Source organism: Zingiber officinale, chromosome 4A (genome assembly GCF_018446385.1).
Source record: "Zingiber officinale cultivar Zhangliang chromosome 4A, Zo_v1.1, whole genome shotgun sequence".
Lineage (NCBI taxonomy): Eukaryota > Viridiplantae > Streptophyta > Magnoliopsida > Zingiberales > Zingiberaceae > Zingiber > Zingiber officinale.
Window position 1 is genome coordinate 11,949,439 of NC_055992.1, and position 72,089 is coordinate 12,021,527.

General features: G+C 39.4%; 3 protein-coding genes across 6 annotated transcripts; 2 read left to right on the forward strand and 1 right to left on the reverse strand.

Moving 5' to 3' along the window:
- The first annotated feature begins 27,447 nt into the window (after positions 1-27,447).
- On the forward strand, positions 27,448-29,190 carry LOC121973140 (NAC transcription factor 32-like). The gene is made up of 3 exons (XM_042524727.1): positions 27,448-27,960; positions 28,089-28,354; positions 28,560-29,190. Exons 1-3 carry the CDS (start codon positions 27,792-27,794, stop codon positions 29,025-29,027), a joined length of 903 nt encoding a protein of 300 aa, XP_042380661.1. The 5' UTR covers positions 27,448-27,791; the 3' UTR covers positions 29,028-29,190.
- Positions 29,191-43,560: 14,370 nt separating this feature from the next.
- LOC121969554 (vacuolar protein sorting-associated protein 25-like) lies at positions 43,561-59,617 on the forward strand. 4 transcript variants are annotated; one of them, XM_042519704.1, is made up of 7 exons: positions 43,561-43,883; positions 51,851-51,960; positions 58,181-58,320; positions 58,666-58,719; positions 58,849-58,937; positions 59,020-59,095; positions 59,340-59,592. In XM_042519704.1, exons 2-7 carry the CDS (start codon positions 51,902-51,904, stop codon positions 59,459-59,461), a joined length of 540 nt encoding a protein of 179 aa, XP_042375638.1. In that variant the 5' UTR covers positions 43,561-43,883; positions 51,851-51,901; the 3' UTR covers positions 59,462-59,592. The 4 variants fall into 4 exon arrangements, with proteins under 4 accessions (XP_042375638.1, XP_042375641.1, XP_042375639.1 ...); XM_042519705.1 differs by lacking the exon at positions 43,561-43,883 and adding an exon at positions 48,414-48,473; XM_042519706.1 differs by lacking the exon at positions 43,561-43,883 and adding an exon at positions 48,417-48,478.
- A 3,072-nt stretch (positions 59,618-62,689) lies between these two features.
- On the reverse strand, positions 62,690-64,047 carry LOC121969556 (GDP-mannose 4,6 dehydratase 1-like). The gene has a single exon (XM_042519708.1). It carries the CDS (start codon positions 63,945-63,947, stop codon positions 62,826-62,828), a length of 1,122 nt encoding a protein of 373 aa, XP_042375642.1. The 5' UTR covers positions 63,948-64,047; the 3' UTR covers positions 62,690-62,825.
- Positions 64,048-72,089: the final 8,042 nt, after the last annotated feature.

Sequence of the window (72,089 nt, forward strand, 5' to 3'; positions counted from 1 at the left end):
TGAAGCATTGAAATTTGCTTCTCCTGGTCAACAACTATCAACTCTTGCATAGCCCATAATCCATATATCTCACCCTTCGCTGCTTCAATTTTCCTAATTGTCTCTCGCAAACCATCAATCTCTTCTTCAAGCAACATTTTCTGTGAATTTATCTCAAGCTATAATTTTTCATTCTCCTTTTAAAGATTGCATATCAAGCTGTAGAAGCTTGCCAAAGATATGAAAGTTTTTTTTAAAAAAAAAATTATGGGCCCGCGGGTTGGCCTGCCAAACTCGCAATCCGCCTTCAATTGGTTGGGTTGGATATTTCCCAACCTGCCAAGTTGACAGGTCAGCCCGTCCCGCCCCGCCCCGCCCCGCCAAATGGTTAGCCCGCCACGGGTTGCCCCGTTTGACAGCTTTATACGCATCCAACATACATATCAACTTGCACCTGGCTGTAGAGTCTGCCATCTGGTCGATGCGTGACTCAGGGTAATAGTCTTTTGGGCAGGCTCTATTCAGATCTCTGAAATTGACGCAGACCCGCCACATGTTTCCTGGTTTGAATACCAATACTATATTAGTCAGCCAAATTGGGAATTATACTTCTTGAATATGTCCTGCCTCAAGCAACTTCTCTACCTCAGCTTGGATGATCTGATTTTGCTCTGAGCTGAAGTCTCTTTTCTTTTATTTTACCAATCAAGCATCTAATCGGACGTGCAACTCGTGTTGCATTATTATTGGAGAGATGCCCAGGAGCTCAGGTGGGTACTACTTGGGAGTCTAGAGGAGCCATGGATCTCAGGTGGGTACTACTTGGGAGTCTAGAGGAGCCATGGAGTGTGCCAAAAGGTTTGGAGATGGATTTGAGTCTCAAACTTAAGGATTTGGCACACATAGTTTGTGTTTCATGCAAGAAATATGACATTTGGGTTCATATAGCATGATAAATGGTTTTGGATGTATAGATGTCATATAAACCAATGCTAGGGATGCATTGTGGGTTGGTATGGGCAAATACATCAAGAGGAAGTCAAAACTAGGACTTTAGGTCAAGGTTCAATTGAACCATTTAGCTAGTTTTGGATTTTGTGTCAATCTTGGGATTGGAGATAGATACACTTTGTAATGTATTTTTCCCAAGTAGACAAGGGTACAATAGACCTCTCCACAAAATTTGGAAATTTTTGAAGGTCTAGGGAATTTCTGGTGCATTTCTGAAGTTGGCCTGAAAAGGCTGATTTTTTCAGAAATAGGGTACCAGTCGACTGGTATAGATACCAGTCGACTGGTAACAGTGTTTTTGAGCACAGAATGTCTCTGTAAGCTCATTTTTCGATACCAGTCGACTGGTGATGATACCAGTCGACTGGTAACAGTAGATTTCAATCACAGAATGCTTCTGTAAGGTTCTGTCGAAGGGGGCAGTCGACTGGCACTTGGGGCAGTCGACTGATACCAGTCTGAAACTGTTTTCAGCATTGATTTGTGACCATGTCAACTCACTTAGATGTATGGGATCCAAGGGGGATTAATACATGACTTTAGGGTCAATTTAGATGATAAGTTTTCAACAATTGGGATATTGTTGGAGAACATTTTGGATGTTAGGCAAAGGGGGAGAAGTAAGGTTTAATTGGGAAAACCTTAAGTTCCTTTGCGTAGGGGGAGCCTTGTGATAGGTTCTTAAAAAGCCTTGTGATAAAATCCTAGCTCAACGGGGAGCTTAGGTGTAGGGGGAGCCTTGGGATAGGTTCCAATACATGATACATCCATTCGGCGGTTGCCAAGTGTGTAGCCTTGGCAATGTAAGTCCATTCGGCGGTTGCCAAGTGTGTAGCCTTGGCAACGTAAGTCCATTCGGCAATTGCCAAGTGTGTAGCCTTGGCAATGTAAGTCCATTCGGCGGTTGCCAAGTGTGTAGCCTTGGCAATGTAAGTCCATTCGGCGGAGTAAGTCCAAGTGTGTAGCCTTGGCATCGTAAGTCCATTTGTTTTTAGCATGTTTATTTGCTATATGTTTTCCCTAACTTAAACGTATTGCTAAACACCAAAAAGGGGAGATTGTTGGAGCAATCCCAATGGTCCGCGGGACCATGTGTTTTGGTGTTTGGGCAAAGGGTTTAAGTTAGGTTTACCCTCGTTATTTGATATGTGTACTTGAGTTGTGCAGGACTGCAGGTGACACATGTGACTCAGGTTGACGGCTTCGGGTCCGATGAAGGATGGCATTGAGGACAAGCCGCGGGCTTGAATGCATCTGAGGGATCGTGGACAAGACAGCAAGGACAAGGGCCGAGGGAAGCGACTTCGAGGCATACGCGAAGGATGACATTGGAGACAAGCCGTGGGCTTGGATGCATCCGAGGGATGAGAACCAAAGGAAGTAGGCTTGAAGGCAAGAGGTCAAAGCTGCAAAGAAGAGTCAAGTGAGTCGTGAGGGTCCGAGTGCGAGTGAAATGTACTCGGGATGGGAAACCCTAAGTTTAGGGTTGTACCAGTCGACTGGTACTGGGACCAGTCGACTGGTGGTGAGCACAGAAGCATTCTGTGCCCGAAATGGCTGGGATCAGTCGACTGGTCATGGGACCAGTCGACTGATAGATAGCCGTTGGAGTGCCGTTGGGCTGGCACCAGTCGACTGGTGCATGGACCAGTTGACTGGTAACGGGTAAATCAGCAAGGCTGATTTCCCCAAGCTCTATAAGAAGGAGCTTGGGATGGCCGGCCAACTTGACGAAATTAGACTTGGTTAAAGCCTAATTAGTAGTCACCAAAGTGCTCAAAGTTCCCTTGTGTCCAAGTGTTGTTGGTGAGTGTTGTGGTGAGGTTTCTCCACCCACAAGGAGGTTGAGCTAGCCGGAGTTTGCCGGGGACTAATCCACCGACGGATTGAGGGATCGTCCACCTTACGGACACGCCGTGGAGTAGGAGCAAGTTATCTCCGAACCACGTAAACGAACGTGTTAGCGGTTTGGTTTGCATTTCCTTTCTTTGTCTTGTATTTAGTTTAGCTTGTTTGTTTTTATTTGTATTCCGCTGCGCAAGCTAACAATAGTGTAGGAAGCAAGGATTTGGGGGCGCTGTCTATCCAACCCCCCTTCAAGCCGGCCACCGATCGTCCAACAATGATGTCATGGCATAAAGTATGAAACTTAAATAAAGCATGACATTTAACTAACCTAAGCATTATCATGACATTTTAAATGATCATAAAATAAATATGATGTCATGACATGGCATATGGCAAACAATACATGACAAATAATATATAAAGGTATAGAAAATATCTAATTCTAGCCTTAGTTGCCATTTTTGATAATTTTGATCATTTTGCCATAGGTTCTATATTCCTAAGTGTAATAGACCTAGCATCTTATACCAAAGATTTTTAGATCACTATGTGCCAATTAGATTGACCCTAGAAAACTCTTCAATTGTGATTGGCACATCCTAAACACCTTAGGAATAATTTTCCATTTCATTTCCAAGGCTTGATTACACCTTGAAAATTCCTAAAGTGCCACCTTTTGCCATGATTAGGTTAATTACCTATTCAAGTAAGGTTGGCACACCCTAACTCATCTAGCGTGATGAAATCACGCTCCTAGGAACCCAATACCTATTTGAGCTCATTGGGTTCACTAAATATTCACTAGGAATGACTTCCCTAGCAACCCTCCTAATGACCCTTCTAGGCTTTGAAGCCTTGGTCATTTGGGACTCATCAAGATCAACTCTAGGGGTGACTCCCCTTGTGACCTTGGTGATGGTCTTCCTAGCCCTAGATTTTGTTCCATAATCGAATGGAACATTATGATAAGTGGGCTTGACCACTTGGGACTTAGGTTTGTGACCCAAACCTTTCTTGTCCTTGGACATTGGTTTTTGACCCTTAAACCCTAGAGATGACTTCTCCAAGTTCTTAAGAGCCTTTTCCAAAGTATCAAGTCTTGACCTCAAGACTTGATTCTCCTTCTCTAATACCTCAATTTTTAATTTTTCATTTTTCTTTGAGGTACTCCTAGGCATATGTCTAGTAGTTTTGGGATTCCTATCTAAGTTCTCCTTAACCTTAGATGAGTTAATCCTAGGGTTGACATTTCTAGAGTTGTCCTTATTCAAGCTAACATGTTTAGCACCTAAGCACATATATTGATTCCTATAATTAACATGCTTATCATTCTTGACAATAGCAATAAGGCTACTAGCATGCATCCTACTAGAATTGCAAGAATGTGCCTTAGAGATTACCTTAGGGTTTGCCCTAGCTCCCCCTATACATGTGCTCGATCTCTTGTCCTTGTGAGGTTGCCTCCCCCTCGGACATTGGCTCCTATAGTGTCCCCTTCGCTTGCATTGGAAGCACACCACGTGCTCCTTGCCCTTGCATATCGGGACTCCGGCTTCCTTGACTTTTGGTGCCGGTGGAGTCTTCCTAATCCTCCTTGGACACTTACTCTTGTAATGTCCATACTCCCTACACTCAAAGCACATTATGTGTAATTTATTTGAAATTGAAATGCTTGAGTTACCTAGGGTTGAGGATGGATGAAGACTTTCTTCTTCATCCCTTCCGGAGGTAGAAGCTTCTTCCTCTTGCTCCATTCTTGAAGAAGAACTCTCCTCCTCTTCTTCCTTAGATGTTGAGTAGCCCTCAACTTCTAATTCCTCTCCTCCATGATGTGAGCTACTTGGCTCACTTGACTCCTCTTCATGACTTGAAATAGAGCTTCCCTCATGGAGCTTGGCCAAGTTGTTCCACAACTCCTTGGCATTGTTGTATCCACCTATCTTACATAGAATGTCATTAGGTAATGAGAATTCAAATACTTTCATTACCTCATTGTTGATTGTGGAATGGTGGATTTGTTCCCTTGTCCACTTCTTCTTCTCGAGTGGTTTTCCTTCCTTATCCATTGGAGGCTTGAAACCTAATTGAACACAACTCCAATTTTCAAGGTTAGTCATAAGAAAATACCTCATTCTTACCTTCCAATACGCGAAGTCGTCGCGGTCATAGAAAGGTGGAATGGTGATGTCTTCTCCGAGTTGATCCATCTCTAGCTTGTGCTCCCTCGGGTGTTAATCCGACGAAGAGCAACCTTGCTCTGATACCACTTGTTAGGATCGTCGTACTCTACTAGAGAGGGGGGGTGTGAATAGCCGACCCCAAATTGCTCGTTTCTTCCTACGATTAGGGTTAGCGCAGCAGAAATAAAAATAATAGAAACGAAAGCGGAGAAATCAAACCTCAACACGCGTCGATGTAACGAGGTTCGGAGATATACTCCTACTCCTCGGCGTGTCCGTAAGGTGGACGAAGCCTATCAATCCGTCGGTGGATGAGTCCCCGGAGAACCGGCTAATAAATACTCCTTGTGGGTGGAGAAACCTCGCCACAATAGCTTGTAACAGCAATATGAAAATACAAAGAAGAGCAAGAACAAAATACACAATGAATGTACAAATACTCGCTTGCCTTCTCGTCGACTGAAGTCCCGGATGAAGCACCAACTTCACGGATGAATGCCAACAAGCAGCTCAGTCGAAGCACGCTACAATTTATGGCGCCATCATCGCGTGATGAAGAACAGCTCAGAGGAGGAAGAAGAAGAAGAGGGGATCCAGAGGCTCACCTCATACCGCATCCACCGCGAAGAAGAAACCAAGAGAAGAATCAGCCGTTGTCTCTCAACGGCTGCACCGCATCAACCCGATCGGTTTCGTCGATCTGACCGCCGTGGGGACCGATCAGTTTATGCTGATCGGTCCCCGCATCGATCAGAATGCTTCACGAGAGTTGCCCAACTCTGCAGATTTTGATCGGTCCCGGACCGATCAGCTTCATCGATCGGCAAGCCGTACAAGAAGCTCAAGAGGCACACCGATCGCTCGATCGGTCTGCACCAATCAGAAACCACAGATAGTGGATCGCCACAGACGATCCGTGTCTTGGTTTTGCCCAAACCAAGTCCAAACCAATATCCGGTCAACCTTGACCTCTTGGTATATCATGCTTAGCATCCGGTCACCCTTGACCGCTAAGACTCCCCACCAAGTGTCCGGTCAATCCCTTTGACCCACTTGGACTTTTTTCTTCGTGCAAGTATCCGGTCACTCCCTCGACCTACTTGACCTTCTCAACACCGATGTCCGATCACCCTTGATTCATCTGGATTTTCCTGCCCGGCTTCACTCACCGTGACTTTCATCTAGCTTCACTCACTAGGATTTTCACCGCTTCACTCACCGTGATTTTCAATCGCCCGCCTCACTCACCGTGACTTTCCAACCGCCCCGCTTCACTCACGTGACTTTCCCACCGCCTGGCTTCACTCACTGTGACTTTCACCTAGCTTCACTCACTAGGGTTTTCACAACTGTCTGGCTTCACTCACCAGGACTTTCCCACTGCCTGGCTTCACTCACCAGGACTTATCCGTCTGCCTGGCTTCACTCACCAGGACTTTCCACATCCGGTCCAGAGAACGAGCTACCGAGCCCTCTCTGACTTCCATCCGGTCCAGATAACGAGCTCCCGAGCCCTCTCTGACCACAGTTCGGGGAACGAGCTACCGAGCCCTCTCCGACTTCCATCCGGTCCAGAGAACGAGCTCCCGAGCCCTCTCTGACCACAGTCCGGAGAACGAGCTACCGAGCCCTCTCCGACTTCCCATGTGCCAAGCTTCTATACTTGGACTTCTCCGTGCCAAGTCTCCATACTTGGACTTTTCCCGTGCCAAGCTCCCTGCTTGGACTTTTCACCATGCCAAACTCCCTGCTTGGACTTTTCCCATGCCAAGCTCCCTGCTTGGACTTTTCCGAGTCAGGTCAACTCACCTCGGGTCAACCAGGTCAACCTTGACCACGGGTTGCACCCACAATCTCCCAAGCTTGTATCCTTGTAAAACATCAAGATACAACTTTTCTGTTCACGTCAAACATAACTCGTCAAACATCAAAACACAACTCGAGTCAAGTCAACTCGAGTCTGGTCAACCAGGTCAACCTTGACCTAAGGTTGCACCAACAGTGTTATCTACCAGAACCTGGAGTGTAGATACAAGATGCCATTAATCATGTCTGTAATTCATTGCAGGGTTCCAGGAAACGCGACAACTAAATGAAAGGTAAATCACCGTCCACATGGGCACTACTGTAAAAGTGGTAGTTGTTGCAGTGGGAGATGTTTATCTTTTGATAAGAATAAAATATGGATTTTAAGTAATTGTCTTTACGTATCAAGTGTAGAAAGAACCTGATTTTAGTTTCTAAACTATTATAGATATTGTATCTATTTTGATAACAAAGTTGTTATCAAGAAAAATAGGGAAGTTATATATTCTGGTATGATGGTTGACAATTTATAATCCAATAACTCCCACGATGCAACAAATAGAAATTAGTAACACATCTTCTAATTTTAAGAGAAAGCAACCTTTAGAAATGAACCAATTATATCTTTGACATCTAAAGCTAGGTTATACTTGAGTAGGATTCATTGGTAGTTGATGAACTTTTGGGTTCATTAGTAGTGAAAATCTTTCCAACCTGCGAGTCTTACTTGGAAGGAAAATAACCAAGAAGATTTTAAGTCCAAGGGGTATGGAGTCAAAGATATATTGAAAACGGTTCATTCTGATTTGTGTGATCCTATGACTATCCAGACAAGAGGTAGTATTGAATATTTTGTCTATTTTATAGACAACTATTTAAGATACAAATAAATTTACTTAATGTACCGCAAGACTAAGTACTTTGATTAGTTCAAAGAGTACAAGGTTGATGCGGAGAAATGCTAAAGTAAAAAGTCACTATGGAAGATCGTAGTGGCAAGTACCTCTTGAGAGATTTTAGGAGTCACTTATCAGTAGTTGGATTTCAATCCCAACTAACTACACCTGGTACACCCCAAATAGAATGGTGTAGGAAAAGGAAGGTATAGGACTCTTATGGAAATAAGTAGATTGATGAGTTATTAAGAATATTATCAAAATCATTTTAAGGATATACTCTGGAAACGGGAGTGAATATAGTACCTTCTAAAATCAGAACTCTCTACTCATATAGAATTGCTGAATAGGTGTAAGCCTATATCGAAGCATATTTGGATTCGGGTAGTCCAACACATATGCAGAAGAGAGACAATGATAAGTTGGACAGGAATTCACTTGTTTGTGGGTTATCCTAGTGAAATGAAAGTAGGTTTATAGTCTTAAAAATCAGAAGGTCATTGTTAGCATCAATGACCGATTTTTAGAAAAGGACTATGTAATAAACCATGTGCCCATAAGAAAATTTGTTCTTAAGGAAGTAATAAAAGGCATGTCTAATCTAGTACCAACTGTACAAGATGAGATACCACAAGGAAACTGCAACACGTATCACAAATGATACACAATTGCAGAAAGTGCCTTGTCGTAGTGGGAGGGTTGTTAGGCAACCTAAAAAGATTCATGTTTTGGGAGAGTTTTTGGACTCGATCCCTGGAGAACATGAACCTGATCTCCGGACATATGACGAAACACTCCAAGATAAAGATGCAACATCTTGGCAAAGAGTAATGAATAACAAAATTAGAATATATGTATTCTAATAAAATCTGAAAGCTTGTAGAACCACCAAATGGTGTAAAAGCCTTTGGGTGTAAAAAGGTCTATAATAGGAAAAGAGGGATAGAAAGGAAGGTAGTAACTTTCAAAGCAAGGCTTGATGAAAAATGAAACTTTTCACTGGTAGTCATGCTTAAGTCTATCCGGATTCTTTTATCTATTTGGCAAGTGGATGTCAAGACAGTATTCCTTAATGGAAGTCTTGAAGAAAGCATCCATATAAAGCAACCAGAAGGGTTCATTGCAAAGGGCTAAGAGCATCTTGTGTGCAAGCTCAATCAGTCTATGGACTGATACAAAGCTTCAAGGTCTTGGAACATCCAGTTTATCAAAGTAATCCAGACCTTTGGATTCATTTAGTAACTGGATAAGTCTTGTGTATACAAAAGGTGTGATGGAAGCGTGGTGGTATTTCTTGTACTATACGTAGATAACATTTTTGGTAGTTGGAAACAATATCAAAATGTTGTCAGAAGTAAGGGTATGGTTGTCCAAACAATTCGATATAAAGGACTTGGGAGAATGTATATATTCTTGAGATCAAAGTAATAAGGGATCGCAAGAAAAGAATATTTTACTTATTCCAAGCTTCATACATCGAAAAAATCCTTGCTCGTTTTAAGCATGCAAAACTCCAAGAAAGGTTTCTTACTTTTTTAGGATGGAGTAACTTTATCTAAAGATATGTCTCTGTAGACATCAAAGGAGATAAAGGAAATAAAGGCAGTTCTTTATGCTTCGGCTATCGGAAGCCTAATATATGCTATGCACGAGATCAGAAATCTGTTTTGCCAAGGGCATAGTTAGCAGATATCAAAGTAACCCTAGACAAGGACAGTGGACTGCAGTAAAGCATATATTGAAGTACCTTAGAGGCACTAGAGATTATATGCTAGCTTACAAGGCAGTTAATTTGGTCCTAGTGGGTTGCATGGATTTTGGCTTCCAATCGGATAGGGATAATAATAAGTCAACCTCGGGGTTTTGTGTTTACTTTAGGAGGTAAAGTCATAACTATGGAAGAGTGATAAGCATAGGTGTTTTTCTGGACTCCACCATAGAAGCTTAGTATATGGCAAGCCTCTGAGGTAGCCATAAAAGCTGAATGACTCAATAACCTCAAGATAGACTTAGATATGATTTCTGGTTTATCCAAAGATTGTTACAATTTATTGTAATAATGTTGGTGCAGTAGCAAACTCGAAGAAACCATAAGTCTATAAGGCAAGTAAACACAATAGAGCGCAAGTACCACCCAATACGAGAAATCGTATAAACGAGGAGAAGTTGTTGCTGCCTAGATTACATCAGGTGATGACCTATAGATCCTTTCACTAAGGTCCTTAAGGCAAGAGCTTTTGATGGGCATGTTGATGGGTTGGGAATCAGATGTATGACAGCATATATGGTAGCTTAGTCATTTAGTATAAGTGGGAGATTGTTAGAGTGTATACTAAAAGCCTAGCTTTTGGTATAAACATTTATCTAAAAATAAGAATCACATTGGTCAAATGTCTACATTTATGATAAATGTAGTTGCTCAATTAATTTATATTGTAGATAACATGGTGTGTGGTGTCACACACAGAAGATCATGTTATTGGTTCCTTATAAATTATAAACAGTAGCTCACGACTAAAATGGAAAGGAACAAACCATTAGAAGGTCGTAGTGTAATTAGGTATCAGTTTATCTTGACTGTATAATTACACTAGTACACTCAGAGTGTATTGAGTAGGACCATTTGAGGTCGTTTCTTTTATACTGACTTTATAAAGGAACAAAGACCTCAATTGTTATGGAAGTGTGTGCTCTTAATCCTAATATAATAACAAGCACATATATTTGATATTTATTTCTTTAATTTATCAATGGGTGAGATTTAGTTCGATGAATCAATAAGCCCGATAAGTTGGGAAATGGTATCACTTATAGTGTGTGTTGTTGATTATAGAAGGAAACTGTGTCCTAGAGATACTAGGTTGATAATGTCCTTAAGAGGAGCTCATAAGGATTGTCATGTTAAACCCTGCAGGTGGACTTAGTCCGACATGATGATAAGGTTGAGTGGTACTACTCTTGGACTAAGATATTAATTAAATGAGTTGTCAGTAACTCACTTAATTAGTGGACATTCGATATCTTAAACACAGGGAGACTAACACACTCATAATAAGAAGGAGCCCAAAAATGTAATTTGGGATTGGTGCGGTAGTTCAATAATAGTTCTCTAGTGGAATGAATTATTATTGATAAAATTAAGTTGTGTGTTCGGGGCGAACACGGGATGCTTAATTTTATCGGGAGACCAAAACCAATTCCTCCTCTCGGTCCCTATCATAGCCTCTTATTTATAGAGTACTATACCCACCTATACCCACCAATAGGGGGCCGGCCAAGCTAGCTTGGGAACCAAGCTAGGTAGAGATTGGGGTGGCCGGCCCTAGCTTGAACCCAAGCTAGTGGGGGCCGGCCAAATTAAATTAAAAAGGAATTTTAATTTTAATTTTTATTATGTGGAAGAAATAATTTATTAAAGAGAATTAAAATTAAAATATCTCTCTTGTAAAAGATCTACAAAAGATTAAAGAAAGAGATTAGATCTCTTTCCTTATTTGTAGATTGGTGAGATATTTTATTTTCTCTTTAAAATTATCCACATGTTGATAAAATTAAAATTATAGAAATTTCTTTTTATCAACCATGAAGAGATTTTTAAAGAGAAATTTTAATTTTTAAAATTTCCAGAAACAAATTAGGAAGTTTTAATTGTTGATTAAAACTTGTCTAATTTACCTCTTTTGATGTGGCCGGCCATTAGAGATTAATTGGGGAAATTTTATTTTATTTTTCTCAATTAAATCATGTCAAGGGAATTAAGGAAATTTTATTGTAATTAAATTTCCTAATTTACCTAGGCCAAGAAATATAAAAGAAGGGGTGAGGGTGCCTTCATGAGATACAACATCTATTATTTCTCTCCCTCTTTTATTCCTTGGAGTGGCCGGCCATCCTCTTCTTCTCTCCCTCTTTGTGGTGGCCGAATCTCTCAAAGGCTTGGAGCTCTTGTGGTGGCCGGATACTACTTGGAGAAGAAGAAGAAGAAGAAGGAGAGAAAGCTAGCATCTCTTGGAGCTTGGTTGGTGTTTTGTTCTTCATCCTTGGTTAAGCTATTTGTGGCCGAATCTAGCTAGGAGGAGAAGAAGGTGGTTGGTGGTTTCTCATCTCGGAAGATCGTTGCCCACACAACGTCCGAGGTTAGAAGAGGAATACGGTAGAAGATCAAGAGGTTTTTCTACAAGGTATAACTAGTAATTTTTCTTTCCGCATCATACTAGTTATTTATGGAAATAATATCAAATACAAGAGGCTTACGATTCTAGAATTTCGAATATGTTTTTCGATGTTGTGTTCTTTTGTTTTTTTCTTTTCCTTGTGATTTGATTGTTCTTTTCGGTTAACCTAAAGTTATTTTAGGAAATTAAATATTAGCTTTCTATAAAAGGTTTTGTCTAGTCGGTGGTGGCTACTCCCATATCCAAGAAGGTCATGTGCCTCGCCACGTCAGGACTGGGAACCGATTATGGAAATTAATATTTAATGGAATTAATAACTTAAGGTGATTTGGGTCGAACGTGTTAAGTTCCGCAGGAGACCCAAGTCAAAACCTAAAAGAACGAATAGATTAAGTTTTAGATCAAACGTGTTAAGTTCCGCAGGCGATCCAAAATTTAATTTAAAAGAACACATGGTAGCTAGGAAAAGGTTCAGACCTTTGTACAAAATTTTTGTACAGTGGAACCTCTAGGTTTTCCGAGTAGCAACCAACAATAGGGTCGGCCCCTATAGAAGAGAATGTAGCCGACTATTGCTTGGTCACCAAGTAATGGACCGACCCCCTTCTTGTACACCAAGAAGGGCCTTACATTTGGATGGACTTGAGGCTATAATGAGGCTACGACAGGGACCTAGAGGAGAAATTGGTTTTGGCCTTCCGATGAGCTTGAGTATCCCGTGTTCACCCCGAACACACAACTCAAGTTCATCGATAATAACTCATTCCACTAGAGAGTTATTATCGTACTACCGCACCAATCCCAAATTACATTATGGACTCCTTCTTATCATGAGTGTGTTAGTCTCCTTGTGTTTAAGATAACAAATGTCCACTAATTAAGTAAGTTACTGACAACTCACTTAATTAATATCTAGCTCCAAGAGTAATACCACTCAACTTCATTGTCATGTCGGACTAAGTCCACCTGCAGGGTTTAACATGACAATCCTTATTAGCTCCTCTTGGGGACATTCTCAACCTAGATAACTAGGACACAGATTCTTTCTATAATCAACAACACACACTATAAGTAATATCATTTCTCAACTTATCGGGCATATTGATTTATCGAGCTAAACCTCGCCCTTTGATAAGTCAAAGAAATAAATATTAAATATATGTGCTTGTTATTATATTAGGATTAAGAGCACACACTTCCATAATAACTAAGGTCTAGTTCTTTTATTAAGTCAGTACAAAAGGAACTTACCTAAAATGGTCATACTCAATACACTTAGAGTGTACCAGTGTAATTTATTAGTCAAGATAAACTAATACTTAATTACACTACGACTATTCTAATGGTTTGTTCGTTTCCATCTTAGTCGCGAGCAACTATTTATAATTTATAAAGAACTGACAACATGATCTTCTGAGTGTGACACCACACTCCATGTTATCTACTATATAAATTAATTAAACAATTATATTTAACAAATAAATGTAGATATTGACCAATGTGATTCTTTTATTTCAAAAATAAATGTTTACAAAAGCTAGGCTTTTAGTATACACTCCAACAATCTCCCACTTATACTAATGACTTAGCTGTCATATCTGTTGTCATACATCTGATTCTCATCCCCTCCACATGTCAATCAAAAGTTTTTGCCGGAAGGGCCTTAGTGAAAGGATCTGCCAAGTTATCTGCTGATGCAATCTTGGCGACGACAACTTCTCCTCGCTTGACGATATCTCGTATCAGGTGGTACTTGCACTCTATATGTTTACTCGCCTTATGGGCTCATGGTTCCTTCAAGTTTGCAACTGCACCGCTATTATCACAATAAATTGTGATGATTTTGGGCAAACCAGGAATCACATCTAAGTCCATTAGAAATTTCCTGAGCCATACAGCTTCTTTGGCTGCCTTAAAGGCTGCCACATACTCAGTTTCCATGGTTGACTCTGAAATGCATTTCTACTTAACACTCCTCCATGCAATGGTCCACCTCCTAAAGTAAACACATAGCCTAATGTAGACTTACTGTTGTCCCTATCTGATTGGAAATCTGAATCCGTGTAGCCCATAGGGAGCAAATCATCTGCTTGGTAAACTAGCATATAATCTCTAGTCCTCTCAGGTACTTCAATATATGCTTTACAGCAGTCTAATGTCCTTGTCCAAGGTTACTCTGATATCTGTTAATCATGCCCACGAAAAAACAGATATCAGGTCTCGTACACAGCATTGCATACATAAGGCTTCCTACAGCCGAAACATAAGGAACTGCCTTCATATCCTCCATCTCCTTTGATGTCTTCGGAGACATCTCTTTAGATAAGGCTACTCCATGTCTAAAAGGTAAGAAACCTTTCTTGGAGTTCTGCATGTTAAAACGAGCAAGTATTGTATCTATATATAAAGCTTGAGATAGACACAACATTCTTTTCTTGCGATCCCTTATAACTTTGATCCCAAGAATGTGTGCACATTCTCTTAAGTCCTTTATATCAAATTATTTGGACAACCATACCCTTACGTCCGATAATACCTTGACATTGTTGCCAATTAACAAAATTTCATCTACGTATAGTACAAGAAATACCACCACGTTTCTATTACACTTCTTGTATACACAAGACTCATCCGGACACTGAATAAATTCATATGACTGGATTACTTCGTTAAACCAGATGTTTCAAGATCTTGAAGCTTGCTTCAGTCCATAAATGGACCGATTGAGCTTGCACACTAGATGCTCTTTGCCCTTTTCAATGAACCCTTCTGGTTGCTTCATATGGATGTTTTCTTCAAGACTTCCATTAAGGAAAGTTGTCTTGACATCCTTTTGTCAAATCTCATAATCCATATGAGCGGCAATGGATAAGAGTATCCGGATAGACTTAAGCATGACTACCGACGAAAAAATCTCCTCATAATTGATTCCCTCTTTCTGAGTATACCCTTTCGCAACAAGAATTGCTTTGAAGGTTTCTACCTTCCCATCTGTCCCTCTTTTCCTTTTGTAGATCCACTTGCATTCAACGACTTTTATACCATCAGGTGGTTCTACAATCTCCCAGACCTTATTAGAATACATAGATTCTATTTTGGAATTCATTGCCTTTTGTCAAGATACTGCATCTATATCTTGGAATGCTTCATCATATGTTCGGGGATCAGGTTCATGTTTACTCGGGATCAAGTCCGAAGACTCTCCCAAAAACATGAATCTCTCAGGTTGCCTTACAACCCTCCCACTACGACGAGGCACTGTCTCTGGTTGTGTATCCTGTGTGACACGTGTTGCAGTTTCTAGTGGTACTTCATCTTGTAATGTTGTTACTAAAGTAGACGTGTCATCTCTTATTTCTTCTAGAACTATTTCACTCATGGGATTATGGTTCATTACATAATCTTCTTCTAAAAATCGAGCATTGGTGCTAACAATGATCTTCTGATTTTTAGGATTATAAAACAAACCACATTTCGTTCCCTTAGGATATCTCACTGACAAACTTTTGTACGTGATTCCAACTTATCAGTATCTCCCTTCAGCACATGTGCTGGACTACCCCATATCTGGATATGATTCAGACTAGGCTTATGCCCATTCCATAATTCCATGGGAGTAGAAGGAACTGTTTTAGAAGGTACCATATTCAGAATGTACACTGCTGTTTCTAAAGCATATCCCCAAAACGAATTTGGTAATTCTGAATAACTCATCATCGATCTAACCATTTCCATAAGAGTCCTATTCCTTCGTTCTGCCACACCATTCTGTTGGGGTGTACCGGGTGCAAACAATTGGGATTGAATCCCGACTTCTGATAAGTAATTCCTAAACTCTCCAAAGAGGTATTCGCCACCACGGTCAGACCGTGGTGTCTTGATACTTTTACCAAGATATTTCTCCACATCAGCCCTATATTCTTTGAACTTGTCAAAGCATTCAGACTTGCGGCGCATCAGATAAATGTATCCGTATCTTGAATAATCGTCTACAAAGGAGACAAAGTATTCATAACCACCTCTTGCCTAAATAGACATAGGACCACACAAATCAGAATGAACCAGTTCTAACGCATCTTTGGCTCTATACCCCTTGGTCTTAAAAGGTCTCTTGGTCATTTTACCTTCCAAGCAGGATTCACATGTTGGAAAGTTTTCCAACTCTAATGAACCTAAGAGTCCATCGACTACAAATCCTTTGAATCCTACTTAAGTTAATATGACCAAGTCTTAGATGCCAAAGATACGTTTGATTCATTTCCGAAAGTTCTTTTCTCTTATTAGAGTTAGAAGATATGTTATTAATTTTCATATTTTGCTTTGTGGGAGAAATTGGATTTAAAGTATATAAATTGCCAACCAATGCACCAGAATAGATAATCACCTTATTTTTCTTTATAACCACATTGCTACTAAAGGAAACTGAATATCCATCTAAATACAGTTTAGAAACTGAAATTAAATTCTTTCTAAAACTGGGTACATAAAGACAATTTCTTAAAATCAAATTTCTATTCCTATCAAAAGATAAGTAGACGTCTCCCACTGCAATAGCCGCCACTTTAGTAGCATTGCCCATGTAGACGATTATTTCTCCTTTAAATAGTCTTCGGGTTTCCTGGAACCCCTGCAAAGAATTACAGACATGATCAGTGGCTCCCGTATCTACACACCAGGTGCTGGTAGATAACACCGCTAAATATGTTTCAACTACTAGAGCATGAGATATATCTTTATTGTTCTGATTCCTACGAGGACAGCCCACCTTCCAATGTCTTGAGTGCTTGCAGATGAAGCACTTGCCCTTCGGCTTCTTCATTCCAGCTTTCTGTCCTGTACCCTGAGGTTTATTCACCTTCTTTACTGAAAAGACCTGTTTCTTCTTCTTCTTGCCTTTCGACTTAGAAGTAGAACCATTTTCAGCATAGTGAATCTGAGAACTATGACGAAATATTTCTTCTGCTGCCTGTAGTTCTGTCAGAAGTTCTGCCAACGTATACTCTCTTTTGTTCATGTTATAGTTCAGGCGGAACTGCTCAAAACTTCTGGGTAGCGTTTGGAGAATTATATCGACCTGGGTTTCCCCATCGATTTCTCCTCCAAGGACTTGTATTTCATTCAGATAAGCTATCATTTTGAGGATATGATCCCTTACGCGTGTCCCCTCAGGCATGGTGGCTGTCATTAGCTTTCTCATTGCCTCTTGCCTAGCAGTCCGACTCTGGTGCCTAAAGAGTTCTTTGAGATTGTTCATTATATCATAAGTTGTTGGTAAATCTTGATGCTGATGTTGTAATACATTTGACATTGAAGTCAAAATGTAACACCGCGCCATCTCATCTGCTTTTACCCATTTCCTGTGATACTCAATCTCCTCTGGGGTAGAGTCACAGTTAGGTGCATCAGGGCAAGCCTCAGTCAGTACAAACTTATAGCTCTCGACAGTAAGAACAATGTCCAAGTTCCTTTTCCAATCTATATAGTTGGGACCAGTAAGTTTGTTTTCTTTCAGTATAATGGCCAGTGGGTTGAAAGTCATCCTAAGAATCACAAAATAAACTTTGGTCAAGACTCTAAATTTAAAATAATATTGATTCCTCAAACAATACTATTTAAATTTACCAACACCTCAAAACACCATGAATATTACATGCCACATTAGTGTGCACGTATACAAATTCATCATTTGTAAAAGGAGGGTGTAACCCATTAATTTTATTATCTTGTCATCCTAACTTTATGACAAATAAAATTAATAGTTGGTTACACTTTAGTCACACAAAACAATAGCAGTGACTCCGTTGGGGAGGATACTATTGAATGCGTCTAAGTGTATACCATTACTTGATACTTAGTCCATTAAATAGGATTGTGTACCTTCAGTTGGAAAAGATCACATGCTCCTAAATAATTTCCTATAACCATCCCTAAAGGAAGTTTGATCTAGTGATCCGCAACAAACCCATCCGTTGTGGAGGGAGGCACTCAGAGCCAACACGCAAGCTTGTTGCATCACTTACAAACCAGTAATGGAGACCATGAGATTTATTTAAAATCCCTCTCCCACTTAGTTATTTAAAAATGAGGATTTTAACCTATGCTAGCATACATCACATGCACATAAACATCATAGAAAATAAAAGCAATAAATTTGGAAATTAATTTTCCAACTATTATGGTCTTTTCCATTACTATCTTCAGTATGCTCCAACCCTAGCTGCTGCCATATTTAGCCACTGTCATCGGGTCTAGCCGTCACATCCATCTTGCTTCTTATTCCGCTGCGCTTCTGGTGCTCCAAAAGTACCACGCCTCGTAAGCATCCGATCCGTAAAAAATAGAATTTTACAAATATTGATCCTATATTCCACGAGGGAATGTACATGTATTCTAGATCGAACAAAAATAAAATTCTAAAATTAATACAGCTCCTGTTGTATTTGATACATACAATCATGCACACAAAATAATGCCCTTGACATATCCAAGGGTCCAATCACACACAATATCTAAATGCCATAATAGTTAGAGTCTGCAACCACAAAGTTAGCACATCCTACTATTATCCTACCTAAATTATGTATGACATGTGCATAATTAATTTGAAAACCAAAACACACAGAGGCAAACCCCTAGCTCTGATACCAATTGTTGGTTAGTCTTAGGAATCGTATCGGTTCCACTATACAAAAATTTTGTACAAGTGTCAAACCTTTCCTTAAATAACCTATTGTGTTCTTTAGAAGTTAAATTAGGAATCGCAGACGGAACTTAACATCATTGATTCCAAATTTAACTTATCTGTTCTTGATGGTTTAGATTTGGATCGGTAACGGAACTTAACACTATTGATCCAAATCCACTTATGTTATTAATTCTATTAAATATTAATTTCCAAAATTGGCTTCCAAGACTGCATGGCGAGGTACATGGCCTTCTTGGATATGAAAGCAACCACCACTGCCTAGACAAAGCCTTTTAAGGAAAGCTAATATTTAATTTCCTTAAATAACTCTAGGTTAACAAAAAAGAATAATCAAATCACAAATTCGAAAAAGAAGAAAACACAAACTCGAAAAACTAATTCGAAAAACTATATCTAATGCCTCTTGTGTTTGGAATTCTTACAAAAAGAAATAACTAGCATGATGCAGAAAATAAGTGTTAATTATACCTTCTCTTTGTAAACTAATGATCTCGAGATCTTCTGTCGTATTCCTCGCCTCGCCTTGGACGTCGTGTGAGCGACGATCCTCCAAGATGAACACCACCCAAAAGCTTTCTTCTTCTTCCTCTAAAATTCGGCCACCACCACCACCAAGGAGAAGAGAGCAAAGGGAAAGGGAGAAGAGAAGGGGTCGACCACACCAAGAGATCCTCCAAACAAGAGAATAAGAGTTGTGTCTCATGAAACCTCCTCACGCCTTCTTTTATAATACTTGCCCAAGGCAAATAAGGGAAGAATTTTTACAAAAATTAAAATCTTCCTTTAGTTTTTCCTTTTCCCTTTAAATTTTCCTTTTCTTTCCTCTTGATTGAATCAACCACCAAATCAATTTGGATGATGATTTATTTTATTTTCTTTTTGGCCGGCCACCTTGCTTGGGCACCAAGCAAGGGTGGCCGACCCCCATAAGAGGAAAGAAATATTACTTTTTATAAAATTTTACAAGAAGAAAAACTCTTATAAAATTTTACAAGCTCTCTTTCCTAAAGTAGGAGTTAAAAAAGGAAAGTTCTAAAAATTAAAAATATGTTTTAAATTTAAAACTTCTCTTATAAAATTTCATTTTTTTTTAACGTGGTGATAGAAAATTTAAATTTTAAAACTTCTCTTCCTTTTTTTTTCTAAACCATGAGGATGGTTAAAAAAGGAAAGTTTTAAAACTTTTAAAACTCTCTATTTAAACATGTGACCTAATTCAAATAAGGAAAGTTTTTAAAATTAAAATCTCTCTTTTAAAACTTATAGTTTTCTATAAAGAGAAAATTTTAAAAATTCAAAACAACCCTCCTTGTTTGAATTATTGTGGTCGGCCCCTACTAGCTTGGTCACCAAGCAATAGGGTCAGTCCCTATAGAAGAGGATGTGGCCGACCATTGCTTGGTCACCAAGTAATGGACCGGCCCCCTTCTTGTACACCAAGAAGGGCCTTACATTTGGATGGACTTGAGGCTATAATGAGGCTACGACAGGGACCTAGAGGAGAAATTGGTTTTGGCCTTCCGATGAGCTTGAGTATCCGTGTTCGCCCCGAACACACAACTCAAGTTCATCGATAATAACTCATTCCATTAGAGAGTTATTATCGTACTACCGCACCAATCCCAAATTACATTATGGACTCCTTCTTATCATGAGTGTGTTAGTCACTCTATGTTTAAGATAACGAATGTCCACTAATTAAGTAAGTTACTGACAACTCACTTAATTAATATCTAGCTCCAAGAGTAGTACCACTCAACTTCATTGTCATGTCGGAGTAAGTCCACCTGCAGGGTTTAACATGACAATCCTTATTAGCTCCTCTTGGGGACATTCTCAACCTAGATAACTAGGACACAGATTCCTTCTATAATCAACAACACACACTATAAGTAATATCATTTCCCAACTTATCGGGTATATTGATTTATCGAGCTAAACCTCACCCTTTGATAAGTCAAAGAAATAAATATTAAATATATGTGTTTGTTATTATATTAGAATTAAGAGCACACACTTCCATAATAACTAAGATCTAGTTCTTTTATTAAGTCAGTACAAAAAGAACTTACCTAAAATGATCATACTCAATACACTTAGAGTGTACCAGTGTAATTTATTAGTCAAGATAAACTAATACTTAATTACACTATGATTATTCTAATGGTTTGTTCGTTTCCATCTTAGTCGCGAGCAACTATTTATAATTTATAAAGAACCGACAACATGATCTTCTGAGTGTGACACCACACTCCATGTTATCTACTATATAAATTAATTGAACAATTACATTTAACAAATAAATGTAGATATTGACCAATGTGATTCTTTTATTTCAAAAATAAATATTTACAAAAGCTAGGCTTTTAGTATACACTCTAACACAAGAGATATGGCCAGTCAAACTTGACCAATCAAAAGAACCTCATTGTCGGTGAAACCGTATAATGGAGTTGTCATGGGCTGGAGCTCACTTTTTTCTATTTGCAGCTGGTCGAACGCCTTCTTGAATATGATGTTGATCGAGCTACCTATGTCAACAAAAGTCCAGTAGATATTATAGTTATTGATTGCAATTTTAATGATTAAGGCATCATCATGAGAGATTTTAGCTTCCTTCAAATCTCGAGGACCGAAACTAATTTCTGGTCCTTGTGCCTTTTCCATGCTGCACCCAACCGCATGGATCTCCAACCTCTGTGCGTGTCATTTCCTAGCATGGTTAGAGTCATCGTCGGTCGGGCCGCCTGCTATCATGTCGATGTCACCCCGGGCTGTGTTACCCCAATTTTCTTCTTTGTGATCCAACCGACATGCTAGCCACTCGGCGGATGCCTATAGGTGGGCCTTTGGTTGTCTCTCTATTGGGGTTGTCGTTGGTTCCACTCGGTCGGTGCGTTGTCTTGATATTGGGCTCTCAGTCGGCGGTGAGATTGATGGGTTGGAGAGGGAGATCATCGACGATATCCTTGAGGGGCCTATCGGTAAGGTCTCGAACTATAGTGGTAGTAGTCCTTGGTGTTGTGAGTTACTGAGTAGTGGTAAGAGCAAAACATTGGGGTCCACGGTCAGGACTCAATGGATCTCGTCCCTTCAACTTCCACATGTTGGATTGCATGCGATCGAGACTCTTGATGTTGTTGTTGAGGGCCCGCTCAAGGCCCTTTTGGGGGTACATTGTTGTTGGTCAATCGGTGCTTGTAAACAACAACTGGTTCGGGAATCACTTCTTCTTCCAAGTTAACTGGACCTCCTCCACATGATGTATTTTGTAGCCCGTTCGAGCAGATGATCGAAGTCCCTTAGAGACTTTTTGATGAGGGATCAGAAGAAATCATTTTATGAAAAGGTACTTACCAGAATTTCCTGAGTGGCTGACGGGACGTCTATGGGCACTTAGTTGAATCTTTTTATAAAGGTCCGTAATGTCTCCTTGGGTCCTTGTTTGAGTGAGAGCAGATTTACCGTCGTTTTCTGATATCGACGACATCTAGTAAAATATTGGAGGAATGTTGCTTAGAAATCCTTGAAGCTACGAATGGATCCAAACGGCAGTCTTTTGAACCATCTTTGTGTCGAGCTAGACTATGCAGTGAAGAACACTCGGTATTTGACTCCGTTAGTGTATTGGTAGAGTGTGGCGATATTGCCAAATTTGAGTAGGTGATCTTCGGGATTAGTCGATCCTCCATACTCTCCGATTAACAAAGGTCGGAAGTGAGTGGCAGCTGATCTTCAAGGATTTCTTGGAAAAACTATAGATTTACCCGTTAGGGAGAATCATCGGCTCTGGGTTCTTTACCCTTACAAGCGTCCCGAGCGGGTGTGTTCTCAGAAGACGATCCTTGTGCTCTTTCCACCCGGTTATGCTCTTCTAAAGGTGTTATGATGCTCTGTGGTATGGGATAAGCGCATGCATTGGGCACTCGCGGTAAGTTAGTCATAGGGATAAGTGCTTGGTGGAAAGCGCTCGTCGTCTTGTGGTTCGGTCGGCCTTCACGTTCGACCGACGTTGTGAGGCTCGCTCGGTCAATCTTGGCTAGTTAGCAGGTTCCAGATCTGTCCGACTCTGCCACTTTGACCTCCACATCAGCTCGTCCTCGCTGCTTTGATCCGCTTTTGGGTGAGCTCCTCGTTATCACCGTATCATCAAATATGTATAATCCAATTGTTAGACTATTTCTTTCTCAATCGACAATATTGCTAGCCCATTTAGTCATCCACTAACACTAATGCGGTGGCTACAGACAACGGTAGGCGGTGACCACCATGTGATTAGGTCGTGGTTCGCACAAGCACACGAGTGAACACTACAGTTGGCCGGTGTTGCGTGCGACAACCACCGCGAGAATCGATGCTATTAGGTCGCGCAAATGGCTGCCATTGTGCGATTAGGAAGCAATTGGTGTCGTGTGTTGCAAGATGATTGCAGAAGAACATTAGGATGATCTCTTGTTTGGTGGATCCATGGCTTGGTGGAAAGAGCGTCAGAGAAGAAATCGCATGCCATGAAAAGCAATGCTAGAGAAGAAATTACGTGCAAAGAAGAGTAATGCGTCAGTGCATATATACCTTGGAGCTGTGAGAATAGGGTTTAGTGGTGTTTAGGATTCGTGCCTTTTTTTATTTTGATATAATTTAAAAAAATGGATCCTGCCTTGGGTCAGGCCTTGACGCAATTGCCTCCTTGGCCTTCCAAGGAAGGTACGGCTCTATGGCAAGTTCGAGTTGAAGGAAGTGATAAACCAGGTGACGGGCTTGGATGATATAGTAGATCTTGAGCAACTAAACCGGAGAGTTCGATGCAAAGAGAGCATGCCATGATAAAGAACTGAAACTTCATGCCGAGTGCTAGCTTGAACGATCGAATGTGTTGGTAAATGCAGCATCAGTGCATTTTTCAGCAGACATAAAGACAAATCGTGCTTGAAGCCAGAGGCCAAAAACAGAAACAGTCACAAAGATTCCATTTTGCATGACCTTTCTTGTCAACTGTATCGCACTTGCAAATGCAAGAGTGTGGATGGAGTAAGAAATTTTGATTGTATTTGTACAGATCATTTTCTGATCCTTCGTTTTCTGTTGAGAGTCCTATAAATTAATGTACGCGTCGTATGACACGTCCTTGTCGTCTTTGTGGAGGTAGTGTATGGAGACGTCATCAGGAAGCTGCTTCCTTTAATGATCTTCAAATTTAAATTCCTTGTGTTCTCTGTGCTGTGCTTCTGCATGTCATGTGAGGCAAGAACAGCATCCCGTGGTAGAGTTCTCGTGAACTCAGAGCTAGGCTACATCGATCAAGGACATGATTATTCGTATTCTTTTTTCTTTTCTTTTTTTTTCATGCAAAGTACTTTCAAACTTATTCGCAATGTAATTAATTTGCCCTGTAGGAAAGATTTAATTTGTTAGATTATATGGTCTTGTGCTAAACTTGTTAACGAGTGCTCACGCGTATTACATATATAATAGTAAATGCTGCAATAAGCCTAAAGCTTAATTAATTATGATCAAAACCTAATTAACCAGCTTGTCCCCAAATCCTAAACTTTGATGCTTTCTATTGTAGTTGATCATCACTTTCTGTCATACTTTTTTGCCTTCTGTCTTTCCTTCTTCAATATTTATTAGATATTAATCAATCTATAGATATGCTCTAAGGTACTGAGTCCAAATTGAACTCCATGGGCCTAAGCTCCTACTAGCTAGGAGCTAGCTAGTAAGTTCCTTCCACCAAGCAAAAATAATATATCTTTCCTAATGTTAATTATTGTATGATCTTTTGCCAAACTGAGGATGATAGATATATATTATTGCTGCAGCTTCATCTCGTCATGCTTAATTAACTTTCAAGAATCTTGTCACCATCTCTCTTAAATTTTGCTTGTGGACAACCGCTTTACCAACTTCTCAAGCCATAAAGACATCAGCATTCGAATCCTCATTAATTAATTAATTAACTAACAACTTCAAGATGTGGACCATAACGAACAAAACTCCAATATATGTTTAATTATTTTGAGAACCAAGTGAATTAATTAGAAAACTTTTTTTATTAAAATATAAATGTTTATTTTTATATATATAAATCTATGCAATTTTCAACATAATCTCTAAGAAATTACAATTAAATTATATTCAGTTAAATGAATCGATATATTAAGTAAAGTATAATTCATCTTATATGATACAGTGATAAAGACGGACTCCTCAAAAGTGGATTAAAGCAACATTGAAGATCAGTTGACGTGGAGGTTAAAGTCAAATGGTTAAAGTAACATGGTCGGGTGGACTACGCGACTACGGACTAGGGATCAGGCAAGGTTGGTCGACCGAACTTTCAAAGCTGGTCGGACGTGAAAGGACTACCAGACTATCCGAACGGTCGTCCTCCGCAACTTACAACTGAGATTAAGAGTCAAATACCAAGTTTTCTGGACCATCGTCCTCACCGATCGGACCTTAGATCCGATCGGACACAATCCATGTCTTCAATAACAGTAAAGCCGAGTGAAGCACAGGTCAGTATCTTCACTCTGTACGACCGTGCTAGTTACATCTTGGTCGAATGGTGCTCGGTCGGCTTATAGCGGGACCCACATACAAGTATTATTGTACTCTTTTGAAAGTTTGTGCCTCGACAGCAAAGAATGTTCTAAGGACAAATCGTACTTTAGAAGCTTCCAGTCTGTCACATCATAGAGATTTGCGTACTCGCTTAAGAAAAGATATCAGAGACACTTTTCGACTTGTCTTTTCCTAAGAAAGCTTTGGAAAGTATGCATGCACTTTGAGAAGCGTGCATAAGTGCTACAGTAATCCTATAAAAAGGATCTCCATCTACAGGTGGAGGTATGCGATGCTTCATCGTTCTATACGCTCTCTACTACTATTTGTTGCTAGTATTCTCTTCGCCAAAATCGAATATTGACTTTAGCGTCAGAGGGTCAACATCGGGACCCCTTTCCTGACCCGGCACTAATACTCCTTGTGTTATAGGACAGTGTAGAATCTTCACCATGTCAATAGCAAAACTGCTACGTCTCCAACTAACTGTCTTCTCAGTTTTCTGATAAAATCATTATGCAATGTATATATCAAAATGAAAATGCACTGAATTTGTTTTTAAAAAAATTAAAGTTATATGGACATATCTGTTGAAAGTAAAAAAGCTCATTGCTAGATTTACAAAAGATCAAAAGATACATGAGTGTGTATATACATAGAAAAATTTGAAAAGAATGAATTCATTTCCATAATACATAGGATTATAATTAATTCACTAGTAATGTAGATGAAGGCAATGGAAATGATGATACACAAGAAATGTATGTGAGCGGCACACTCGCAGTCCAATCTCTATCGCACAGTATACGTGCCTGCTTCATGATAGTCCTACTGCATGCCATCCAATAATTAATAATATAAATTAAATATTTTGGCAATAATTCAAAAATATCATAACTACCAATGGGAATTGGGAAGGAATATGCCATGTATATGTAATGTTGGGTTTGGACTTTGGAGGTTTTCCAATATTTATCCGATGTTTACACATCGAATATTGAGTCTCATCAATCAAATTATTGGTATATGTGACAGAAGAGTTGGATATATGTGAGCTTTCTTCTCGGTGCAAGGTTCATTATTATTAATTCCAAATCATGGAGTTCAATCATTGCACTCTTTTTCTAGCTCTTAATTCCAGTGAGGACAATGGCTATATGAAGCATGAGTTATTAAGTTCCTGGAGAATCGATGTCTCTTAGTTAAATTCTGGCGATGCCTCTCTTCTTTGCTCATCTTTCCTTTCAATTATTGGATTAAGACGTTTATGACATGTCATCTTCATGTCGACTTGGATGCGTACGTGAAGGCCAGCCACGTAAGACTATGACAAAATAACATAGAAAAGTTTAACTTAATTAGTTCAGAAAAAAGGAGACAAAAACTTCTTAACTTGTTTTACAGGCCTTGCATGACAAGTGTATATATATATTTTAAGATGTTTGTTTTCCATTAGAGTTTGTTAATTAATTTAATTAACATTCTCTTATTCGATTTGAAGGGATTAGGATATCATCACTGCTTACTTATGTACTTAAACTAATGGTTTTTGAAGTTTTTATTCTGTATTTATTAGTCGATACGTACGTGCCTGATTTGTCTTAGTCATGATCCATTTGATGTCTAACATTATTGCATGTCTTTTTTTTAGTAGAATAGTATTCTTTCTTTAATTGCACTAAAATAAACTAAGAGTATTTATAATTATAACTAGAGTTTTGTATCTTTATTCAATACTTTACATGCGTGCATCTGAAAATTTTTTTAAAAAAAACACAAGGATTTATACTATTTGCAAACACATTTCATTCATAAGAAATACCATAATTAACAAGGTGTTCCTAATCCTAAACCAGATTGATATTGGGGTAATAGGAACTTATTTATATTTAACATAAATAACTATATGTATAATAAGTTTCCACGACAGTGAACTTATAAATTTTTTAATATGCATGAATAAAACTAATCAATTATTCATGATAAGAGTAGCTATCTTTTTAATAAATTATAAACATGAAAAATCTCGATACGACAAACAATTAGGTTTAAATAAACTCAAAAAGATAAATTGAGATGAATAAACAACAGAGTGAATAATTAAGACGGATAGATAAACTGTTCGGCCACGGTCATATTAAAAATTTTAACAATTAATTTTCACACGACGGATATCTCCTAACATATGAATGCAAACACGTAACATCCTTAAATATATATATACATGATCTCTTCATGTACACAAGTAGTTCCATACATAGATTATTTAATTATGATCCCAGTTAATTAGTCAAGAGCCACATCAGCTACCTTTCTTGTGTACATGGATATCTCATCAAATCTTTCTCCCGCAAGCATAATATTTGTTAGGGACGACACATAGCATCTTCTTCCAAGCTAGAGATTATGACCGCCGCAAACCCTGGAAATCATGACAACAATTGTGCTTTCCAAACAGCAATTAAGGCACGTTTCATAAACCTAATCATGTTAATATATATATATATACACACACACAGAATGCAGGCTAGGGACGAAGCTAATTTGAAGAGTACCTGTCTTGAGCTTTTTGGAGTTTCAAATTCTTGAAGCTAAGGCTTCGACTTGATTTAGGGTTCAGGCTATGGATTTAAGGTACATTGAGTCGACTCTGCCGGCCGGGTTCAGGTTCTGCCCCAGCGACGAGGAGCTTCTGTGCTACTACTTGCAGAAGAAGGTGACTAATGAGAGGGCTTCTCAAGGAACCATGGTGGAAGTGGATTTGCACACTCACGAGCCATGGGAGCTTCCAGGTCAATTTAGTACTAGTCAATATTGCTAGCTAGCTAGTTAGTGATAGATCGATCGATCGATCGATCAAATTAACGACCTTACATGAAATTAAATTTGATATATGTATATTAATTTGTGAATCGATCAGAGGCGGCGAAGCTGAACAAGAACGAGTGGTATTTCTTCAGCTTCCGCGATCGGAAGTACGCTACAGGGTGGCGATCCAACCGAGCGACCAAAAGCGGATACTGGAAAGCGACGGGGAGAGATCGAACGGTTTGCGATCCCAAGCGCCGTGAGAGCGTCGGGATGAGGAAGACATTGGTGTTCTACGAAGGGAGGGCTCCCAACGGGAAGAAGACCAACTGGATCATGCATGAATTCAGACTGGAAGGGCTGCATACGCAACCCAAGGTATTGAATTTAATTTGCTATATGAAGTTTTTAAGTAATTTTATTATATTCTTCTTCAGATTTGTTTGTTAGTTTAAGTACGTGAGATTCTGCTTTTTATTCTAATTAATTATATGTTTATACACTGCTCATGTTTGTAATTAATAAAATAAACTATATTTGCATCTCTCTAACTTTTGGGTTCTTCTTGGTCGTGCTGTAACAGGAAGACTGGGTGCTCTGCAGAGTATTTCACAAGAAGAAAGGGGATCCAGTGAAGTACAAGTCGGAGAATGAGCAGGAGATGATTAATCCCGGCAACTCGAGCTGCTTCTCGTCAGTGTACATGGACTTGGACTTGTCTCCTCCTCATCATCATCATGATCAGCAAATGCCTGATTCAAGAGCGTGCCATGGACATGCGACAACCTCAGCATTCCCCGCCCTTCTCCCGCAGCAGCAGGAGGAGGGCATCAAGCCAAGCACCTTGCTCGACTTGGCATGGCTGCATTACGACTTCCTCGAGTCAAAAGGCAGTGGCGAAGACGGCGGCTTGCTGTTCGACATGGGTCTGGATGAAGAACATGAACGTGAGCAGCTCGTGGAAGCTGCGGGATTGATGGATGACAACTTTGGAGCCTCGAGCGGCGTAGTTGTTCAAGGTGGAAACTACTGCGACGCTCAGGCCTTCTGAAAGTAAAATCCAACACTCCAAATTCTTTCATTTGGATTCAAAACTTCATCCCAGTTATATCATTGTAGCTAGGTATGCAAAAGATTGTACTATATATTTCAGATCTATAGTTCGAGCACCTAGTGTACAGCAGTTTTTTTTTTTCAAATTCAAGGCAATAATTACGCGAATTGCTATACGAGTTTCATCTTTGATAATAATTTTTATGAATGAACTGAGAGACTCCACCTCAATTCGACAAATTCAAAATTTTAATGACGACCAGATCACTGAATCATTGTTCTGTGAGACATAATCTCATAAAGGTTATCTTTTAATCTCCTATTTGATGGTTTAAAAAGTTATTCCGACCTCTTATCCAGGAATTTGACAAATTGTTTACAAAGAAAACAAATTCGATAAAGGTTCCGTCAAATTTTCTATGGAAGATGACTTCTTTATGGTAAATGGACAAAACTGATGAATCTTGAAATGCCACTTGAGTGGTATGAAAAGATAAAGATTATAGTCAGATAAAAGCTTAAGAGCATAATAAGACAATCAGTACTAAAAAAATATCCTTTAGTTTGTTAGAGAAAATTGGGAGGAGGATGAGAGGGCAAAGATGGATAAGTGGAACATAATAATCTCTCACGTTTCAATTAAATTATAAAAAATGTAGTCTATTTATAAGTCACCTACATAACTCATTACAACCCACTAACTCCATAATTCGCCCCACTAACTCAACTACTCTACCCCACTACTACCGCTCATTGTCACCACTAACTCAATTATTAGTTTTGAGTCATTTATCAACACTCTCCTTTGATTCAAAATTATAAACACTAAGACACGATCTAAAATAAATAAACTTCTCTCTTGAAAGTGACTTCGTCAGGATATCCGTCACTTGTTCATGTGTGTAGTGCTCCAACATAATTTCTTTATTTGCAACTAAGTCTCGAATGAAATGTAGACGAATATCAATATGTTTAGTCCTCGCATGGAAAGTTGGATTTTTTATCATTGCAATTGTCACCTTATTATCACAAAAAATAGTAGTTACATCATTTTGTTGTTGGTGAAGATCTGCAAGTAATCTTCTAACTCAAATTGCTTGACATGCTGCTGAAGTTGCTACTACATATTCTGCTTCTGAAGATGATAAAGCTGTAGTAGCTTGTTTCTTTGAACTCCATGAAATTGATCCTGATCCAATATTAAAAACACTAGCTAAGGTGCTCCTTCGATCATCCATTGAATTTGCTCAATCACTATCAGTGAATCCGTAAGATCAAATTTTAAAATTTTAGAATAATAAATTTCATAATCCACGGTTCCAGCAACATAGCGTAAAATCCTTTTAGCTGCTCCAAGATGATGCTTCGTAGGATTTTGCATAAACCTGGAGATTACACCAACAGAAAAAGCAATATCTAGTCTAGTATGAGTTAGATAAATTAAACCTCCAACCAAACTTCTGAAATTTCTTACATTAGCTTTTTCTGAATCATCTTCCAGTTATAATTTCTCAGCAGTTGGATTGCAATTGAATAAGTTGAACCTTTTTAGAAGATCTGTCGCATATTTTCTTTGTGAGATAAAAATTTCATCAACTCCTTGCTTTACTTCAAGACCAAGAAAATAATGTAATATTCTCATATTTGACATCTCAAACCTCTTCATCATATTAGATTTAAAATCAGCCAATAGAGAATCAAAAGAACTCATATAAATTATATCATCAACATAAAGACACACAATAATATAATCATCTCTACGTTGTTTGTTCACATAGATAGTAGCTTCATTTTAACTTCTTGTGAAACCATGTTGTTGAAAATAACCATCAATTTTGCTATACCATGCTCGTGGGACTTGTTTTAACCCATAAAATGCCTTTCTCAATTTATGCACCTTCGTCTCTTTGCCTATAAAACCTTTTGACTGATCTACATAAACTTCTTCTTGCAAATTATCATTCAGAAATGTAGATTTAACATCAAATTGATAAATAGGCCAATGTAATTGTGCAGCTGATGCTAGAATAATTCTTACAATTTCAAATCTAGCAACTGGAGAAAAGATTTCTTCGAAATCAATACCTTGTTGTTGCGAATATCTTTTTGCAACAAGTTAAGATTTGTGTTTTTGAATGGTTGCATTGGCATGATATTTTGTTTTAAACACCCACTTGAGACCAATCACATTCTTACCGTCAGGTAGATCTACCATCTCCCATGTTTCATTTTTATGGATTGTAATTAACTCTTCTTTCATTGCATTCCTCCATTCCTCTTTTGTTACTGCTTCTTTAAAGGTTGTAGGATCTGTAACCAAAAGAATAAATTGACTTGACTCATATATTTCTCTTAAAGATCTAACCTTTGCTGGAGGTGCTTTATCAGAAGATTCTTGTAAGGAGGATGAACTGTTACTTCTTGAATTTGATGGTGATGGAGCTAGTGATTCCAAAGGAGATGATTCAACACCTTCTGTTGTTGGAGTTCTATCCTCCATTGCGTTGCGAATTTGAGTCTCTTCACCTTGTGTATTCCAATTCCACTTTGAGTTTTCATCAAAATCTACATCTCTCCTTATAATTAATTTACCAGTAAGAGGATTATACAATCGATATGCTTTTGATTGATTGCAATATCCAACAAATATGCATTTTTCATATTTGTTCTCAAGTTTATGACGAAATTGAGAGTTAATCAAAGCATATGCAATACAACCAAAAATTCTTAAATAATTTACCGATGGTTTTCTACCTCGCCATGCTTCATATGGTGTTTGATTTAAAACGGCCCTTGTTGGAGAAATATTCAGCAAGTAAACTGATGTGGTCACTGCTTTAGCCCAGAAAATATTTGGAAGTCCTCTGATATTTAGCAAACTTCTAGCCATTTCTACAACGGTTCGATTTTTTCGTTCGGCAACACCATTTTGCTCTAGTGTATAAGGCGTTGTTAATTCCCTGTGAATATCATGTTCTTCACAAAATTTACTAAAATCTTTAGATAAGAACTCACCTCCTCGATCTGTATGAAGAGTCTTTATTAAAGTATCATTCTGCTTTTCCACAAGCACCTTGAATTTTCTGAAATTTTCAAAAGTCTCTGACTTGTCTACTAAAAAATATACCCAACTCATCCGACTAAAATCATCAGTAAACATTAAAAAATATTTACTACCATCAAACGATGTAGTTCTCATAGGATCACATAAATCAATGTGAATTAGCTCAAGACATTTTAAAGCTCTCCATGAATGCCCACTTGGAAAAGACTTCCTTGTTTGTTTTCCATAAATACATCCTTCGCATAAACCAAGAGACCTAATTTGAGATAGTCCAAAAATCATACCTTTCTGATTTAAAAGTTGCATGCCTTTGATGTTAAAATGCCCATATCTCAAGTGTCACATCTTGGATTCATTATCTTCGCTAACAATAAAAGTTTGGTTTCCCACATTAGAGATCTTTAGTGGAAACATTTTATTTTCTATCATTTACACGCTAACAATAGACTTTCCAGAATCTTTATCAGAAATAACACAAGCTCCGTTATCAAATACAATAGCATAGTCACCCATCATTAATTGTCCAACACTTAACAAACTATGTGTCAAACTAGGAACAAAATAGACATTGTAAAGCAATTTTACTTTACCATCACTAGTCTCCACGACAATTGTGTCTTTGCCTTCAACTTGTATTTGCTTATTATCTCCAAGTCTTACTAGCATCTTCTGTGATTCATCAAGCTCTTTAAATAATGACTTATTTCTAGTCATGTGATTTGAGCATCCACTATCCAAAAACCAAATATCGGTTTGAAGTTCGTTAGAATGAGAATGGACCATAAATAACTTACTTTCCTCATTTTCTTCTTTCATATAGTTTGCTTGTGAGTCATTTTTGCAATTTACCTTTATATGCCCAAATCTTTTGTAGCCATAACACTGAATGAAATTTTTATTCCATTTTTGATCCCCGTTAAATTGCTTCTCTTGTCCATTAAAATGGTTTCTTCCTCTACCACGTCCTCTACCATGAAAACCTCCTCTTCCACGACCTCTGCCAGCGAAGTCTTCCTTTTTTTTTTATCTCCCCCTTCATTTGAGAAGCCTGAAATGTCTTTTCTTCATTCTTCTCAGCGGATCTATTTCGCCTTACCTCATAAGTTTGCAAAGAACTCATTAGTTCATCAAAAGATAAAATCGAGAGATCTTTTACCTCCTCAATCGCAGTTGCTATGTAATCATATTTAGGAGTCAAACTTCACAAAACTTTCAAAACAATAATTGCATCAGTGATCTTTTTTTCATAAGATCTCATTTGACTGATAATCGAAATTGCTCTAGATAAAAAGTCTTGTAAAATTTCATTACCCTTCATAAGCAAGGCATCAAACTCACTTCTGAGAGTATAGAGTTTCACTGTTATCACCTTGGAGGAGCCTTGGAATTCTTTCTGCAATATTTCCCATGCTTCTTTGGAAAATGAGGCAGTTGCAATTCTTGAGAAAATCGTCTCATGTACTGCTTGTTGAAGAATGAATAGTGCCTTCGAATCTTTCTTTCTGTTTTCCTTCAATCGACCTTCATCGACATCCTCGTCGTCAAAGCATTTCTCTACTAAATCCCAAAGATCTTGAAATCTAAATAAAGTCTTCATTTGATACTCCAAAATTCGTAGCACTCTCCTTTGAAAATGGGGATGAGGGATTGAGAAACTCCGTTGATTGTCATTATGAGCAAACTAGGACACGTCAAACTCGGCACTCTGATACCACTGTTAGAGAAAATTGGGAGGAGGATAAAAGGACAAAGATGGACAAGTGAAACATAATAATCTCTTACGCTTCAATTAAATCATAAAACATGTAGCCTATTTATAAGCTACCTACATAACTCATTACAACCCACTAACTCCATAATTCATCCCACTAACTCAACTACTCTATCCCACTACTACCACTCATTGCCACCACTAACTCAATTGTTAGTTTTAAGTTATTTATCAACATAATTTACTTGTTATACAATAAACCATGATCCACAATTGATATTAGGGCATAAAGTAGTCTTCTAAACATGGCTAGAAAAGGAAAAGGATCAAATGATCTACTATCATAGACTTCCTGAGGGAAAATAAAACTTAGATCAGAAATCCATCTCTAAAGAAAGAAAATTTCCTAAATTAAGATAAAAGAATTTAAGCAATAATGACTCAGGATTATTGAGTATAAACATGGAAAAAAAAACACAATATGGAAATTCTTGAAATGGCTTACTCATAAATATAATTGATATAGTAAACCTTTGCCTTCAATGATTCATTGCCAGCAGGCACCCAACACTGAGCCTCCTATAAAAGCTTTAAACGTAGTTAGTCAATGTGCCCTGATGTAAAAGTGGTCTATCTTGAAACAAAGATAAGCTGACACTGAATATGACTATTTAAGTTTATCAAGCAGTGATGTTAAGAAAAAAATTTGAGACTATTGGGATCTAGCGCGCCAATGACACGGAAACACAACGAAAAAATTACTAGATCCTCTTATCCAGCGGATCCATGCGAAGGGAAGAAACATTTTCTATTCATAATCTATACTAAGCTACATGATAGAATTATATCTTTGTTGCGTGCCCTTCGCAATCCTGACAGCAACCTCTTCCTTGTTTAGATGCATATCTCAACGCGTTCAAGCGTCTGCGCCTCTATGGTATCCACACGAACAAGCCTTGTCTTCGTTTGTCTCACAAACTCAACAAGATGGAGAAGAACACACAAGGTTGTGCTAGCAACCTTCAAGGGTGTGTTCGGCCAAGCAAGGAAAGGAGGAAGAAGAAGAAGCAAAGAGACCTTTCACCTTCTCAAGTGATGAAAAACTAATGAAAAATATCATCCAAATGATATTTATAACCATCCCATGGAATACCAAGAGTCTCCACCCTTTCATATTCCAATCCAATGGCTCAAAATCAACCATTCAATCCAATGGTTGAATTTTGACCATTCAACTTTCTTTGTGAACTCAAGTTCACCCAATGAGTCTAACCCATTGGTTCCCATGCAATTGAACTCAATCAAACAATTGGATCCCTTTGAGTCTAACTCAATGAGTCAAATTTGGATTACACTTAATCCAATGATTCATCACATGAACGTATCTCCAAATCTACTTGTTCTTTGTGTGCGACCTTAGAGGTTCTCGTAACGTTGACAATGTACCCAAATCATTATTTGCGATACATAAACAATGAGTGGCATCTAGCAAGGCATCATTGCTACCCAAGTGACGAGAAAGTCGAGATCCAACCTAACCTGCTAATGGCTATCATCATGTATGACTTGGTCCCTCTATCCTTGATATCTAGATTGATCAATGAGGCATAGACCGTGTCATCCTCTTATCAATCTTTGTGTTTCTTGATCTCCAAGTAGACACACTTATCAAATAAGTTCAATATCTCATATTGACTTATTTACGCATTGACATGCTTTCTTGTGTCCTACTAATCAAGGGGCCCACAGATATTGTTTCCGTCATATGGAAGGGATAGATCTCATCTACATCACTCGCATTCCTTCGCATAATTCATTGCATACCTAGTGATCGACTTTATAGTCCACCCTGTTACGGGTGACGTTTGACGATACCAAAGTATACAACTCCTTATGTAGGGAACTGTAGTAACTTCAGGTCTAAGGACTATTCATACCAATAGTCACATGAGAATGTTTATGACACTCATACGACGATCCATGAAACATTCTCATGGCGGGTCATTCAGTATATATTCTCTAATATATATCCATGTGTCAACCTGATATCTCATATCAATGACTTGTGAGATCAAGTCATCCGTTGACCTACATGCTAGTCTTAATGCATTAATACTGTCCTTGTATATTAATGTTCGATTAGGAATAGTTAAGAGTAGTGTTCTCTACAATATCTCACTATCAATTCAACCAATTGATATACTGTAGATAAGAACCTACTACCAAAGGACATTATTATATTTATTCAATCGACACTGAACTGCAATAAATATAATAACCAACTTTTGCCTTTTATTAATAATGATATATGATACAATATAAGCCCTTTACAATCATCTTATAATTGGTACTAGGACAAATACTAATAGAGACTTGGAGTGAACACTTCAAGTACCTAAAAGAAAATTCATTTGTAACATTCCTAGTAAGTAGTAACTCTAGTACTAGTAAGTAGGCTATCATACATGTCCTCTATCACACAAATATAATTATAAAACATTCTTTCTTTATTTCTGAGGATTTTTATTCATGTGGTAAAAAGGTGATTCGCTCGCCTCCAACGCCCCCGCCAACCCGTCCCTAGGCCAACACGGAAGAGGTAATTGAGGATTTTTATTCAAGAAGCATGGGTACTTGAGTTGAATGGACAAATTTTTATTAAGACCATGTACTTTTCACTTTTTTTTCTGAGCTTATAATTCTATAAAAGTGACATTGTAAACTTGGATTTATTCTCTAAATAATTGATTCCTTAAAATTAATTAATAATACCTAATTTGCTATGTCTCAATTAAGATAAATTTTCCAACCCATACAAATTAAGCCTTCTTGAATTAAAATTGATTCTCCCATCTTGAGGAGACTTCAACTTTAGGTGAGTCTTTTATATCTTCAATTATTACATAATTTAAAATCTCATATTGTGTTTGGTGGCACGGTCGAAATGGATGCTTCCCATAAATTACTAAAGTTCAATATTACTTAGCAAAGTCAATGTCTCGTCTTCTATGTCGCTATGTCAATAATCTTATGCCAACACTCAACACTCCATAGCATGTTATAGCTGAGATCAAGATGAATTAAGACACTGTAATTATTTTCTTCTTCCTTGCACCTCCAATTCACCACTTACATCAAAATATTAGAGCAATACCGCAACAATATGTTCTAATCAAACCCTTAAATCTCTAACCTTAAATTAGCATCTAAGCTTAAATTAGTATGTCCTTTCCAATGAATAAGGATGTAATGAAGAGATTATGCTCACAAAATAGTCAAGGTGGTATCTACATTCCTTATTCTAGAATGTGACTGAAATGTGTGGACTGGTGGTAAAATGTCATTTTGTTAGATTAACTTTCTTGAAGAGAGCAGAATTGTTCAAAGCAAAAGCAATATAACTTGGGAACTAGATGCTCAAATTATGCAGAACTAAGAAATAAGAAATGGTGAAAAGAAAAGAACAAACCAGGTAAGTTGTACATAGAAGCTATTTGAGATTTGATTGCATGTGTCATTATAGACAAAACAGAATTCAGGAAGATGATAAAATTTAAAATTAAATAGAAATAAGAAAGAAATTTAAAGTTACAATGAGTTGTTCATACAAAATGGCTATTAGAAAAACAAAAGGAGAAAATCCATTCTCAACTCATGCAGAAAGTTGGCATATGCATATAAATAATTGTATCTGAAGCACTGAAACTTCCACTGTTAGATCCTCCGCATATGCATATAAATCCTCCAAATCGTTCTCTGCTTGTTCTGAAAATAAGAATTTGTAGAAGCACATATGGCTCGCATCAAGCAACTTTGACATCTCAAATTTCCTGTTAAGCAATGATACACCTTTTCTTTTAATGTTGAATCTAATCATCCACTGCTCTGCCCTCATAACGAGCAATTAGCCAAATGAAAAAAAAAAAAATAAGCAATGCCAAATCCACAATCAAAAAAGTTATGAATAAGAAAGACTGGACAATAACAACGAGATCCAACGCAGCCGCTTGAACCTTCCTGCCCTGTTCTTGTTTCTCATTTGACTATCGACCACGAAAAGAAAAAGAAACATAGTTTTAATGAACCCTAGGAAAATAATCAGACTCTAAAACGAGGAGATTCTTGATTTTCCGATTTACTCGGCCAGTGGGAAGGATTCAGTGTTACTTTGTTCAATAATTTTTTCTTCACGGAGTGCCCGATTAATTAGAGGAACGGATTGTGAACTACACTTGAAACGAGCATAATCACTGTTTTTGATACAATGCTACAATAGGGCTTCGATCTATCACGGCTGGGATCGTATCGTCGCCCAGGATCCGTTGCCATATGCGTCGCTCGGAGCTAAAAGATACGATTTCTTCAAGTCGCGCATAGATGCGCAGCCTTCTACATTAAGAAGTCTTTTGAAAAACAAAAAACCATTTAAAGAGATGGGCCGCGACCAAACGAGCAGGTGGGATAGCCCGCAAAATAAATTTTAATTGTTGCACGGGACAATTTAGGAAATAGAAACAAAAAGGAAAATTATGAGAAAAATAAGTTCACGTCGTGGGTGAAATAATATAACGGTATGATACTTTCTGACTTAAAAAAAATTAAGGATGGAGTCTTCATTTCGGATTAATTTTTTTAATAGACATTGATTTAAAAATATTGAATATAAATTATTATTTTCTGTGAATATTTTTTAATTTATGTTAGTGACTGACTAATAGGAAATTTTTATAAAATCCGATTCATCATTTTAAAATTAATCGAGCTAAACTGGATATAATGTCAACTAAAAAATAAAAAAAAAAGATAAAAAATTTGTAGCCCAATCAAATAATTCAAAATTTATCTGACAAGAGTTATTTAAAGACAAAAAATTAATATAAAGAATAAAGTTGGGATCGAATATCTTCTATACTAATAATTTCTTTAATCATCGGATAAAAGTGAAATTTAGGAACGATCCGAACTGAATTGACTCGAAATAAATCATGTTTGGATGGGGAGTTTTTGAATTCCGGCCAAGTTCAGGTTGGAGAGTTGGAGGGTTAGAGATTTTCAAGTCGGATTTGAATTGACCCATCCGAATTTAGATTTTAGTGGATTTAATGATGTTAAATTAAATTATATTTTATAAATTAAGATGCATATATTAATATCAATGTTAGTATGTCTTTAGGACATAATTGAGTTGGCTACTGCGGGATAGATATATTATGGTCGATTTGTAGCTAGAGGGGAGGGGGTGAATAGCTTGTCGCGCTTTGTTGTCTTACTTTGATGATAATGATATGTAGCGGAAATACACAAAGCACACATACAACGCTAACGCTAGAATTTATTTGGTATCCACCTCAAAAAGAGGTGACTAATCCAATGATCTGACCCTCACTCACTCATCCACTAATAAAAGACTCATTCTCGGTAACTACCAAAGGCGGAGAAGCTTTGTACAAACTCTCAATACAAGAAGAAATAAAAGGGAAGCAAATACAAGTAAAATCTTACAAGATTTATAACATGAAATCCAAACCCTAGCTTCTTCTTCTTGTGTGGAACGCCTCTTGATCTTGGAAGTGCAGCAACACTTTGCTCTAAGAAAGCTTCAAGAACTTGTGTGAACAACTGAGAGTGATCGTAAGAAGTGGGGAGGAAGATCTACGGAGGAAGATACCCGTCAAAGCTTTATCTTGCGCAACGATCGTCTCCCAATCGATCGGCTGATTGATTGGGGAGGCTAAATCGATCGGCTGATCGATTCAGCCATCTTTTGTGCTATCTGGAAAGTGTCTAAATCGATCAATTGATTGATTCAGGCTTTCTCGCGATCGCGCGAGAAAACCAGACCCCAATCGATTGGTCGATCAATTGCCAGTACCCAATCGATCAGCTGATTAATTGGGAAGTATTCTGTTTGCGCGATATAAGCTCCCAATCAATCAACCAATCGATTGGGCTACTATTTATCGCAGCATTCTTCCAATCGATTGACGGATCGATTGGGCCTTGGTTCAATCGATCGGTTGATCGATTGACCACCCTTGACTTGCTCAACTCAAGCTCAAGGGTGCCCAATTCCAACATCCAGTCAACTATGAGCTATTGGGACTCCTCCTGCCTAGCATCTAGTCAATCTTGACCTATTGGGACTTCTTCACCAAGTGTTCGGTCAATCATTTGACCCACTTGGACTTTCTCCTCGTGCCAAGTGTCCGGTCAACCTTGATCCACTTGAACTTACCATCTTGTGTCAAGTGTCCGATCCTCCATGACCCATTGGACTTCCACCAGATGTCCTTGACCCATCTGGATTTCCTCGTGTCAAGTATCTGGTCAATCCTTTGACCTACTTGGGCTTCCCAAGACCGTGTCCGGTCAACCTTGACCCACCTGAATTTCCACGTGCCTGGTTTCACTCACCAAGTCTTTCCATCTGCTTAGCTTCACTCACTAGGACTTTCCTTCTGCCTAGCTTCACTCACTAGGACTTTCCATCTGTATGGCTTCATTCACTAGGACTTTCACCTAGCTTTACTCACTAGGGTTTTCACCTGACTTCACTTACCAGGATTTTTCCGCTGCCCAACTTTACTCACTAGGACTTTCACCTAGTCTCACTCACTAGGGTTTTCACAACTATCCGACTTCACTCATCGAGACTTTTCTGTTAGGACCGAAATGTAGATAGAGGGGGGGGGGGGGTGAATAGCGTCTCACCCAAATCGATCGCTTCCTACGTATTCGTTAGTGCACAGCGGAAAACAAAGGATACAACCACGAATACAAATATGATAGCTAAATACAAAGGAAGAGATGCAAACCGCTAACACGTTCGTTTACGTGGTTCGGAGATAACTTGCTCCTACTCCACGGCGTGTCCGTAAGGTGGACGATCCCTCAATCCGTCGGTGGATTAGTCCCCGGAAAACCTCCGGCTAGCTCAAGCTCCTTGTCGGTGGAGAAACCTCGCCACAAACACTTGAATACAAGCACACCGATCACACGAAGGCTTGGGAGACTCTAATAGGCTTTAACCAAGTCTATTTCATCAATCATACCCAAGCATCCAGAGCTCTATTAAATAGAGCTCGAGAGGAAAACACTAAGCTGTTTTCCAGCTACCAATCGACTGGTGTATACACCAGTCGACTGGTCCTTTAAGTGAAGCTGATCGTTACCCACCGGTCGACTACTAGTCGATTGATACAGTGTATCAGTCGACTGCTATAGTGTATCAGTCGACTGCTACAGTAATCAGCCGACTGCTACAGTCCTGCTACAGTACTGCTACAATGTCGCTACAGTACTGCTACAGTGAAACCTAAAACCATAAGATTTTTCCCCGAGTACAATCACTCAGCACTCGTCCTCGCCCGCCCAACCTAGACCTAGCCTTCTAGCCTCCTCCATCAGCCTCGAGTCCCTCGGATGTCTCCCCATCCTTCACGTCTTGCCTTCTGGAGCTTCCTTCGGCCTTGTCTTTATTGTCGGGTCTTCCTTTGCCAAGAGGCTCCTCACCTCCGGGACTTCATCCATTGCCAAGTCACACTTGGACTTACGTTGCCAAGACTACATACTTGGACTTACACCGCCAAGACTCATCCTTGGACTTCCCTCCTTTGCCAAGATCACATTTGGACTTTTCTTGTTGTACCTATATCCTGCACACTCACAATGCATATCAAATAAAACTATAAACATAACTTAAACCTTTGTCCAAACATCAAAACCTAAGGCAACTAGATTGCTCCAACATTTTGCACTGTCCGGCTTCACTCACTAGGACTTTCACCTAGCCTCACTCACTAGGGTTTTCACAACTATCCGACTTCACTCATCGGGACTTTTCCACTGTCCGACTTTACTCACTAGGACTTTCACCTGCCTAGCTTCACTCATTAAGTATTTCACATAACTTCACTCATCAGGATTTTCCCTTGCTTAACATCCAAGTAGGACTTTCCCAATTAAGTATCCGGTCAACCTTAACCTACTTAACTCTTCTTCACATCAAATTGGTCAGTCCTTGACCAAAGGGGAATTGTATCAACAATCTCCCCAATCGGACAATTGCATCTGCAATCTTCATGTATTGTCAAACATCGAAACTCAAACATCAAAACTCAATTTTGAACTGACTCAAGCTTAGTCAACCTGGTCAACCTGACCCAGAGAATATTGTACCGACAAGATATTGCTACAATTTATAAGGGGTCGAAGCTCAACAAAAATTAAAAAAATGTGGGATCGATGCGTGCTAGAGGGGAGTGAATAACGCTCGTGGCTATTTCACCTTTCTTTTCGAAAAGCACATAATGAAACATAGTGGAAGATAAAAACACAATCGCAAACACAAGTAGGATTTATTTGGTTTGGAGCCTGTGACGACTCATACTCCAAGACTTGTGATGGTTGATCGTTTTCGTTAGACAATCACTATAAGTTTGAGAAATCTTTACAGAGATAGCAATTACAAGTATTGAAATTAGCAATAAAATTTACCGACAACAAAGGATTAGCAGTTGTTTGTCGATTATCGGAGCAGCGTTTGGACGTTGTCGAATCGTCTCGGAGCAGCGCACAAGAGAGTAAAAGTTGTTCAGTTTTAGTGATTCAAAGTGCTGGTCGAGACTCCTTTTTATAGTAAAATCGAGTTTGATCAAATCCACTAATCTCAGGATCAGGTTTGACTTAAAGCTTATCGGTCGACTGATCTAGTTGTTCTGTCGACCAAACCTGTTGAACTCGCCCGACTTCCCATCCAAATGCTGCCGCTTAGGATAAGTCTTCGTTCAATGGACAGATTCTGTCGTTCAATCGACCGATCCCACTTTCCTTGCTGGCTTATATGTAAAATGTTAGTTTCCTGCAAAACAAAGTTAGAGAAATAGGCAAATAATATAAAATCTAACTTTTACAGTCTTCAGACTGTCCGGTTCTGACTTTTAAATTTCCCAGAAACCCTAGGTCGAACCGACGCCTACTGTTCCCTTTTCGAAAAACGCGTCTTTACCTACTCCTCTTAGGAAAAATTATCTTTTGCCAGACCGGTCCTCCAGACCGTCTAGACTTTTGCTCAGTATCCGAGACTTCAGGACTTCATGTTGAACGCCTGCTCCACGACCCGTCCAGACTTTCACCTGGTCCGTAACCCCCAAGATGTTCAGCTAGAGTCCTCAACTCTAGAATTTCGCCCAAAGTCCTCGACCTGCCAAGACTTCGCCCAGTCTCCTAGACCAGGACTTTGTTGTCTAACCGCAGCTAGGACTTCCCATAACCTAAGGTTATCTCCCCCTATGAGCTAGGGTTACCTCGCCCTAGAGTTTTCTATTTGCCTATAATCCATTAGGATTTTCCTGTAAACTCATTCATACTTGTTAGATAACAAAATAACTTAACTTTTAAAACGTTTGTCATTATTAAAACACATGCTTGATCGCCTGCTGCTCCTTGTACTATCAAAAAACTACTCTCTTCATAATGGTCAGCTAATTTATCTCCTCATATATGACTGTGAGATCAACTATTTGAGGCTGTTGGATGGTGGATTTTATTTTTTTTCTATAATATATAGTTGATAGTACGGTAACGATGAAGTATTATAATTGGGATGAGATTTTGGATTATATTCGGGTTTATAATTGGGTTGATATTTTGGATTATAGTCGCGTTTGGATTGAATTCGGATTAGAATTTTTTATAATTTTTTTTTCTGTCCCGAACCGAATCGGACCCGAACCGTACCCCTACCTAAACCGCGAGAGCGTTCCTCTTGCCCTCCTCCCTCAATCTACGCTCTCCTCTTTCTCAACAGGTAGTCTCCCTTCCTCCTTCTCCCTTCCTCTTCCCCGATCAGTGCAACAGGCATTAGGATTCCTCGTACACTCGACGCGAAGCAATGGTGATTTCTCCTCCATTCGACGCGAAGCAACGACCATTCCTCTCCCGTTCAAGGTGAGTGGTTGTTTCTCCTCTATTCGACTCTCGACGCGACGCTGCGGCCATGCCTCCTCCGTTCAACGCGAAGCAGTGGTCGTTTCCCCTCTAGAGGCCAAGAAGTCGGAGCCCTCTTCCTCCTCCCTTCAGTAAGAAACCCTAGCATATCGCATCTAACGGCATGCTCTTATCCCTATTTCTTTGTTGTGAGCAACCTCTGTTTCATGGTATGTAGCGTGTTTTTATAATATTGAGGCATTTAAGAACACTTTTGGAAATATGAATTAATAAAATTTCTTGCTACCAAAGAGCTGGTGTGGTTTATGGCCTCTACTCTTTTGGCATTACCTGTTTTCCTAGTATACCAACTTTTTTCAGATATGATCTTTAGAGATGGATTTTTTTCCGTCTTGAAGTCCTATTTTCTTGTAGTGAATCATCCTAACAAAAGCTTTTAATCACCTCACTTATTTTGGCTAACCAACCAAAAGTGCTTAGTTAATCAAATTGTCCACTATCCAAATATTTGGCACTTTGTTTGATCTACTAAAATTTGCATAACTTCCAACAAAAGGTTTTCTAGTAATTAACCAACAACAAGCCTTGAGTAGATCAACTTGTATATCTAAAGTAAAGCATTAAGTAAGGTTATCTAAAATCTTTCTCTACATGAAAATGCGCTGTAGGTTAGCAAGTCTGTCTTAGAATTAATAATTGCCAACCTAAAAGATACATTATAGTCATTTATGTTCAGGTTGATATAGTGATCCTTAAGTTTGATGTATCATCTAGGTATACTCTCTACGTAACTCCATGCTCTCTCTTGATAACCAATTAAACTTGAGCACTTCTCCAACAATTTCCCCATTAGTACTAATAATCCTAGAAACTCACAAGAAAATCATCTTCCACTAACTTAACGCATTTGCCAAATATTAAAACCCATAAATAACCCCTAATCACAAGGAAGAAACATGTTGGTGCAACATTACTCCCAAGTAGTTGGGTTCGATTAGGATATATTTAGTAAAATATTTAAGTTAGGTTGATTTTTGTTTCCAATGTGTGCTTTATAGCTCAAAGGTTAAACATGGAGATAGATATTACCATGGTTTGGAATTGACAATTTAATAGTTTAGAATTGTTAGTTCAGCGGTTCAAAAAATCTCTATAGAGGATCATGATGATTAGGTGGGGATCAAACATCCATGTTTCTAAAAGATTTCACAAATACTTTCTCAAAAGTGTTAGCTTTGTTATTTGAATAGAATACAGTGGAAATAAAGAAAGAAACAAACAAACCATCACACCAGATTTGACATGGTTCACAATCCCCCATGACCTACAATGTTCATGACTTAGATTGTGGAAACAACCACTAAGAATTTCTCCTCCTCATTTACAATAAAGCACAAATAACACAAGAAGAAGAATATAATGACCATAGGGATTAGCTTAAGATTATTTAGGAATGTTAGCCTTCAATCCCGCTCTATCTTCTCCTTTTATAAACATTGATTTGTTGCTGTTGTCCAATACCCAACAGCCGACTACCCATTTACCTCCAATTGACTAGTCATACTAGTGGTCAATAAATCAGATTGTTGCTCTGTCAATAGCCTCTGACAATCTAGATCATGTATAAGCAGTCGATTGAAATATTCCAATAGTGAATTAATCCATGATCAGTCAACTCACCAATTGACTCACTCACGAAATCAAATATTTTATTCATTGGCCATAACCCCAGACTACATTAGTTAACTAGACGAGCAATCGACTCACATACCACAAATTGGTCTTAACCTAAAATTTTCCTCATTTGAGGTTTGGGGTTTAGTAGTCTACTGATCAAGTCTTATCAATCAACTAGACTAGATAACTATGAATAGAGAACTTATTCTATTTGATTGTTAAGTACCCAACTCAACCTTCAATTAACTAGTATCACATACCAGTCGCTTGGTGCACATGACTCGACCCCTGTAAAGTTGAGTATGTCTATATTGACACTTGTCCTAGGATATAATCTCTCATCTCCCTTAAGTTTACCTTAACCTCGAAGCTCTCTTCCTTCAGCCCCACATCCTTTAGTTGGAGGGACCAACCTGATCTTGAGTTATGCGACATTTTTGGCTAAATAAAATGAATTTATTGTAATAAGTAAACGAGCATTGAAAGAAAGAGAGGCTTTCCAGTCAATACTGAGGCATCTTCAAGGTAAAGGCTTGGATTTGGTAGAAGACTCAAGAAGAGGAAGGGAAGGACCTGCTGGCGATGAGGTTGACCCTACAGTCACCTCTGTTTTATAGAGTTTTATCTGTCCGCGAAACTCGTCTATCGGTTGACTGATACCTTGAATGGTTAGTCACTCGAGCATGCTTTTATGGGTTCCGAGGACGTTTGACCGACCTATAAGCTGAGATCTAGGGGTGCCAATTCGAGTGGGTCGGGTGGGGTTCGGGTCAGGTTGAAGCAAGAGTATTACAAAAAATGCCCAATCTGAACCTGTCTCTAACTCGAACCAACCTGAAACTATAAACCCGAACTTGACCAACTCGAATAACCCAATCAGATTTTTTTACTATACGATATTATTTTTTTATTTTTTAACAAAATAATTAAAATAAAAATTCAAAACAAATAATAATATTTTAATTTAAACAAAAAATATTAATAAAACAAATAACTTTAAAATAAAAATAGAAGACGAACCACTTAACGTTCTCTCCAACCAATGTAATTTAGGTCAACCCAAATCCGACCAGAACCAAAAATATTTTGAGTTAGATTTCAGGTCCAACCCAAACCCTAAAACCCCAACCCTAACCCAATATTTTTCGTATCAACTCAGATCGGGTTGATGGGTCGTGTTCATTTCTGACACCCTGGTTGGTCGGTTACTTAACAGTCGTAATCAACTGATTAGTTTTTAGGGTATTGAGGGGGATCAATCAATTGAGTGCAATGTTTGGTCGATCGAAGTTAAGTAGATGGTCAACTTTTTCAAGTTTCGAGGCTTTATCGGTCGACCCAACTTGCTGTATCGGTCGACCGAATGGGTTGCGTCAATCGACGGTCAAACTTTAACCTTTACTGTTTGTTAGGTCGGCCTATTACTATTATAGTAGACACAGTCGACGCTCAAACTTTAACCATTACTGATTGTTAGGTCGGCCTATTACTATTAGATAAGGTCAATTTTGTCCTATATGGCAAATGACTTTAGTCAATCATCAGAGTCTCTTTTGGTCGCCCTAAAAATACTTTCCAATCGATCTAAAATTAATTTTCAAAAAAATATTTTTAATCCTTTTATTTAACTCAAACTATATTAATTAACCATCAAGTCTAGCTTTGAGTTAGTCACTGTAGTAATTAGTTTTGATTTATATCCCTTATTTTATGTTGATGCACTGATCTACATCTAGAACCAAGGATTGGACCTAACATCTCATGCTCATCTACGTGGTTTAATGCAAAACAACTAATAAGTGTTTGTGAGATACAAAAGGCTGCTTAAATCTATATGTGCATAAATTCTAAGGTAAGACATGGGCTAGTTCCATTTTGTATATATATGAATAATAAAATATAAATTAATAGGAGTAAAATCTATTCTAATTAAATATATTGGCAAAAATTGAGTATTTTTACTATTCAAACATGGTAGTCTTATTAGTTTTGTGAGATGGTTTTTTAAATTTTATGGTAGTCTTATTAGTTTTGTGAGATTGTTTTTTAAATTTTACTTGATTAGGATCAAATTTGATTTGGGAAGGATGTTTGACCTTGGGTTAGGTTCAGGTTTAGCATTGAATCAGTTAAGTGGACATTTCTTAAATTACCTTCCATGTCGTGGCGAGATTCAATGTCTTCTTTATCGGATCTATGACCACATCCTTAGACAAAGTTAATAGAAGAAATTGCACATATGACCAGTTTAGGACAAAATCTTGTTCTAACTAGTTTAGGATGTGGTGAGTTAGCTTCAGCTAGTTTTAGTGCAGTCTACGTGTACCCTTGTAAATAATAGGGAGTGCTTGTTGCTGAAGAGCTTGCCGCTCGCAAAGATATTGAACAAAGAGGAAGACCTTGTCTCCTCTAGACTAGTGTAAAAAGCAACGCCCTTAGGAAGACGATGCACTCAATAGAGGTGGAGTCAGTGAATTTGCAAGGGATTTAGGAACAACGGGATACAATGATTATTTTATTCAAATTATTGTTAAAAAAGAAAAAGTTAAAAATAAATAAAAAATAATTTTAATTGAGACAATGAAAACCTTTACATTTTACTTAAGCACAAACTCAACTTTCACAAACATTTAAATCATGCAACATACTTTTAAATTTATCAAATCACGCACCTATTTTCCAAAATACTAATTTGTCTTTATGTGTATTTGTACACATGCTCATCAGGTTGGTCCGAGCCACCAAAGTATATTTAAAATTTTAAAAAATATTCACATTTTATAGGGTTTTGAAACTAATATTTTTCTCCTTCAAAAACAATGAAGTTTTTTTTCAAAAACTCAATCGATTTTAGTCGAAACTTACTAATAGACTTAAGATTATTGTTTTTTTTTTTTTTTGCAGTCCGGTGCACGAAGCTTCCACTATGCGGGGTCCCGGGGAAGGATCCATTGTACGCAGCCTTACCCTGCTTTTTGCAAGAGGCTGTTTCCAGGATTCGAACCCGTGACCTTTTGGTCACAAAGCAACAACTTTACCGTTGTGTAAGGTTCCCCTTCTAGACTTAAGATTATTGTATTCAATTCAAATCGATCAATGCATTGCTAAGAGTCTCTTAAGAGTAACCATGCTCTCAAAGCTTAGTTTTACACTTGGTATAGGCTACTATGAGTTTCTGAAATTTATATAACTTTGAGTAAATTTGGCATAAATTCATTAGTGGACTTAGGCTATTATATTCTCTCAACAATAACTCTAATCTATTCTTGAGACTCTTTTGACTCTAACTGTTGAAAAATTTAGATTTTAGATATTGTACTTCTATGGGTGAGTTTTTATCAAAATTCATTGATGGACTTAACTTATCAAATTCAATCCAAACTAAGGTCAATGCATTCCTAGAAGTTTTCTGATTGTAACCATGTAGCTTGATTTTAAGTAAATTTAACACAAACTCACTATTAAAGTTAGGCCTATCGTATTCACTCAACAACAATACCAATTTTTTCTTGAGACTCTCGTGACTTCCACTATGTTGAAAAATTCAAATTTTGAACTTTGCACGACTATTAGTAAATTTTGATCCAAACTCACTAATGCATTTAGGCTTATTAGATTCAATCCAAACTAGGACCAATCCATTCCTAAAAATCTTTTGAGTGCAACCATTTTCTCCGACCTTGTTTTCACACCTTGAATAGGCTATTGTGAATTTCTTAAACTTCTACCGTCTTAAGTAAATTTGACGCAAACTCACTTTTGATTTAGGTCTATCATATTCACTCAATAATAATATTAATGTCTTCTTAAGACTTCCTTGACTCTAACAAGATGATTGAAAATTTAGATTTTGGGCAATGTATGACCATCAATAAGTTTTGCCGAAAACTCACTTATAAACGTAGGCTTATCTGATTAAATCCAAAGTAGGAACAATGCATTCTTAAGAGTCTTTTGAGTGTAACCATAATCTCTTACTTTGATTTCACACCTTGAATAGGCCATTATGAGTTTTTGAAATTTATACAACCTTAGTAAATTTTACACAAACTCACTATGGACTTAGGCCTATTATATTCACTCGATAACTACACTAATGCATTACTAAGACTCCCTTGATTCTAACCATATTCGAATTTCCAAATTTTTGATATTATACAACCATCCTTGAGTTTTGGCTAAAACTCAATGATAGACTTAGGCTTATCAAATTTAATCCGAACTAGGACCAATACCTTCCTAAGAGTCCTGAATATAATGATAGCCTCCAACCTTGATTTCAAACACTAGATAGGTTGTTGTGAATTTTTGAAATTTATACAGGCTTTAGTCAATTTGGCATAAACTCACTATTGGACTTAAGTCTATCATATTCACTCAATAATAGTACCAATGGGTTCCTAAGACTCTTCTAACTCCAAGCATATTGAAAATTTTTAATTTTAGACATTGTACTACCATAATTGACTTTTAACTAAAACTAATTAATGAACTCATTAGTAATTTGGTCAAAACCAACTAATGGACTTAGTGTTATCAGATTCAACCCGAATTGAAATCAATGTATTCTTGGGACTCTATTGAGTGTAACAATGCCCTCCAACCTTGGTACCACGCTTTATTTATCCTGTTGTGAGTGTTTTAACAAAAAATTATCAAAAAATCATTGATAGCTGACCTCACCTCGTGGGATAAGACTTGGTGTTAGTGTATCAAAAAGTCAATGACGAACTTAGGCTTATCATGTTCACTCAACATTAACACCTATGCATTTCTGAGACTCGTGACTCGACCATGTTTAAAATTTCTAAATTTATCTCATACATCCATAGTGAGTTTTGGCCAAAACTTACTAGTATACTTACACTTATCAGATTAGATCCAAACCAAGACCAATGTATTCTTGAGACTCTCAACCATACTGTCTAATCTTGGTTTCACGCTCTATTTAACCCTGCTATGAGTTTTGAAAAAAAAAAGCTTTTTTGAAAGGAGACAAATAGTATCATCACCCTATAAAACATAACCCCATTTTCAAGATTTTCCATGTACTTTGGTGACTTAGGTGGATCAGACAAGCACATGTACAGACGAAGGGGTATTTTAGGAATGAGGTGGATGATGTAGTAAATTTGAATGTATGTTGCATGGTTGAGGTGTTTGTGAAAGTTAAGTGTGTGGAGTAAAGTGTATGGCTCAATAAAATGATGAAAATCTTTCTAAAAAAAAATTAGAATTAAAGAGAAAAAATTTATAAAAAAATAAGGCTAGTCCCCCACCCCCTATTCTCATTTAGCTTCTTTCATCATCTAATTTATCTAATTTTGTACTCCTTGTTCATCACACACCCCACCCCATATTGCTCTTCCGCCTTTTCTTTCTTCCCAACTAGATAGGAACCCCCCAAACAACCACTTTCAAGAAAGTGGCCTCTCTTCATCATGATGTCTAGTGACTCTTCATCATGTGCCACTCACTGTTCTGCAATAAACAAAACCCTGAATTTATTCAACATTCTCCCCAAAACACACTAGAGAAACAATAAATTTTCAGCAGCATTTGCACAAACAACATTCAACAAACCCCCAGCAGAAAAATAAACAGAAATTTATTCTAGCAACAAGAATTTCAGCAAGAGATGTTTTAAACAAAAAAAATCACCAAATCAAGAACAAAATCACCCAAACTAAAGAGGAACAGAAGAATAAAAATGTTACAGGAATATGTCGATGGGGCTTCTTGGGCAGTAACATCGAGCTTGAGCTGCTTCAATTGTTTCACGACCCTCATGATCAAGGGTCTGGTTCCGATGTTGTTAGGGTTTCGTGGATCGAGAGGAGCGCGGTGGAGAACAGTTATTAGAGATTAAAACCAAAAAATTCTAAAGGCAAAAAAAAGGGCCACTTTTATTGAAATAGTAAAAGACATTTTTTCATTAATTATTAAAACAACATCACAATTTATTTTTATTATTTAAATTATTCTTTCTTGATTACTTCAACTATATAAAAATTAAATTGCATATACATATATATTCTCAGATTTTCATGTTTGTAAAGCTTTTGATTAAAACTATTTCATTGTTTTGTAACCTCCATTTCTATGGCTCTGCCAAGTTGCCGTTAATTTCTTAGCAGATTGTTCTAATTCTTTCTCGTTATCGTCATATGTGGCTGTTTGTTTATATAAAAAAAGCAATATAAAGCAATTAATATTGCTGAAAGTTCTTGCAATTAATATATGTGATTACTAGATCTTGGAAATATGAAAGTTCTCGAAGCCAGTCATACAACCTAAGAAGAATTCATTGCCAAAGAAGAATTTGTTTCTAGTTTTCCTGCTTCTTATATCAAAATAGATTGATTTATTAAATTGGTAAGATGAGCCCCTTTACTTTGAAGATGGAATTATCTGATTGCAGTTTTGATAGTAAGAGAAGGAAACATTTGCTTTGAAGGGAACACCGAATCAGATGCAGAAATTAGGAGACTTTAAGCTTCCTCAGTTCTTCAACTACCCGCCCTTCTTCACGTAATGTTTCTCCCTAAAACTTTCAAGTGGTTTGTTTTCAAGTTTCTAAAAGTTGAAATAAACCGACTTATGCAAATTAATAGCAATCATAGATATTGATGGATTTTGCTATGTTATGTGTATTTTGTTTTAAGTTGATTTATTCAAGTTAGATTGTTATCAATTCCTAATGTAGAATATTCCCATTTCTATGTTTCAGTAGTTATTTTCTTTAAAACAACAAAAAAGTGTGATCATTCGACAACCCTATAGTTGTGTTTCAAGAGAGTATCATTTCAATGCATGGCGTTATTAATTCTCTAATCTCACTCTATTAGAATAACCTAATTGCCTAATATTGGGGTTGTGCGATGCTTTGTTATATCTAATTGCCATCTAGATCCAACAGATTGATAACAATCTTTTGTGAAATTGTCATAGGATAAAAGCTAATATGTTACCTTCAATTGCCTTCAAATATTTAGGATCTGATAATTGCAAAACATATTGCTAGGGTGGACACCAACCACTTGAAAATGATGTTAGGACCAAAAGAATTCACATATCCATAATGGTATGATATTGTTTACTTTGGGCCTAAGCTCTTATTGATTTATTTTTGGGCTCTACCCAAAATATCTCATACCAATGGAGATATCTTTTATCTTTTTAAACCCATGATCTTTTCCATGTTTTTCCAATGTGGGACCTTAATTGTATTCCCAACCATCCTCCCCTCAAACGAAGGATTACCATTACTCTCATGGTCCGGGTTCAGGCCTCTCCTCAAGTATCTCTTACCTGTTCTGGGTCTCCCCGCAAGCATCCAGTCACTCTTGACTTGTGTCGGGCCTTCCTCAAGCATCCAGTCACTCTTGACTTGTGTCGGGCCTTCCTCAAGCATCTGGTCACTCTTGACCTGCTCCGGACCTCCCCGCAAGCATCCGGTCACTCTTGACCTGCTCTGGGCCCCTCCTTAACTTCGTTCAAGGTCACCCCACATGACATCTGGCTTGAACCATAGGTCTGATATCATTTGTTAGGGCCAAAAGAATTCGCACAATGACACTTTGGACCTAAGTCCTCGTGGATTTATTTTTGGGCTCTACCCAAAAGGCCTTATACCAATGAAGATATCTTTCCTCTTTTTAAACCTATGATATTTTTCATGTATTTCTAATGTGGGTCCCATTTCTCAATAAATGAAATCTAAGTAATTGAATGGAATCAAATCTAACTTTTGTAAAAAATTTGCTTTCACTTTAGTAACTCTAATAAACTGAAAACTAAATGTGAAATCAATATATATAATATACCATATACCGGTATGCTATTCCAGTTTATGCCTATGGAATTCAAAAGAAAGAGATGAATTGATGCAACACCAAATTTGAACTGTCAAACCACATAGTAACTAGGAATGAAGTGGATGAAGTGACTAAGAAAATAATCTCACAAGGAAAAACTCTCACACGATAATTAAGAGAATAATTAATATTTTATGTGTACATAAGACAAAATGGATAGGAGAGAAGTAAAGATGATAGAGAACTAGAGTTTTAAGTTATGGTATACAGAACTGAGTAAAACACAAAATGGAATAGCTATTCGTTTAAATAATTTGCTAAAATATGTAGTAAGAGTAGTTAGAAAGGGGATAAGATTATGACTCTCAAAATAGTAGTAACGAAGGAAACTATTAATGTAATTAGCATATATGCATCTTAAGTAGGATTAGATGAAGACACCAAATTAGGTTTTGGGACGGCCTAGATGTGGTATTACAAAACATTCCACCAAACAAAATGATTTTAATAGGAGTAAAAAATGATGAATATGATAGGGTACATGAGGATTAGGTTTGGAATAAAAAATAAAGAAGTGAAAATTATATTAAATTTTGTGATAGTATATGAATTTATACTAGCTAATATGTTTTTCAAAAAAGAAAAGAATACTTGATCATGTTCAAAAGTGTAAAATAATAAATTACAAATTAACGTTTTATTATTAGGAATAAAGATAGCAAGATTTGTAAAAATTATAAGTTCATTCCTTGAGAAAATTTAATTGCGATATGTGCCTCAAACATAGTATCAATAGAAGAAAAATGTGCACGACTTTTAAAATTAAATGGTGGAAGTTAAAAGATGGGAAGTAATATATATTTAAAGAGGATGAGAGTATAAGTATTAGGAGAAATACATAGCAATTTCAATATGACATGAGATAAGATGACATGAAAATTGAAAATGACAACCAAGAGAGTATTTGGTGAGTCAAAGGAGTGTGCACTGTGTAAAGAATTTTGGTAGTGGAATGAGAAAGTATAAAAGAAAGTGACAGAAAACGAATAGCCTATAAGATATTATACACTTGTAGAAATGATAAAAATTTACAAAAATATACCGTAGCCAAAAATGAGATCAAGAAAGCAATGAACAGAGCCAAGAATGAAACTACAATAATTTTTTTTTCTTTTTTTGAAATGGTGAGGTCGACAATACATGAGGAAGAGGTGCAAAAATCCAATTGGAACCCTGTTAAAGGAGAACAACCAAGGAGTCATGGACAAGAATGTTGTGGAAGCTTGAGGATGATGGGAAATGGAAGGATAACTAATACCGAAATCCAACCACTAAGCTTTGGGTATGATACCCATTGATGTAGCACTAAATTCAAACTGTCGAACCACCCAGCAGTTAGGAACAAAATTGATGGAGCAAATAAGGAGATAACTTCACACACACACACACAAAAAAATCTATTAATTCAAAGATAATTACAATACATGACTCAAGACTCCTTTTATAGAGTTAACTCAACAATAAATATAAAAATAAATATTCTGCATAAAGAAAATAGACTAATCTAATAGGATTATAATTATTCCCTATTTATTACTCCAACCAAATAACAAAAATCAAATCTCTAATTTATTGTAGATGTGCTAATCTTGAATATTTTCCAATTTAATTTCATTTGTTACGGATGTGCCAATCTTGATTTTTTTTCTCTTCTTGAAATTTTTTAATTTCTTTCCTTTTATTTCAAATGAACTGATCTTATCTTCAATTTATTTGCAAAAATTTCTTTCTTGCGATATTTGTTTCCTTGTTTGCATTATAAATATATGAAATGTGTTACTTAATCTGAACCAAACTGAAAAAGTTCAATTATATTTAATTTCTTGATCATTGGTTGATAATTTGGTTTTGGTTTGAAACATTATGTTAACTTTTGATTTGTGACTAGACTGGATTCCTTTGTTGACTTGATGGAAAACCAAATATGATGAGGAGATTGTGAGTTGAATGTTGATCCTACAAATAAAAAAGAGAGGCACGACAATAAGGGTTTCAGTGGGCACATAGTTCAAAGAGAATAAGTTTGCTCTCAAGAAAAGAGTAAGGTAGAGCATATTTACCCTGTACATGAGGGAATCCAACCTCATATGAGGCCATGAATTAGCACCTTCTTTTTTTGGCTCAATTTAACACCTTCTGTGTTGTCAATCATATACACTAGTGTATTAGTTCTTTAACTATAAAGTCTAATACTGTTTTCATTGAGCGGAGGTGACTTATTAACTGACCCTTCATTGCTGAGTTAGCCATCACAGTGACTGTGAGTTGGGTAGCAGTCTTGAATATAATATGGGAGTGAGGTTCGAAAGGGTGATTGGGTATTCCCATTTGGTGACGAGCAATCAGTCTGCTGCCCCTTCACCAGTATAAATGAGGGGTGTGTCCCTCTAGTTGTGACTTAGTCATTGATGATGCGTGCCATTGTGGCATGGGTAAGGTCCTTGGATCTGATAGATTTTCTTGGTCTGTCATGAGGTTTTTTGGGAAGATGTCCCTAAGTCCAATCTCATTTCGTGGGCTTACTCAAGATACTAACCCAATTGGCTAGGTTTTGATGGGGTTTAACCCTTAAAATAGTTTTAAAGTTGGCTTTGAACCAAGCATAAGCAAACCACGTTTATATTAGCCAAACCAAGCATGTTGCAGTGTAACCACACCTTTCTATGAACCAGCATTCCTAGGACCACACTTGCCATTGCTGAAGTTACTCTGAAAATCAAACTTTTGTAGTCCTTTTACTTGATTTATTGCACATAAGACAACTACTGAGATTGTAATTTCCTCTTAGATGTTATAACCATGTAGTAAATGGTACATGACAAATATTTTTCCTAGTAACAAAATTTATATTTCTATTCTCCTCCATATGAAAATGATTTGCTTGGTTAGGTGACTTGTATCCATACTTCGATGCAAAATGGTATGTTGCTTTCTTATGTTTAATGTTCATGTGTCAGGCCTTGCTCTTGAATAACCATTGCCAAAAATCAGAGAGACAAAACATTAGGTTATGATTTTTTTCAAAACTTTATTTGGACCATACCAGTCCAATGGGTCTGATTGCATGATATTGACAAAAATATCAGAATGGTACTTGAGACAAGCCCGTATGTGTCCATGCTTATTATTAGTCTTGTTTAAAACTTCGGCTTTTTATTAAAAGGAGTGGACACGTTTTTTTATTTATCCAAAAGAGCACCCTAGTTTTAAAACTACCAAAAAGAGCACCAAAAATAGTGGTATTCCCTTCCTGCCCCTCCCGCCAACCTCCTAAATCCCCTCTATCTCTCACCGTTTTCCAATGCATCCCCTCTCTCCATGATTAAAAAGGGCCTGATATGTTCCCATACCAGGCCGCCCACCATTGGCCTGATATTTTCCCGTATCAGGCCTACTCTGGGCTTGATATGGTCCAAGCCTAGCCTGGGCTTGATATTTTCCATATCAGGCCCAGTCTGGGCCTAATATTTTCCCATATTAGGTCCATGCATTGAAAAATAGCGTGGGATTTAAGCGGTTGGCGGGAGGGGTAGGACACTATTTTTGGTGCTCTTTTTGGTAGTTTTGAAACTAGGGCGTTTCTTTTGGTAAATAAGGAAACGTGGCCGCTCCTTTTAGTAAAAAGCCGTTAAAACTTTTGTAAGTTTGTCTTCATCTTGTTGTATGTGCAAAAAAATGAAGTAATCTTTTATAACTTGATAAAGTAAATTGTCCATGAAATGTGGCAATACTCATCTTTTTCCATTGGCTTGTATTGGCCATTATATTCAGTCTTTTGATTCCTGAATTAGCCTCATTCCCATGTCCATTTAATACTGGACTTAGTTGTTTGGGTATCAGTGCTATAATCAACAAGACCAGTAGAGTTCCTACCATCTTACATAAGTTTTTCAAGTAACCTAGTTTTTTTGGGTCATATTCAGATTGATTGAGAAGCCTTTGTTACACTCATGCAAATCAGCCTCCTTTTCACCTGAAACATACTGAATAGTTCATTGTAGATGTAAATTGAGTGAGATGTGAATATGCTAAGGGAATATTAATTGTATTTCATTGATAGTTGCTTCACTGTCTTCGTGTTGGAAGCCAATTAATTTTTAGGAGAAAGGACAAAGATGAACTAGTTTTACTCGTGTCGTTCAGCTTCTCCTATCCAAACATTTGTAGTCTTTGGCATCCCTATTCTACATAAAGTTCAAAGAGTACACTGAAAATTTGAAGAGAATGCAGTTTGGACATAGGTTTGGTTTGCTAGAGTTAGTGAATTGGTCAGCAAACTAAAAAATGGAATATATATTATGTAGCTGTGTGTGTTTTTGATGGTTTGGGACAAGACGGAATAGCTAGGGAGTACGGCCATTGTAGATTATACAATACAGTACATTGGTCGGCAATGCCTTGGACAAGTACTAAACCCAGCTATCAGTCGGTACTTGGACCAACTGAATTGGGTATACTGGATATTGATCTTAGGCCAGACCTGATACAATCATATCGACTATTATTGTACATTCTGTTGTTATTTAGTTATTTAAAAAGAGTTGTTGAAGCTTGATTATATATAAATTGAGCCTTTCCATTGATTGAGTCACAATAGCAAGATTGTTTAATGATTGTTTCATTCTATGACATACATTCTCTTGTGCCCATTTCAAAATGTTCAAATGTTCAATATGATCCATTTTTGATATATATATGGTGTCACTAGACTTTTTTTCTCATTGATTATATTGTTTCACTTAGTAAGTATAACTAGTTTCACACATATGCCTCATTGTGTCACATTTTAGTTAAATTTAATTGTTTGCATGATTGGAGATTTGTACTTTCGTATAAGAAAGTGAGTTAAATCATTATCTTCTTTCTTCCTTTAGTTTGCAGCCTGTGAAGGAAACACGTGATAATCAAGTGAAGCTATGGAAAGAGCTGATACTTAGCTACTGCAGAAGTCAAAGGATATTTGTGATAGGATTAGAAGAAGATTTGCCTCTTTTTTCTAATCCAGTAATTGAAAGTGAGTTGACATTATGCTGATTGCATATTCATTTTGTGTGCACGCTTAGCTAGACATAATGCTCTTTTTCCTTTTTTTTTTTTTTTGCTTTTACTGCATAGGAATTTGAGTGCAAAGCTCCAATTTGATATCTAATGCATCCAAATGATCTTTTTTAACAGGATAATAACAAGAAGATATTCTACATAAAGTAAAACTTGAATACATTAGAAATTAACATGGTTGTTTGCAATCATTCAATGATATGGAAGCATAATATATAAATGATGACAGACTGGAGCTCTCTCAAACAGATTTCCCTTGTTTCTGACAAACTAACTAAAAGTTTTGACAATTGGAATGTAGGATCTTTAAGCCATGAGGCAAGGGAAGTATTTCTTTCTGCTATGGTAAATGAAGGTTTGTTTTTAGTTACAGTGGAAGTTATGATGTGATTCGAATTGAATACAAAACTGTGAATTAAATATAACAATTCATGTACTAGATTTTTAAGTACATTATTCTCCGTGACTTGTTTTTTCCTTTCAGGTCGTGCAGAATGGATGGACAAAGGTCATAAGAAATGTCTTCTACTTTGGTTAAGAATCCAAGAGTGGGCTGATTATATTTTGTACTTTGTGGGTTAAGGATTGGACCTACATTACAAAGTGGAAAGAATCTTAATGGTTGCTTACTGTTGTTTATCCCTGCCCTTTTCAGGTTAAAGAAAATGGGTTTGCGGACAGTGTCATGACTATCGAAGAAATACGGTCGGGGATTGAAACTCGTGGCACTGGTAATGTCACTCTAACTTGATGAATGCATTAACTGTTTGTCCTAGAAATTTTCTGAATATCCAGCATTTATACTTAGATGAGATCTTTTGTCTGTGTTGGTTGTATTAGAACGTCAAAAAACAAAAAAGGTGAATCCTATCCATAACGATTACTCAAACTATTGATAGCTTTGCCAATCTAGCTTTACATTGCATCTTTTGCCGATAAGCTGAACTTGTGTTGGTTCTTATGCAATTGCTGAAGAGCTTGCGAGGATTGATCGTGGTTTACTCGTGCGGGCTCTGAAACTACTCGAGCAGAAAGGTAAAGTTGCAATCTTCAAGGGGACATCAACGGATGATGATGGGGTGAAGTTCTCTGCTTAATCTTAATGTGTTTTACAATCCCATTACCAATTGGTGATCATTTCCATCCACTAAGTGAACCCTGATGTAACTAAAATTTCAGCATACTTTTGTTTTTTTTTTCATGAGTGAATAATTTATACCCACATGCACATAGACCCGACCACTGTTTAGAACCGATAGTTTGATGGTTCAAAACCGTTGGTTTGACGATTCAAGAAATATCGACCCTTAACCTTCTAAAATAGTTATGGTTCACACTTCAGAACCGCCGATTAAATTAGATTCCTTCGGCTTAACTTCAAAGTACTTTTGCCTGAGCCCCGGATTGTTTCTATTTCCCCAGAATTTGAGTGGATGCTACTTTTGTGTTTGATCTTCTTATAATAAGGAATCAGATCAGTTTTGTTTTTCTTCATGGTTTCCTATAGAATGGAAAACATTACTCTCATGCAGTAGAAAATTAAGTTGAGAGTAATCTTCATTTTCCATTTGTGAAATAGATTTAAGAAAGGCATTCCTCTCTTTTAGATGAAAGGTGGAGATGAGTACCAAAGCTTATCATACCCCATGGATGATAGTCGTGGTCATGATTGTGGTTGTGACAGATATGTTTCGGTTGAGGAATTCATGTATCATGATCATAGTGTCCAAAATAAGATGATTGAACAAGTGATGCAGAACGACAAAGTAAGTTTGTAATAACTTTTGATTCGAGATGAATTTGAAGACGTGCTAAGTTTTAAATCGAAACTTATTTATATATATATAATGAAATTATTCGTACACACCTTAGAAAATTAAAGTTAAAAAATTAATTATATATCATAATGAAATCATTTGCAAATACCTTAGAACATTAAGGTAAAAAAAATTAAAAAGGATGTATCAGGATAAAAATAAAAAACAAAAGGAATAAGCGATGCAAGAAAGTAACCAACAAACAAACAGATAGAGACATGAAATAAAATAGACAATAGGAGTGAAAGTATTGAGAAAAAAGTTCTGACAGCTGAAAAAAAGGAGGATATTTACCAAAACTAAGAGAAACAAGGAAACCATGAGACACAACAAGAGACATGCTGAAATTGTGGATCAAATCTTGGTTACACACTAAAAATATGTTCTGCGTCTTAGTTCAATTGTATTGATTTTTCAATATGTTCTGCATCTTTTCCCTGGGGCTCTTTGCCGTATCAACCTTCATCTCAGCCATATGGACCTTGGCATCAAGGATCTTGGAGTCGTTGACATGACATTTGTTTAGTTAGCCGGACTAAATCTTCCGTTGACTAGATTTGACAGATGCTTGTAATGCATTGGAGATGACAAGGTCCGCATGGCAAGTCCCGATTAACAAAGAGTTCGGGTGGCATGATCAAGACTTGGTTAACATAGATTCCACATGGTGAACCAACTGGATTCACTGACTTATCAAGCTGGACCTCTTGACTTGCCGAGCTGAGCTCCCGACCTCCTGACTTCTCGATTGAGCCGAGTCTATCTCTTGAGTGCCTAACTTCCCAATTTGCTGAGCCAATCCGACTTGCCAAGCAGAGTCAGTAGAACTGCATCCCCTAGTCCGATCAACTTCTACTAATCAGGTTCAATCAGGCACAAGAAGACATAGGATATGATCCCCGCTTTTTCACGTTCTCTTCCCCATGACCTTTTCTCAATCTCTCCATGATTTTTAAGTGCACCTCACACTTCTAAAAGGCTAGGTACAAGACACTCTCACGTATGCTTTCTTGTTATTTTACTCTTTCATTATATTATTTGAGGCACCATAATGACTCAAGTATCCGAGGGGCTTCGTTAGAAACTTTCGATGAATCCTTTAGCGCATGTATTCTCCACAGGATTGGTCAAGCCATCGGAAGAACGTAGGAAAAAAGCTTCGACTTCATTTGCTCTTGGGTCCAAGTTGGAATTTTGATGCTACATCACCACGGTGAGATTCTGATTGAACACTAGCCTTGGTGTCATGGAAATAAAGATATCAATTCTGATGGTCAAATTGAAGATCGGTTAAATATCAATCCGAAACTAACTTGAACTAATCTAAAAATCCTAAATCTGAATTACCCACCCAAGTTAATTTATTTTATTATTATTTTTATAATTTTTCATTTTTATCTCTATATTTTATCATTATTATATTATATAATTTATATTATGTTATGTTTGACATCTTAATTTTAAAAATAAAATTTAATTTAACTTGAAAAAAATCATTAAATCTTAAATTTATGTCAACCTGAATTTGACCTAAAATTAAATCAATCCAAAACTCTCCATCTAAATTTGAAAATCTCAATCTGAACTTGATTTGTTTCAAATTGACTCAGATTTAGATGATAGGTCGGGTTTATTTTCAACGCCCTACAAAGTAGGGAGCACGGGGTCATAGTAAACAAAGCCATAACCCGTCATAACCCTCGCAATTGGGAAGTCGGTCTGCGAGGCAAGGAAAGGAAGAATTGATCACAGAAAATTACTTCTGCAGCTGATCTCACAGCGGCTGCAGTAGTCGATGAAGCAGCCTTTAAAGCGGCGGCGCTTGCGTTGGGGCATTGAATGGTGTGGTAGCGGCAGCGGCCCTAGCGAGGGCGCCTCCTCGGGTCGAGGACGATGTAGTGGGTGGAGGGTAAATTTCATCCTGCCTGTATAGGCATTGCCCCAACCTCTCACAATGAAGTGGTGGGATCCACTACTTAAGTGTGGATCCCATCATCTCAATGTGAGAGATTGGGACAGTACCTGTACAGGTAGGATCGAATTAACCTGGGTGGAGGCTGGGCCATCGTTATTGTTCCTCTGCGCCGTCGTAGCATCCATGGAGACCATCGCTGTTGATGTGGATATAGCTGAGGGGCCCCGCGTGGCAAAGGAGGCACAGGAAAATGTCAAGCCCCTGAACGCTGTCCCACCTATCTGTTTGCACGAGTTCTGAGCGAGGAAAGATTTGTATTGTGTATCTCTAGTCTCTACTTGCAGAGAAGTGAGATAGTCAAATAGCAGGCAGATTTAGTCTGCGATTTCGTAATTGCTCATTTAATGGTTTGATTTAAAAAAAAATGCTCTTTAAACTTTCGCTAAAAAATATTAGAAAGGCATCCAGTCCTAGAAAAAGGAAGAAAAACCCTTTCTTTCTCTCTTGCTCTCTTCCTTCGTCCACTAGCTGAGAGATGTGGCTGCTTAGTTTATGTAAGAAACATGGACCTGCCTCAGTTACGAGTCGTGGCGAAAAGTATGATAACGATGACAAAACGAATATGATCGAGTACCAAACTCACTAGTAATCGATCGATCACAAGATGGAAATTTGATCCGAACACAAACGATTCAAAAACACCCAAAAGCAGAAATGGATCCGAGCTAGCTAGGGCTGCTGGTGGGCGTCGATATATCCGGCGTCGGCGAGCACCTTCTCCCTCTTGGCGATCTCCACGTCATGGTCCACCATCATCTTAACCAGCTCCGGGAACCCCACCTTGGGCTTCCACCCCAGCGCCTTCCTCGCCTTGCTCGAGTCGCCCTTCAGGCTGTCCACCTCCGCAGGCCGGAAGTACCGGGGATCGATCACCACGTGCTCCTTCCAATCCAGTCCCACGTAGCCGAACGCCGCCTGCAGGAACTCCTCCACCGTGTGGGACTCCTCCGTCGCCACCACGTAGTCCCCCGCCTCCTCCTGCTGCAGCATCATCCACATCGCCTCCACGTAGTCGCCGGCGAAGCCCCAGTCCCGGGCGGCTGACAGGTTCCCGAGGAAGACCTTCGTCTGGAGGCCGAGGCGGATCCGGCCGACGGCGCGGGTGATCTTGCGGGTCACAAAGTTCTCGCCGCGGCGGGGGCTCTCGTGGTTGAAGAGGATGCCGTTGCAGGCGAAGACCCCGTAGGCCTCGCGGTAGTTGACGGTGTACCAGTGGGCGGCAACCTTGGCGGCCGCGTAGGGGGATCGCGGGTGGAAGGGGGAGGTCTCCGACTGGGGCGGCGGCGTGGAGCCGAACATCTCCGAAGATCCTGCCTGGTAGTAGCGGGCGGGCTTGGGGGAACACCGGACGGCCTCGAGGAGGCGGAGGGCGCCGGTGGCGACGACGTCGGCGGTGTAGTCGGGGATCTCGAAGGAGACGGCGACATGGGACTGAGCGGCGAGGTTGTAGACCTCGTCGGGGAGGAGGGCGTCGACCCAGCGGCGTAGGGATGAGGCGTCGGAGAGATCGGCATAGTGAAGCTTCATCCGAGCCTTGGCGGCGTTGTGGGGGTCGACGTAGAGGTGATCTAGGCGGGAAGTGTTGAAGTTGGAGGAGCGGCGGATGAGGCCGTGCACTTCGTACCCCTTCCCCAGCAGGAACTCCGTCAGGTACGATCCGTCCTGCCCCGTGATCCCGGTGATCAGGGCAACCTTCCGCTGATCGCCGGGAATCGACCTTGGGACCGCGGAAGCGGCATGGGCCTTCTCCTTGTTTTCGTTGGTGCCGTTGTTGGATTCATGGGACGCCATGTTTTCCAGATCTGCGGAAGGGGAGGAAAGAGAAGGGAAGGGAAGGAAGAAGAAAAGGGAATAGAAAAATTATGAACGGAAAAAGAAAAAAAAAATTTGTCAGTTACAACTTCTCGACGGCCAAGATTTTAACCCATATAAATTGGACGACTACAAATAAATCTGATGCGGTGATCATAAAGGGTCTACTAAGTGCTGGTCAAAGGGTATGGAGATCAAAATTAAGAAAGTTAACACTATAGAACCAACAGGCTCATCAAAAGAGACTGAGCAAAGCTCTCTTGCAGTGGCCGATCAGGCATGAATCGTCCGACCGACAAAAGTCGGTCCAAACAAAACACTCGTACAATCAAAATTATCAAACGCTGATCATGGAGCAGAGGAATGTTAGCATGGCCAGAGCATTAGTCCGGTCGGGTGGAAACAAGCTATCGAGTCGAGTCATCGCAGGGAAGAGCAGCTGAGTCCGTCCGAACGGAGGAGTTCCTAACCGAGCGACTATCCCGCTCAGTCGAGCAGAGGGATTATTGATGTATCTCTTAATATCTTTTTGGGAGAGAGTGTCGTTAACACAAGGTATGATCAATAGACGAATCTTACGATGGAAACTTCTACTGTCTTGTCAGGGGTATGCATGCCCTGTTAAGGTATTGTGTTAGAGGCACTTTCCTAACAGGTCATTTCATATAACAAATTAGAGAACGTGATCATGCCCCAAGGAGTGTGCACGTCACCCACTGAGACGTTATATAAAAGGGGGTCCATGCACCGATGGAGGTACGTATTATTTACTATTCAGCTTGTGCTCACTGTTGCTCCGTCTTCTTCCCTCTTTCCGGTGATTGACTTAAGCGTCGGAGGGCAAACGCCGATGACCCCTTGTTTCTTGTATTGCAGAATGGAGCGAGGTCTACATTCAGTCAACACAACAATCACATCTCAGCTAACCATGTTCCTGAATTTGGGACAGGATCATATTGACACCGTTTGTGGGAACGTAGCCTGTATCCGACACGTGAAGATGAAGGCGTTGGATGACGAACCACGGTGACTTTAACAAAGGAGGAGTTGGATATGTTGATACAAGCCCGATTAGCAAAAATGATGGAGCAACAATAACAACAAGCGTTATCCGAGCACTAGGTACATAAGCCCGCGACATTAGTAGCGGGCCATCAGGCCGGATATAGAGACCAAGCGGATCATGTATCCACTTAAGGGAAGAGTAAGAAGCCGATCGGCACATACGGAGACGCGCCCAACGCGCCGATCCCCTTCCATCGGGCACTATTTCATACTTCATCAGAGGAGCAGTGCTGAGGGGATAAGGAACAAGGATCCTCCTCGGAAGATGCGCTCGTTCGGGACCCGCGGAAAGAGAAAGCACCAAGGAATGATGATTCGCCTAAGCAAATCAATCAACAGTTCTCTCAGCGGATCTTGGACGACTCTCTGCCAAGACACTACACTCCACTCGCGATCAGGGAGTACAATGGAACGACCGATCCAGACGACCACCTGGCCAAGTTTGATAACACATCCACACCTCCATCAATACGCTGACGGAGTGATGTATCGGGTATTCCTCACTACGTACCCTTTCCGGATCAGCGTATCGTTGATTCAAATGATTGTCGATCGACTCGATTCATAGTTTCAAAGACTTCCGAGCGACATTCTTGCACCACTTCGCCAGCAGTCGCTGCTACCAAAAAACAAGCGTTAATCTGTTCGCGTTGAACCAAGGACCCAAGGAGGCGCTGAAGGCCTACATTAAGCGGTTCAACCAGATGACCATGGATATTCCATCGGTCTCCTCGGAAATATTGGTGAACGCCTTCGTCCAGGGGCTTACCGAAGGGGAATTATTCCGTTCCCTCATCTAGAGATCGCCAAAGGACTTTGACCACCTACTCCGGAGAGCCACCGAATACATAAATGTGGAGGAAGCTCAAGTGGCACAGAGGAAGGAAGCACCTGCCAAGCATGTTGCTCCCACGAAATGGCGACATCGACATCGGTCGGGAGCAGCACAACCATATCAGGAGCCAAAACACATGCTATGCAGCATGTAGCAGTTGATCGCCCGAAAGCTGCAAAAGGATGCCATCGTTGCTCGCCGACTCCCGAATGACGACACCGATGTCGGGTGGGCGAGCGTAGAGAAGAAGGCAGACTGGCGGATGAACAACGCCATCGTCATCCTCAAAGAAGAAATAACGCAAGCCTGGTCCGAGCTTCTACTGAACGAAATAGGCCCTCGGCTCGAGAGGAAGAAAACCGGAGCAATACCGCTCGAGGGGCTGACCAACAGTGATTCCAGCCGAACGAGGAAGTCGCACGTCCAGCGACTGGAGATACATGCTGTTGGATGCAGCAAGGAGAAGACCGAGTGACCTAAGATCAGTTTCGGCCCCCGAGACTTAGAAGGAGTGGAAATCTATCATGACGATGCCTTGATCATTCGGGCGTTAAGAGTTAACTATATTATTCACCGAACTTTTATTGATACAGGTAGCTCAGTGAATATAATATTTAAGAAGACGTTCGACCAACTGTAAATCGACCAAAGCGAACTGCAACCCATGACTAATATTTCTAATACGGGTTTACATGCAATAAAGAATTGCTGATCGGGCAAACTCGGCTAGCCATATCTCTCGGAGAGGAACTTCTCAAGAGGACCAAAACTACAAACTTCATTGTGGTAGACGCGTCGTCCGCCTACAATGTCATATTGGGTCAACCGGCCCTGAATGAGTTCTGAGTGGTGGTGTCTACCTTCTGCTAGAAAATAAAGTTTCCGGTGGACAACGAGGTGGGCGAAGTTAAAGGCGACCAGTTGGTCGCTCGACGGTGCTACATCGAGATTGTCAAATCTGTAGCGAGTGCCGCACGGAAGATCCCGCGCTGGGAAGTGAACACCATCATGGAAGAACCCCGGCCCGCCCTAGTTTATGAGGAAAAGGAGGAGGTTCAGATCCATCCCAGCATGGGTTAAGGTTGTCGTCCGGCTAATGGCGTACAGGCAGCGCATATAACAGAACTACAACCGGAGGGTGATCTCTAGGTCTTTCCAGGTCGGTGACTTAGTGTGGAAAAGGGTGAAGTCAGTCGGCAACGTCACCAAGCTGGAAGTCCCATGGGGATGACCCTATGTCGTCATTCAGAAGCTCCGCTCGGGAGCCTACTATCTGCAAGATAAAGATGGGAGAGGGTTAGAGCTGCCTTAAAGCGCAAACCATCTTTAGCCCTATAGGGCCGGGTGAGAGGTGCGTAGTTAAATTCGGATAAGATTGTATAAGTATATGTCTTATGAATGCAGGTGAATAATGAATAAAATTCACAAGTTTTCAAAACTCTTGCGTCGATCAGCCAAGTTAAAAGTTGAGCGACAACTATAAACCCTGACCTACATCAACAGTCGAGTGACGATTATAAACCCTAATCTACGTCAGCAGTCGAGCGACGACTATAAACTTTTGTCTACGTCAACAGTCGAACGACAACTATAAACTCTTGTATACGTCAACAACCGAGCGACGGCTATAAACCCAAGCCTTCACCAACAACAGTTGAGCGACGACTATAAACCTGAGTCTTCACCAACAACAGTCGAGCAATGGCTATAAACCAGAGTCTTCGCCAACAATAGTCGAGCATAAACTCGAGTCTTCGTCAATAACAGTCGAGCGATGACTATAAACCCGATTCTATGTCAACAACAACTGAGCGACAGCTATAAACCCGAGTTTACGCCAACAACAGCCGAGTGGTGGCTATAAACTCGAGTTGACGATAAATAAAACCGATTGACGACTATACAAGACGAGAATACAGTTGATAAGAAGTCAAGCTGCAGCTAGAAGCAACGGTGTTTTGCTGCAATATGGTCGTTCGACCACGCTGAAGTGATCATGCGGACATCTCAGTGAGTAGTTACATCGACGATCGGGATGGCGGGGATTATATTTAGAAAATTTTCGCAAACGCTAAGTGGTACACAACCCCACTTCAGCCAAATGACGATGCATTCATTAACACTTGCAAAATCTAACAGAAAGAAGAAGAGTCGAACGACCGTTCATTCATTATTACTTAGAAAATTTATACATAACATCTAGAGGGAGTACAAAATGAGGCCTTTCTGGCAGTGACTCGGTCAACTTCTCTTGATTGATAATCTTGTTGGCCACTGCGGTAGGGAGATAGCACTCGTCCTTCAGCTGGTCGAGGGTCCCATCAACGCTTGAAAACCTCGAACTGGCCGGTCTCCTCCTCTTGATAGATCTTGAAGGATGATCGGAATGCCTCCAACTCGGTCCTTAACGAGGCTAGCTTGGCATCCTTGGCGATGAGCTGAACCTTCACTGAAGCTTGTTCAGCCGATTGACTCTCCCACTCAGCACTCAGAGCTGCCTCAGCCTCTTTCAAATTTTGAGCTAAGACCCGACCCTCTTTATTCTTGATCTCCAAGTCTTCAATGACTCGGAGCTTCCTAGTGTTGGCGGAGTTGATTTTGGACTCATAGTTACAAAATTTGCCTGCTTTTGTGCCGCTCCAACTGTGAGGCCTGCTCGACACTCTTGCTCCTCTCTGCCTACAGAAGCTTAGAGCTCTTCTGCAGATCGGCCTTTAGCTGAGCCGTCTCAGTGATCAACTATTCAAATGAGCACGGGAGGCCTCAGAGACGCTGCTTGGGGCGCGAAGCTGCTGGACTTCGTGCTCCAAAAATTCTAACTTTCGGCATATGACCAGGATCTTGACCTAGTACTGCAGTAGCAATAAGATTATAATTGTCGAGTGGGGTATAAGCAAGTAAATCTAGAAGTAATATACATACCCCAGTGGCTTTCAGAGTGTGGCTATCCGCGAGCTTCCCCGGGGAGATGACCGTCGTGCGGGCCCTAGCATCGGCCCACACCTGTGCTAGCGGCTCTTGGATCCAAATTTGGTAATCGGGGGAAAGGGCCTCAGCGTCATTCGGTTAACGCCATTCAGTAGTGGGCGAATGGATGATGGTTGTTATGTGCCTTTGGCCTCTTGGACTAGAGGGCTCAGAAGTCACTTTACCTGTAGACTTGGGCATCGGGGATAGTCGGATGATGGATATTTGCGCTGCCAGTGAGGAGTACGATGGTATGAACGCGATGGGCGGCACACAAATAGTCCCCGACGACAAAGTGGACAGAGATGGTGTCCGGTTGGGTGACACGGATGTAGGGATCGGGATGCCCGCTGGCTCGGGAAAGGCGGGTGATAAAGTTTCACCTCGCTCGGAGGAGAGGCGCAAGCCGGTACGTGCAGGGGTTTGCAAGGTGTAAGTGGTCGATCGGGAAGAAGCTTCTCTGCGATGCCTCTTGCGTAGTATTAGAGGCTCGCCTGATGTGGCCGGCTCTGAGGGCACCGCGATCGACAACATGGAAGGTCGTTCGGGAGGCAGGTCTGCTGTAGCAGCTGCGGCATCGCTAGTCGCCTTCTGACTTGCTCCACCCTCGCTGGCCGGCACATGTATCCCTCCAGCCTCCCGAGTGGATCGTTGGAGTGAATGACCGACTGTAGGCTACGACTATCCAGCTCGGCCATGCCTGCAGCATTGATTTCGGCGTCTAGAAGCCTGCTTTTACCACTCAGACACACCCTCAACATGATTTGGGCTACAATAAAGGAAGAAAAATCAGTTAAATTCAAAGATGAGAAGAAGAAAGAGCATACCTAGGCTAGAAAGTAGCCGCATTCGAATCGGGCTCAGTCCGAACACGTATAAGACGCTCTCCAATAGTAGCCGGTGGTTATGATACTTATGACCAACCAAACTGGTGGCTACCTGGAGATAGTCTGACCGACTTTGGTATCTGCTCAACGACGGATGCTTCATCACTTCTATCTGCCAATTGGTCGGGAAGTCTGATCGAATGGGAAAGCGAATGAAAAAATAGTGCTCTCTCCAATGCTTATTGGAGAAAAACATCTTATCAAAAAAGACGGAGTCGACTTGGGCTTGGAACAAAAAGGTCCCCGACTCGAACAATTTAGGATAATAAAAGAAATGGAAGACTTGAGGCACTAAAGGGATGTCGTGTAAACGAAATAACACGACAACCTCGCACGATAAGCTAAACGAGTTCGGCACTAAGGTCCCTGTTCGACAGGTCTCCTTGGTATCTGCGCATAGGTGAGCAGCTTGGAGGGATTTTATTAATATGTCGTCAACGTATACCTCCATATTACCACCGATCAACCATCGGAACACCTTGTTCATCAACCTTTGGCAAGTGGCTTCGACATTCTTAAGTCCGAACAACATGACGTTGTAGCAGTACGTTCCGTCGGCCGTAATGAAGCTGACCTTCTCCTACTCCTCATAGGCAAGCGACACTTGGTGATACCCTCGGTAAGCGTCAAGCATGCAAATCAGTTCGCAGTCCGCCATTGAGTTCACCATATGGTCTATCCGGGGAAACGAATAGAGGTCCTTTGGGTACGCCTTGTTCAAATCACGAAAGTCGATGCAGACCCGTCATTTATTGCCCGGCTTGGAGACCAACATGACATTGGCCAGCCAGCTCGAGAATTGAACTTCCCTAATATGGCCGGCCTTCGACAATTTCTCTATCTCCGCTCAGATGATCAAATTTTGGTCTGTGCTGAAGTCCCTCTTTCTTTGCTTCACCGGCCGAGCGCCCGGTCGGACATAAAGCTCGCGCTAAGCCATGCTTAGGGAGATACCGAAAATCTCGTGTGTCGACCAAGCGAACACGTCATAATTTTGTTTAAGGTAGGCGATCAACTCTGCCTTCTTCTCCACCTCTAGGTCGGCGCCAATAAAGGCGGTTGCTTTCGGTCGGCTAGGGTGAATCTGAACCTCCTCCTTTTCTTCGTACACTAGTGTGGGAGGATTTTCAGTGATTCAGTTCACCTCCAAGCACGGATTCTTCCGAGCTCATCTCGCTTCGGACTTGACCATCTCGGCATAGCATTGTTGAGCGGCCAGCTGATCGCCTTTAACCTTGCCCACCCGGTCGTCTACTGGGAACTTGATTTTTTGGCAGTAAGTAGACACTACTGCCCGGAACTCATTGAGGGTCAGTCGGCCCAAGATGACGTTGTAGGCCGACGGGGTGTCAACCACGATGAAATTCGTGGTTTTGGTTCTCCTCAATGGTTCTTTCCCGTGTGAGATGGCAAGTCAGGCTTGTCCGAGCGACAGCACTTCATTGCCCGTGAAACCATAAAGAGGGGTCGTCATGGGTAGTAACTCATTTTGATCAATTTGTAATTGATCGAACGCCTTCTTGAAGATAATGTTCACCAAACTCCTTGTATCAACAAAAGTTCGATGAATAGTATAATTAGCGATTACTGCCCGGATGATCAACGCGTCATCGTGAGATATCTCCACTCCCTGCAAGTCATTAGGGCCGAAGCTAATCTCGGACCCTTCGACCTTCTCCTTGCTGCGTACGACTTCTTGGCTCTGTTGGAATCGTCGTCGGTCGGCCCTCCGACAATCATGCCTATTTCTCCTCGGGATGTGTTGCTCCTGTTTTCTTCTTCCTGAGAGGAGGGTCTATTTCGCTTGACCGGAGCTCAGGAGGGATCAGTGTCATCCCAACGCTGATGTTGATGGTGCCGCTCAGGCACCCTTTTTTCATCCTCCCGCCACCAGTAGATCGATGTCTTTGTCGCCAATCGGGAGAAGGAGATCGGCGGTGGTATCCTCTTGGAGTCGATTGACTGATGATTGGTGTCAGACTACGACAATCACGCGTGTTGTGGGTCGCTGACTGGTGTAAAGAACAGAACATCGGCGTCCACACCTTGCCTTTTGCCGCCTTCTATCGACCGGAAGCCACATGCTGCACGGCATGTGCCCTGGTCTCATGGTGCGGTCGCGCTCCTTCGGCCCTTAGCCCTTTGGGCAGCTAATGGCTGCTTGACTGTCGGCGCTCGGTCGGCGTCTCTTTTCTTCTTGACGTTTGGGTTTCTTCCATATTTATATATTCGTTGGCCTTCTTGAGCATGTGGTCGAAGTCCCTGGGCGGTTTCCTGATGAGAGATCGGAAGAAGTCTCCCTCGATGAGCTCCTGAGTGAAGGTATTTATCATTGTCTCGGATGAGACCGAGGGGATATTCATGGCT

Excerpts from the sequence above, each read along its gene's own strand:
- LOC121973140 (XM_042524727.1), top strand. The coding sequence starts at position 27,792 with ATGGATTTAAGGTACATTGAGTCGACTCTGCCGGCCGGGTTCAGGTTC. Across the intron at positions 27,961-28,088 it reads CGAGCCATGGGAGCTTCCAG|AGGCGGCGAAGCTGAACAAG; the intron begins GTCAATTTAGTA and ends TGAATCGATCAG. Across the intron at positions 28,355-28,559 it reads GGCTGCATACGCAACCCAAG|GAAGACTGGGTGCTCTGCAG; the intron begins GTATTGAATTTA and ends GTGCTGTAACAG.
- LOC121969554 (XM_042519704.1), top strand. The coding sequence starts at position 51,902 with ATGCAGAAATTAGGAGACTTTAAGCTTCCTCAGTTCTTCAACTACCCG. Across the intron at positions 58,720-58,848 it reads TTCTGCTATGGTAAATGAAG|GTCGTGCAGAATGGATGGAC; the intron begins GTTTGTTTTTAG and ends TTTTCCTTTCAG. Across the intron at positions 59,096-59,339 it reads GATTGAAACTCGTGGCACTG|AGCTTGCGAGGATTGATCGT; the intron begins GTAATGTCACTC and ends CAATTGCTGAAG.
- LOC121969556 (XM_042519708.1), bottom strand. The coding sequence starts at position 63,947 with ATGGCGTCCCATGAATCCAACAACGGCACCAACGAAAACAAGGAGAAG.